The 71,514-nt window shown below is 45.7% G+C and overlaps 3 protein-coding genes and 1 long non-coding RNA gene across 5 annotated transcripts; all 4 read right to left on the reverse strand.

The window, feature by feature from the left end:
• Positions 1–21,272: 21,272 nt before the first annotated feature.
• On the reverse strand, positions 21,273–27,973 carry LOC120670214 (rRNA N6-adenosine-methyltransferase METTL5-like). 2 transcript variants are annotated; one of them, XM_039950278.1, is made up of 9 exons: positions 27,683–27,894; positions 27,506–27,562; positions 26,718–26,815; positions 26,200–26,269; positions 22,513–22,561; positions 21,991–22,079; positions 21,859–21,906; positions 21,667–21,726; positions 21,273–21,520 (listed from the first exon to the last, which is right to left on the reverse strand). In XM_039950278.1, the coding sequence occupies exons 1-9, from the start codon at positions 27,740–27,742 to the stop codon at positions 21,416–21,418; spliced, it is 636 nt and encodes a 211-aa protein (XP_039806212.1). In that variant the 5' UTR covers positions 27,743–27,894; the 3' UTR covers positions 21,273–21,415. The 2 variants fall into 2 exon arrangements, with proteins under 2 accessions (XP_039806212.1, XP_039806213.1); XM_039950279.1 differs by having other exon boundaries at positions 21,285–21,520; positions 27,506–27,567; positions 27,683–27,973.
• Positions 27,974–28,907: 934 nt separating this feature from the next.
• Positions 28,908–31,600, reverse strand: LOC120668602. Its single transcript, XR_005672494.1, has 2 exons — positions 31,001–31,600; positions 28,908–29,685 (listed from the first exon to the last, which is right to left on the reverse strand). It is a non-coding gene; the product is annotated as an uncharacterized LOC120668602 (long non-coding RNA).
• Positions 31,601–32,266: 666 nt separating this feature from the next.
• On the reverse strand, positions 32,267–33,695 carry LOC120670508. Its single transcript, XM_039950619.1, has 3 exons — positions 33,460–33,695; positions 33,084–33,390; positions 32,267–32,437 (listed from the first exon to the last, which is right to left on the reverse strand). The coding sequence occupies exons 1-3, from the start codon at positions 33,693–33,695 to the stop codon at positions 32,267–32,269; spliced, it is 714 nt and encodes a 237-aa protein (XP_039806553.1).
• Positions 33,696–34,791: 1,096 nt separating this feature from the next.
• Positions 34,792–40,737, reverse strand: LOC120671164 (MADS-box transcription factor 5-like). The gene is made up of 8 exons (XM_039951439.1): positions 40,272–40,737; positions 38,243–38,321; positions 37,111–37,172; positions 36,887–36,986; positions 36,719–36,760; positions 36,578–36,619; positions 35,661–35,797; positions 34,792–35,020 (listed from the first exon to the last, which is right to left on the reverse strand). The coding sequence occupies exons 1-8, from the start codon at positions 40,454–40,456 to the stop codon at positions 34,984–34,986; spliced, it is 684 nt and encodes a 227-aa protein (XP_039807373.1). The 5' UTR covers positions 40,457–40,737; the 3' UTR covers positions 34,792–34,983.
• Positions 40,738–71,514: the final 30,777 nt, after the last annotated feature.

Raw genomic sequence — 71,514 nt, forward strand, 5'->3', positions numbered from 1 at the left:
GTTCGAGTTGTGGTATCCTACTTGTGGGTAAAGTTGCACACCTCTGCAGAGTTAAAAGCTATTCGAATAGCCGTGCCCACGGTATTGGGCGAGTTACGGTGTGGTCACATAACTAGTGTTTCATTGGGATGGGCTGGTAAGAGTTGTTTTGGAATTGTGTCCGGCAGTTGTGCCGTGTGCTACGACGGACGGGGAGTCCGGTAGCAGTTTAAAACTTGAACTCCGTGTTACTACAAAAACCAAATTTTCTAAAAAAGGTTTTCTGTTAAATAAACCCCTGCATAAAATATCATTTTTCTATAAATTAAACCGTAACCTTATCCTTGATTTACCTGTGCATGTTATTCTGTTGTAACCCCCTCCGTGGGTGTGGTTGGACTTGCTGAGTACGTTTGTACTCACCCCATTCTTACTTTTTACAGAAGAAAACCCAGACTTCGTGCCAGATGATGTTGAGTAGGGTTATCGTTCTGCACCCAACCTTGCCTGTGGTACCGGCCCTGTCGTGATGCCTCCGCTGTCGCAATACTCTAAGCTCGTGCTAGACCCCATGTGGTTTGCAGTCTGGTGTTATGTTGTAGCTTGGTTAATTTTATCATTATTTGTATCGAGTGTTCTCCAAGGTTTGTACGTTTTTGAACCATCTGATGTAATAAATGTGACATCAGCCTCCTGGGACTGGTGTTTTGTATCACATTTAAGTCTTTTCTTTTGAGGGGACGCTTCACTTAGTCTGGAGCTAATCCTTAAGATCAGTTGAATTGTAATCAAGACTTGATATATCTTCTAAGTAGGCAGGGGGTCTTTGTTTCGCCTTTATCACATTAGTAATCATGTGTCTCAATCAGTACATCATCCCTTCTCTGCAAAGGAACGACTTGACTTTACTTCACAAGTTAACATAATCATGTTTATTCTACTAGCATGTGGTATTTTTCTCCATAGCCTGTAGTTATGTTGTACTGTCCCTTACACAAGGAAAGCCTAGATGTTTCCGTCATCACTCTGTACTGGGTGCTTATTGCCTCCATTTTTATCTTTTGACATTGATTTTGGTTCATATTGTGCTTCAGGAACTCATAGCACTACGTCATTGCACATTGTCTGTTAACTTGATAGAAGTTAATTGCATTTTTAATTTTTATTAAGCAATTAAATAATTTCCTTATTACCCGAAATCAAGTTATACTTCTTGGTTGCAATGTCTTTAGTCGATATTTAGATTTGTGTGACTTCACGTGATGTGTTGGGATAAGCAATGTACATTGTATTTCCATTGTAATTGCACTATTAATGTTGTTCGTTCATAGTGATACACTAAACAAGTTTTTTTTGGCTTCTCTGCAGGCCTCTTCCACCCAGGGTTAATAAACCTGTGGGAACCGGTCCGGTTCCGGTTTCGGCCGGTACCCAATCGTCCCAAATTCAAAATTCAAATTTGAATTCAAAAAATAAAAAATTCCTAAAATTACTTCAAGGTGCGACGAATATAATGGTGTCAAATTTTTTCAAAAATTTGTTCATTTAATATAGTTTGCGGGGATTTGAAGTTAAATCAAAAACGAAAAAGAAAAAAATGAGCCGGCCCATTAAGACCCACCACATATGGCGACCGGTAAACCGGTCAAACCGGCCCCCATTAAGGCCCACCACATATGGCGACCGGTAAACCGGTCAAACCGGCCGATAAACCGGTCAAACTGGTCGGTATACCGGTCGGAACCGGTTACACATGCCATTTTAAATTTGGATTTGAATTCAACTGGTTTCCACCGGTTTCCAGTCAAATCGGTCCGATAAACCGCTACCGGAGGGCGGCGGTTTGACCGGACCGGTCGGGGAAAAAAAACCCTGGTCCTGACAGGCTTTCCTCGGCACACCGCCATTCTCCTGCAGTCCTGCTCATCTGGATCATCCGGAGAAGTCGGAACCTCATGGTTAGGGATGGCAACGGGTACCCAAAACCCGATGGATTTTTACTCCATTAGGGTGCGGGCATAGACTAAATTCTATACCCGCGGGTTTCTTAATAGGATAAATTTCGTACCCGTCGGGTTTGCGGGTGCAGGTTTGTTCTTTAAGTACCCAAATCCGCAAACCCGTGGGTACAATAAACCCGACAACATATAACCTAAAATACTAATGTCATAAGGTCTTGTATCAAAATAAGGTCCAATCACATGCTAAGAGAGACTTAGGCTCATGTACTTCCATTCCCATCGATGATTATCTATTCATAGACTCATTTGGCTATAATGCATTGTGTATTTGTTTATGTTTTCTATTAAATTTTGTTGCTTCTTCTATCGGGTACGGGAAACCCGCGGGTAAAAAAAACCCGCACGGGTACGGGTACGGGCATGAAATCATACCCGCGACGGGTATGTGTTTTTTAATAGGTACGATTTTATCCTGGCGGGTGCAAGTTTGAGTTAGTGATACCCGACGAATTTATACCCGTTGCCATCCCTACTCATGGTCTTCACGGGGTGAGTCAAGGGAGGACTCCCATGTGCGCGGCGACGAACGAGCATGCCTGCCTCTGGATCGTCCATGTCCTTGGGCGCCTCAACACTGAACCGCTAAGACTGTCTCCAATGGTACCCTCTAAAATCCACTCCCTAAAAGGAATATTCTCCTCCCTCTAAACAGATTCCGCACTCCATATCAAAATCATCTCCAACAATACACTCCATACCACACCCCCTATACCCCACCATCCAATATTTTATATTTCCCTCTCCATACCACACTCCGTCGGCAGCTCGCGCCCTCCACGGTCCACCGGCTCCTGCTCCCCCTCTGCTTGGCCCCACGGGCGGTTGGAGTGTGTCCGTATGCCCCCCAACTGTGGAGGGTCCTGCCATCGTCCGCCATTTTAGGGGGCCTTTTACAGTGCTCCATTGGAGCAGTTGGAGGAGGAGATGACCCCTAAAGGACGGTGCCGGGCGTGATACCGGCCGCCGATGTGGACGGTCTAAAAGAGTAAATTAAGTGATTTTGTTTCTGCAGCTTTAGCGCAGGCACCTCCGAAATACCGAATCTCTGTGTTTGCTTGGTTTGTTAGCCAACCAGTCAGCAGTACTGTTCTCTCGGACTACATCAGCACCAGCCATCAGCTACTAGCCAGTCAGCAGTATTGTTCTCTCATAACAAATCAACACCGCCCACCAGCCACAGCCAAGCGAACACAACGCCAGACCAACACTGTTCATGATCCAAAAAGAATCGACAATTGCAGCAATTGTTAGAAAGGTCACCGTTGCTAGGCTCCAGTTTGTGTTTGCCTGTCCATCGATGTTGCTGCCAGCGCACTCGACGGTGATGAACTTGATGAAGCTTGCCCAACCACCTCAAACCCTTGTGCTGTAGCACCATACCATCTCTTCGCTTCTGCACTGTCCCCAACTCATTCTCCGCTTCCTCGTTAGTCTGGCCACGCTGGACGACGGCGGCGTGGGTGGGTTCACACGAAACCCCGCTTTCGCCTGCGGCTCGCAAGCTGCGCAAGCGAGTGCGGCACGCTGCAGCCAGCGTGCCACCGGAGCGCCGGCGGCGGCCGGCCGCGCCGCGCCGTGTCTGTGGCCGCCTCTCTGACCGCGGCCAAACGTTGGGAAGCATTGCGCACCTCCCAATGCACGCTGCAGCGGCAAGGGAGTCGGGGCCTCTCGTTATCCTAGCCGTAGATTTATTGCTGCCACGCCCGGCCACTGCTTCGCAGCGACGCGGAGTCCTCCATGGCGCTTGCTGCTGCAGTGCCGGCCGTGCCGTGTTGCCGCCCCTCTCGACGTCCACGCCGGCACGCACGGACCGTCCAGCCGCCGCGCACCCCCGCCGCCCGGCGGTCGAACGCGTCCACCAGTACACACGCCCGGAGCAGCAGTCCGTCGAACCGCGCGCGCCGCCGGGCGCCGGCGTCCACCGCGTCGATCGATTCGGTGGAGGCAGGTGACGACCGAACCTTCACCCTGGGAAGCTGGAACACGTGGCGCACTACTCTGGACGCAGCAGGGCGAGCGGTGAAGACCTGGATGCCGCGGCGTGCCGGCCCTGGTGCCAACGGCGCCGGCTGGATCGGACCGCAGGTGTGGACGGTGCTTCGTCTACCGTCCGGGGTGGACGGTAAATGAAACACCGTCCACCCTCTGGCCCCTCCTGAACGTTGGATCCGTTTTGTGCAGCCGTGATTGGTGCGGATGGCAGCGACCCTCTCCGCTTTCCTCGCACGACGCGCTGCCCGCCGTTCCCTCAACGCTGGAAAATTGGTGCTGCTCTTGCCGGTGCCCGTCCATCTAGATCTGGCCAGGTGCTTCGTCTACCGTCCAGCGCTGCACGTAGCTCGCCATCGGCGCCGGCGCAGAGGGAACGAAGACACGGCGTGCATCGCGGTGGAGGCGGCTGCCACCATCCGCGCGCAGCACGCTGGCACGGGCACCTGCACCTGCTCGGCGGCGGCGACTTCGTTCGCTTCCACGCCGTGTGCAGGCCGCGGCGCCAGGCACGGCCGCGCGCCGAGAGCAGCAGCTTCCTCCCGTCCCCCATCGCGAACGTGCGCGGCCGCGGCTTGCCCGAATTGCCATCGAGGGCAGGTTGAGCGCCACACCGCCGTGACGCTCCGGCTCGTATTTGCGTCGCCGCCGCCCGCGGCCTGGGCTCTCCTCCGGACGCCAGAGATGCGGAACCAAAATCGAACACGTGTGCCCGTTCCTCAACGCCGGCCTCGAAGCGCGCCGCGATGGAGGTGTTCTCGGTGGCGCTCAATGCTGTCGTGCCGACGCCCTCTCAAGACCCACGCCTTGCTCCCGCCACGTCTCCAGGCGCCGAGATCCAGCCGCCGCGCCCGCGGCGCAGCCACCGTGCCCGCTGCCCACAGGTCGGAGCCCGTCGTCCACCAGTACACGCCCAGCCGTCCATCGAGCTGCGCGGCGTCCACCGCGTAGACACGACGAAAGAGGTCGATGCACCTTCTTCCTGGGAAGCTGGAACACGTTAAGAACTATTCTGGAGCCAGTAGGGTGGGCGGTGGAGACCTCGACGCCGTGGCATGCCGGCCGTGTTGCCAACGGCGTCGGCTGGGTCAGACTCAGGGGTGGACAGTAAAAGAAATACCGTCAACCCCTGGGCCTCTCTCGACCGTTGGATCGTTCATGTGCGGTTGAGATCGGCGCGGATGGGAAGCCAGGCCCTCTCCGGTTTCCTCGCGCCCGCCCGCCCGCCCGCAGTCGCGCGACGCGCCGCCCGCCGTCGTCCACTTCGACGAAGCGCTGCGCGTAGCTCGCCGCAGTAGTCAGCGCCCGTGCAGGCGTCGAACCGCGGCACCAGGCTTCCGTGATGAGCTAGGGACGACGCGGCGTGGCGCAGAGGCGGCTGCCACCGGCAGCCGCGCGCGGGCAGCACGCCGCCGGCACGGGCACCTGCACGATCGACGCCGGCGACTTTGCTCGCTTCCACGCCGAGTAGTAGCTTTCTCCCTTTGCCTCGTCGTGAATGTTCTCCTCCATGCGACCATGCTCGCTCGGATGCCGTTGGGGAAGCACACCGTGGTGATCAGGCGGCTTCTGTCATCTATGATGAACCCGTCGACCTGGGCGATTAGCTCGGCCAGCACGAGCGCCGCGCGCTGGCTTCAAACCGCGCCGCCGCGTCCAGCCACCGGTCATCGTTTTGTCGAATGCCCTTTGAATCGACGGCTGCGGAGAGCTGCAATGTTTACGGCGTCAGAACATGGATGGATCGAGAAGCCTAACGTGCTGCTGCGAAACTCCTGATCAGAAGTCTGTTTGAATCCCTGTCCTGCCCACGAAGCTCTGCAAGCGTCTGTTGATCGAGGGCATCGTGCTCGTGGTGAAACGAAATGGCTGATCTCCAGCTGTACTGATCCCAGACGGCGATCAAGCCAAATGCAACCGACCTTTGGTACATGTGAATATGTGCTGCAATTTTGTGAACAACTACTCCGTGTGCTGTACGACTTGATCTGAAAAGAAAAGGAAAAAAGAACACTGTACTTCTGAAACCGTCTAGATCACCTGCTGTGTAGTGTTCTGTTCACTTGCTGAAATATATGAATCGGTGAGTTGACAGAAGAGTTTCAGCAATCAGCATATCAATCATGTATTATTTCAATTCGTGACTGAAACCTGACACTTGCCAAAGTTATGCACAGAGGCAGGTTTCTCCAGTGGACAAGTGGTGTCACCAAGAAACCTGACATTTACTGAAATCTATCAAAAAGGCAGGTACAAAAAGTAACGTCCATTCTTGCTATCAGGCAGTAGAGTCATAGAGATGAAGCTTGTGACTACTACTAATGCCACTGTAAAACTCGAACAGCAGTTTGTGAGTTGTGAAACTGAAATATCAGTACAAACAGCTTCCTGTTTGGAGGCTGGATCAAACCTAACTACCAAAAATTGACAGCCGATTCTCATCTTGTATCAAACTCAGTGGTACATTTGGAAGTCTGAAGAGATGAATTGGGACTTGCGAGGTGGCTGTCAGGAGTCTGGCCATCATCCTATTGTGCATCAACATTTGGGTACCTCAGCACCTGAAATTCACACAGGGAACACATATAAGACAATTAGGCAGTTAGGCAGCATATCATGGGGGGTCAACTTTTTCAGCATTGCATTTCTAATAATCTGTCAGAAAGACAACAGAACCAAATAGTCACTGTAAATGCAACTATACTATAGTCGTCCCTGTATTATTTTCATTTAACCTGCTTACCCGCAGCATTTTCAGAATGTCCAAACCAAACTAAGTACATCAATTTATTTTTGAAATAAGAACACCTTGAAGCGCGTGGATTAAAACAAAAACCTGAAAAAATAGCACTACATGCAGCAACTACTCGCTGATCTCCTTACACAGCAAATGCAGAACTTCACAATTACTATCAGCAATGCCATACACTATCCAGAAATAAGACCAACGCCTGAGCAGAGCAGCTGGATTCGCAAGGAACAAGTAAAACTATGATATAATTAGGAACAATGTCATGGCAGGGGCGGAGCCAGCGGTGGGTCTGGAGGGGCTCCAGCCCCTCCTACCGCTGCTGGATCCATGGAGCCCCTCCTAAGCCCACCCTATAATTTTTTAACATGAATACACTGCGGAGAGAAGCTAAAGTTATCTAGAGGTAGAAGAAAGCCCCTCCTAATAATTATCCTGGATCTGCTTGTGGTCATGGGATTTGCAGCGGAGATGGGTAAATTAACAGCTACACATTTTGTGAATAACCAAATAGTCAAATACTAAAAGGAGCAGACAATTAGTCAGAAGATCAATACTATTGGCCAATAATATAAGTGGAACTACTGAATTTTCTGAACTGTGATCAGATTGTTGGCAGAGATCACTGATAGAATAGAACTGGAAATTTCTAACTGTTGAAATATGCAATGCATACTTGGAGCATTCTAGAAGATTGTAGAAATCACAAGAAACTAACTTTGCAATGCATGAAGATAAGATCATGCCAAAGTAAGAAGGATCTAGAATAGTGGAGAGCAAGTATGAGTAGTAGTTATCATGCTTCATGGTGTAGAACTCTCTAGAGAAAAGATATTTGTATGATAAGATAAAGATGGAGAGAACTCTAAAAATGTAGAAGAGTATAGAAGGACACATGACAACACCATGAAATATAGAGTCCTATAAATAGGGGTGTCCCCCTCCTCCCTTTCCATACCATGACATAAGAGGTATCAAGTAGAAGATGGCAAGGTTGCCATGTAGTGTAGTGGTGTCATGGTAGAATAGCCACACAGAGAGTGTAAGTGTTATATTGTGTTGTATCAAGTTGAGTTGTGTCCCAATTTCTAAGTATTTAGTGTAAGTTGTGATCTATCGTAGGCTGGCTCTGTCATTCGGGATCACAAAGAATCTGTGCTTCATCATAGGAAGGTTCTGCCTTCCGAAAGCCAGCTTCATCTGTTGGTAGGCTCTGCCATCCGGAAGCGAGAAGTCGGCTCTGCCGTCGAAAGGACCTTATACACTAAGTAGCTAGAAATTGAAAAGGCTAACCGACTCTAGAGTAAGTTGGTGTGTCTTAGGTGTAGGTCCTCAGCATAGTGGGTATTAGGGTCATTCGGTTCCCAGCACTAACCTTCTGAAGCTGTCGTCAAGATGATGATTTCTATCTGACTCTCATTCTCGGGAAGGTCGACGACGAGAGGGGTCGAGCGCTTCCATCTCTCAGCCCGCACGTAGAGGCCGGATCTGCCTCTCCAACTCGAGCAGCCAAAGTGTCCTTGAGCAGCGACAGCGAATTCCCCTCGAACCAGAACCTCCTCCACACTTTTGAGTTATGTTTCCATCCGCGTCTGCTCTGACATACCTAATCCGACTGCTCCCTTCGACGGTTGCTGCATAAGTTTGACGACCTACTCGTTGCGGCGACCATTAGAGCTTGGAAAGACCAAAACAAGAAACGCCCTGCTACTAACTGAATGCCAAAAAACTATCTCTAAAGCCAAACAAGTACAGTGGAACAAGATTTCAAGAACATAGAACCAGTTTTGCATCAAGATTCAGTAACAAAGAGATGCAGTAATAGGGAGACAAATCAAAGTAACTGCAAGACGAATCAATCAAGAAGTGTGACCTACCAGATCGCAAGAACTTCGCAGGCGGAGGGGGCAGTGACCTCACCGGGACTATCTCTGGGAGTTCCGGGCGAACAGTCTTTGGGGAATGAGCTCCACCACCCAGCTCCTCGATCCCCCACCCCCAGGGCTGTACCAAGTGCCATACTTTCTATGGTGTAAGCGAACCCGTCAATCCACTGGTTGCAGAATTAAGACCTCCCACTGGATGTCGCGCCTCTCTCGGTGGTCGCATAGTCGCAGAAGGGCTTCGCAGACGCGTTGGATCGCCGGGGCAGCATTGACGGTGCACAGGACAAGGTATCTTCCATAGGATGCGCTTCGAAGAAGAAGATACGTTCTACCCTCCCGCACGACGTGCTGTACGCCCCAAGCCGCATTCAACGACGCGCGCCTCAAGCACAAGCCGGTCCGCAGCCCGTCCGTCATGGCATGGAGGTACCTTCCATTTGAGGTCTGTAACCGCACATGTGAATGAACCGTCAGGGAAGAGATCCACAGATGAGCCTGGGAGCTCGCGCTGGTGCCGCTGCTGCGGGGGCGGAGGGGGCGGAGGCCAGCAGCGCGCTTAGCTTTCTTGGCGAAGGGAAGGGGAAGGTAGAGGAGGAGACGTGGAGTTTGTTGTGAGGCGGTTACTTTTGGACGTCGAGGCGGAGCGGAGCGGGGGGATTTCAAGGTGCTGGCCTCCGGTGGAGTCGCAAGCGTAGGTCGGTTGCAGGATGCCAGGTGTCTGCTGGCAGGTGGGGCCGGATCAGCAGCTGGTGCTGCAGAATCAGAGATGATCCTTGCATCAGGCTGTGTCGAGGGTCGGGTCGATAAGGTGAAGGTCAGGTCATGCAAGGCGAGCTACTAGTACTACTCCACAAGAACTCAAACTGACGCACTAGCTGATGGATCGGATCTCATCGAGTGCCTAGACTCAGCAGCCGGCGATAGATGTCATGATGGTTGATGCCTGTATCTTTCATGGACTGATCCGGTCCAGCCCTCCTCGAGGTGGTATAGCCGATCGATCGACTTGGGATGGATGTTATTTCTTCTACTTCTCTGTGCATTTTGCAGGAACTGCAGATCAATCAGCGGCAGAAGAGATTTGCGAATTGTTAATGGCAGTGCTGATGTATCTGTTCTCGTGCAGTGCAAGCAGCTCAAAGATTGATACAGTTAGTTGTGTCCTCGTGCTCTGTTGGTTCTGTTACGAGGATGCTGAAAGCTGAGAGACTAGGAGACCCCGATCAAGTTCAGAACAGAGGCTCGCACTCGCAGCATTCTAGTTAATACAATTTTGCAGCATGCATGGTCCGTCCGGCCCAATCCAGCACGAATCTAGCGAAAATTCAGGCTAATTGCTCATAATCTAGATCCATTTTTTGTTGAACCTTATTTTCAGTCGCAAACTGTGCACCGTGGCTATATACTGATCTGCTCTATCATTTCTGCACGACAGCTGAAAGCGTTGCCGTGCCAGATGCAAGGCGGCATCGTCTCTCCTCAACTCCATATTGTGAATATACAGGATAGATGGAGTCACGGAGATGGAGATTTTCTTGAGGCGAACGACATACATGTTGTTCTTGCCCTGCAGTAACCAGCTCCGGTGCGGAACAAGAACGAGAAAAGAGAAAAGAAACTCATCACTCGATCACATCACAATCGTCGTCGTCGTAGCGCCGGCGGCGGTGATCTACGGTGAGCGTGCGTGCGCCTCGGCGGCGGCGACACTGAACCTCGTTGAGGTCCATCACTCGACGCTGCATGCGGGGGTGGTTTTGGCAATCGACACAAGCAGACTAGTGTGGCCGGAGAGCCCATTCTCTGTTGGGCTGACGCTGGGTCGTCAAAGCCTGCGGGAGATGGCCCGTTAGGATTTCCTATCGTTGACTCCTCAGGTAGCTCAGCTCGGTTTTTTTTTAATTAACAAAGGCGGGCGCAAAACAACCGCCTCAGAAAAAAGTTCATTTACTTTGACTCTTGATATGAAACGGTTGCAAAAAACACCTCAGTTAATCATTTTGGCTGCCTCGGAAAATTTTTGTGTAGTAGTGATATGAGCCCACTACAAAATAAAAAGGCACCAATTTCTCTTTTGCATCGGCTCGTGTTTTCTCCCCACAACACAAGGAGAACATAGAATGTTCAGATTGCCTTTTCTGTTCAGCGCTGTTTGGCAGATCTTCAATAGCAGCTTTTCGGCTAAATCTAGAATAAGATCTGCCAAATAGTTTTTTTGAGAGAAATAATTCTATGCTGATTCTGTGAAGTGATTATTAGAAATAAATTAAAAAGTTAGAAGTAAAAAAAAGCTTTCCCTGATTCACTTTTTTCACTCCGAATATGTTTTTCATAAAATTAATCTTGGATAGTCACATCTCTTAGAAAAATGAGCTTCTACATAGAATTAGAATCGGGTGGAGTTCTACCAAATTCATAAGTTGAATCTCACTTACGAATCAAATTTTCCTCTCTTTTCCATAAACCGGCTAGCTCAAGTGATTATGAACCACGTCAACTTGTGGTTGGGCCACTGGAGATGCCCTTAGATTTGAGATACGTGCCTAGGGAAGATCCTCCCAGACCCCCGTGCTACCCTGTGCTCCACCGTCCCTGCCGCCTCCTTCCTAAGCGGTGAGGCTCTTTTTTATTGGAGATTTCTTTTTTTAAAAAAATATTTGGAGATTTTTTTTAAACACTTCGTCTCAACAGATCATAATCGTTCTGAAATAGTCTTAAATATATTCAGGAACAACCTCTTTTAAAACACGTCCTGGAAAAGTTGGAACTGTTATGAACTTCTCATGAGCCTGTGATCTGTTTTGGGCCTCCACGCTACTTAATTAGGTCCATTTACCTTGCACTTGTGGGCTGACCTATAGTTGGCCATCTGGCTCGCGGCCCGTGGGCTAGCCCACGGCCCGGGTTTTTGGCCTGGCTCGGCACGAGATGAACCAGGCTGGCCCGGAGGACTGCTAAGGCCCAGGAGCCTGATTAACTTCGTGTATATGTATATTTGAATGTGTATGTGTGAAAAAGTGTTTGAGAATGTGTTAAGATTTCAATAAATTTTTTGTCAAATTTGAAATTGTGAGGTAATCTACACAATAAAGAACCAAAACAATTGAAAACACTTCCCACCTAAAAAAAGCATTTACCCCTCACAAAGGCCTCACTTGTCAGGTCGGAGAAAATTTTCTAGAACTAGAAAAAACTGTATGCAGCAAAATACTTCTCCAGTTTTGGCACTACTTTTTTCACCTCGAAAAATTCATACCCACCTGTGTACCCACACTATCAATCCCGCCCCCAAATCACACATTCCTTTTTTTCTCATTTCCTTCCTTACGTTTCTCTTTCCTTACATCGTCTACTGCTTTCTCTCCGGCGCCCTGAAGACTTTCCTTTTTTCATTGTTTCTCTCCAAGCCGTGCATAGCGTTGGCATCGATCTAGGCCATTGAGGCGAGCTTGACATTAGACGATAGCTAGCTCGTAGGTGCTTGAGGCCCCAAGGTGACCTCTCCGAGAAGTCCTACGAACCCTAGGGCTCGATTGGAGGCAACTACGGCGACGTCGGCCGGCCGTCCATTGCCTTTGCCAAGTTCTACTATATGTCAAGGTATTTTAGTCACAAACTGATCATGGCTGCTGCTTGCTTTGCTACTTCTTGATGCGTTAGATTCTCGTAATTTCATTGTTTCTCTTATATATACGCTTTATGCTATAGATATAGTTGGATCCAAACAATTTATACCATAAAAAATTAGGTCCGTGATGCTGAGAGCAGCTCTGTAATCCAGGATTTTATGCCAAGTTGACATGTATTCATTCAATTTAATTAGAACTCCGAATTTAGTATACAACTAATTTATTTTTTATTTGTAGTTTGCTACAAAGGAGCTCTTCTGCGGCCAATATAGCTTTGCTTCCTTTAAGATACGCACATCTTGCTTACTTCTAACGCTGCGGAGAGTGGTGAGATATTTACTATGTACTTCTAGGACGAAGCAGAAAACAGATGCTTGCTCAGATTTCTCTTATTTTTCTTCTCAATTTTGCACGAGATGTATGATCATGTGGTATCGTCAATATTCATGTACATATGATCTATATTTCTTAAAATTTATATTTTATGATAAATTTGAATGTATTGAATATTGTATCCACAAAGCTAATTACAGATGTGGCTATAAATACACATTTTGTAACATAAATTTTTTATTTGATTTTAAAAAAAAAACACGTATGTGTTGCACGTGCATATCACTAGTTCTGCATTAAAGAAGTGGTTAAATAGCTACATGGGCTCACGTGCCAGCCCGACCCGCGAGGATAGGGCTAGGCAACCCGAATGGTCAACTATAGGCTAACCTATTTGCATGCTACAAATCGGGCTTTATTTGGAGACCACCTCCGCAGTCAACCCGGTGAGTCATGAATGAGCGAGAATCCTATCTTTACTCATCCGACCGATTCTTAACCATGACGGTCATGCTACTTTCCTCTCCTTGACGCTGGCTTTGAAATCTTACTGACAGTTGGGGCCATTGTCAGCGCGGGCCTGGATGAGTCGGCCACCCCGCGTCCCCGCCGCCGGTGTGTATTCGTGAGCCGGTAGCATGTTCGATTCCAACGCGTACACGGCCGCCGCCGCCCCTCACAAAACCCAGGGCGCTCGCCGCTACGCTACGCAACTAATAGTTCCCTGCATCTACGGAGACGAGCCCTATCTAGCCCTGCAACTAATAGTTTCAAGAAGCGAGGCGAGGGCGCCCGCCAGCCAATCTCGCGCATGGATTCCACGGCGGCGGACGCGCGAGCCGGGAAACGGGCGAGGCGAGCGCCACCGGCTGCCGGTGACGCCGACCGGATCAGCGGCCTCGACGACGACGTGCTCCTCCGCGTCCTCAAGCTGGTGGGCGACGCGAGGGACGCGGTGCGCACGGGCGCGCTCTCGCGGCGATGGCTCGGCCTCTGGACGCGCGCCCCCGCGCTCCGCTTTGCCTCCCGGCTGGTGTCCCCGGCAGCCGGCGGCGAGGAGCACCGCGCCGCCTTGGAGCGGTACGTCTCCTTCGTGAACGGCGTCCTTGCCCGGCGTGCCCGATCCGGCTGCGCCGTCGAGTGCCTGGCGATCTCGATCTCGTACACCAACACGTACGCTGGGCGCAGCCCGGAACGGCCGCTGCTGCAGGCGGCGTCCGTCGACGCCGCACAAGGCTGGATCCGGTACGCTTTTGAGCACGGCGTCAAGTCTTTCGCTGTGGACCTGCACGACGTGCCTCCAAAACGTGACGAGCACGAGGAGGATAGCGACGAGGAGGAGGACGGCGACCGGCACCGGCATAGAGACGACGACGGCGAGAAAGGCAGCAGCGGCGCAGAGCAGCCTTTGGTGATTATTGACGAGCTTCTTCTTCCTAGTCCTGCAAGGTTGGAGACCATGCGCTTGGCACTAGGCGACGCAGGACTCCAGTTCCCTACCACCATGAAATTCGCATCGCTCACGGATCTCTCGCTCGAAAGGATCAAGATCGCACGCGGCGGCGCTCACCTCCTTGGCCGCCTCGTGTCGCCGGCCAACTGCCCACGCCTGCAGAAGCTGCGCATGAGCAAGCTTCGCCTCCCTTCTTCCGACGAAGGGATGCAGCTCGACGCCGATGTTCTCTCGGAGCTCTGGGTGGAGGATTTCAACGTGAGGTCGCTGGAATTGAGGACTCCTAACCTCCGGGTTCTCCACATAGACATCCGCTGCCACGAGCTGCTTAGGGTATCGGCTCCAATGCTGGAAGAACTCGCATTCTTCCAACTAGGCCGTACGCCTCCGAGGCTGGAGGTGGATGGTGACTTGGTGCACGTGCGAAGCCTCAAGCTCTATCTGATTGCACATCGTTCCGCTGATCCTGAAATTGATTCTGAATCTGATTCTGAGATTGATTCTGAATCTGATTCTGACTCTGATTCTGAATCTGAATCTGAATCTGAATCTGACGAGGCCGGGAACGATACTAACATACTCCTCCTCAAGCACTGCAGCTCACTCACCTGCCTTGACGTGATTCTTGCAGGTCCAAAGGTAACGTCTCTTGGACGAGAGGTCTATATATGTCTCACAAAATGTTTTCCAATGTTTTCTTTCTTGGACTTATTACATTTAATTTATTTGTTCTAGCTATGCGCCTATATATGCCCTGAATCTGCACAAATTTAATTTGTTTTGCCCTTGCTTTTTTTCTTCTTCTGATAATAAGCAGGTAAACGAGGATGACGTGGACATGATAACAAGTAGTGTACCACAGCTCGATCATGTCACATCTTTGACCGTTCATGTTTTTGACGTGTTCGAGCGGCATGACTTTGGTGTTGGCGTGGCAAGCCTCCTCACCCGATTCAAAAACCTTAGACACCTCAGCCTCCATTTACCCTGCTTTGATAGCCTGGTGAGCACCTACTTATCCTCAGAAGCCCATCAATCCTAGTTACTCCCACTTTTTTTTTTTCAGAAGATGACTTCTCCCTCCAATTTGTTGCACTAAACCTCTACATGTCTATATTGCAGTTATATGACTATGATCCACCTGAAGGATTAGATCAATGTGATCACCCAGACCATTGGGCATCCGATGAGATCTCCATGACTCACCTACAGGAAGTAGAGCTTACCGGATTGACAGGAACTGGTTGTGAACTCGGGTTCATGAAAGCCGTGTTAACAAGTGCCGGAGGACTACGTAAAGTGGCTGCAACTTTCAACCCCAAGTGTAGGCAACCTGAGCGCAAAATGGATGCATTTGAGAGTATGCTACTTGATCAAGGAATGCGGACTTCCCACCGCGAGGCATTTACACTTATATTAATACCAGCATGAACTTTTGTAAAATGTGAGTTGTAAAAGGCTTCAAAACACTTTTTGGTGAAAAAAAGGAAGCAATTTTTTTGTGCCCTTCATTGATTTCTTAGCTAATTCCAGTGGAGGGTTTCATATTGATGTTAGCCACATAAGTAATAAGAAGATTATGAAACAATGTTTGAAACTATCCCTCCAATGCATTTATTTACGCCATGTTGTGGTTTTCTATGATCTATGTTGCATTAATTTCAACACTCATAGAATGTTGGTATTCATGCAACTGGTTTCTTCTCTTTTTTCTTAATTCTATACCATGTTATCATAGGAGTATAATTCTACATGGTAGCAAAATTTCTAATGTGACATATTATTTAATGCTTATGAAATTTCCATTGAGACTGGCCTTATCTGTAGTAATAGAAGAAATACAATATAGTAATAATGTCGCATCACAACTGCAATGTAGGGGAGGGGAAGAGATTAAGAAACCAGCTGTGGAACAAGGATTATTGGAGGGGTGCCAGGAGCGTTAAGGCGCTAAACATATGGTCGTAGATAAAGAAAGAAGTGGAATGGCTACGAAGACTATCCACAACAGTAATAACTGAATTACAAATGGTGAAGAAGAATTGGCAAGAAATACTGCTAAGGCATTATTGGAGAGAGGAAAAAACTACAGTCATTAGTCCCACTGGTAAGAACTTTCAGGGCTGGTAGGATTTGGTTTTCCAAACTTCAGATGAAACAACTTAACTAGACATAACCTTTTCTAGGTTGGAACATAAAAAGTTTAGTTGATTTACGCCCCAGTAATGAAGGTAGTCCGGCATTCAGTAGTGTAGGTTTTTTATTTCTCATGACCCTCATATCTCCTCGATGGTACGGCTATTATTCTGCCTTTTGGCAGCCTTCTCAATGTGGGGATCTTTTGTTCTCCTATCATTTTGATACAAATTAAATTGCCCTTGAAAACCAGATTGATGATGCTATAATCATTATCCTTCAAGCCATCACTCTCAGGAGTATAGGGTGTCCATTGTATTTGGGAACAAGACATTACAGGTGGAGTTATCGAACTCCTTTTGTTTAGTACACTTGGGATCATAGAGGCAGTGGGAAGTGAAAGGAAGTTCTTGTTTGGAGAATGACAAAATACATCTAGTTCTTCATCATAACATGTGCCACAAGAAACTCTCTCATCTAAACTGCCATTCTCCTTTACAATGTTGCCAAAATCACCGGTGCAGACAAAACCGATAATTGATTGAATAATCCTTGAAGGTGTCAACAATGAAAAGCAAATTTTGTATTTCAAGTAGTGTATGTCTTGCTATTCATTTGTAATTACTTATAGAAAAAGTTCCCATGGAAACCATATGGAACCCTTTGAGGTAGAGTAATTTTTGCTACAGGCTCCTCTGAAAACCTTTTTGCGTCAATAATGTAGACCTAGAGAAGACAAGAAATTTGGTTAACTAAGGCATACAAGGAAGTAATGAAGAGTGATGTGACATACTCAAACACACAATTCAATTACCTGAGAGACGTTTGTTCCCTCGTCATGGACATATGTAACTATCCATCCGTCATCTTCATCAATTCCATTTTCCTTTGCAACAAATTGAACTCCAGAGCAGAACTGTTTTCTCTTCTAAGGTGTGGTACTCTACTGAGATAAGTTGCTTGTTTTCCTGAGTTTTTTCTGATACTTTATTCTGTATGCTAACGAAACATATCTGACACTTTGTGCAATACTTAGTAGCAACTAACCTTATCTGGCTTGTCGAAGTGCAGCTTTGCTATCAACTTAAACTTAAACAAGCCTGCACGCTTACAAAGAATTATATACATACAGCATTGAAGATCACACAGGTGAACATATGCCGTGGACATTAATTGTGTAACAGGGTGGACACCAAAAACAACTAAGAAAATAAATTTTCCAAAAATCGTTAAATTAAGTTAAGGATATTACCTGTTTTACTGGTTGCTAAAGAGTCAACTACTTGAGCATATCCATACTTGTTTCTAATGCCAATAAATTTGTCGTTGATGACAGGGAAATCCATTGCAACTTTCTCACTGGTAATATAACCTTCACTTGTAGTGCCACTTTCCAAATTTAACCTCCATTCATAAAGGCAAGAAAAGAGAATGCCATATAGTGAAGGATCAAAATCTTCTAAATCCTTATCAGGTCGGAGAAATGCCCTTCCATACCATTTTGACCTGTTGACTATATGAGGGCCACTAGGGATAATAGAACCAAGTATCCGACAGCCTCTAACAACAACATGTTCACAGGCTTTTTGTCAATGTACATAAAACAGAAATGTATGACCCTGATATAGGAGTAAATTATTATTACTACCTACAAAAGGTTTATTGTTATATGACTCCCTTTCATCTCCTGTAAGTCATTTTAGATTTTACAGGAATTACCTCATTTCCATCCTCAAAGCAGTTAAATAAATGGTAACTGCAGTGGTTCTCAACATCAAACCATATGATGGACTCAGCATCACCAAAACGTGGCATTACCCCGATACGTGATTTTTCATTGATGTCATTTTCAATAAATCTGAAGATAAATATATATATATATATATATATATATATATATATATATATATATATATATATATATATATATATATATATATATATGCACATTATTATGGCAGAATCTGCTCTGTAAAGATTATACATATGAAGTTCACTTACGGCTTTTTAAAGAATGTTCTGGATATGCCAAATCTGAGAGGATAGTCCATTATAATATTGTACCTATAATATATAAAATATTTGTTAGAGAAAAGGTGATGTTTAGAGGTTTCTAATATGACTCATAAACAGAACAAAACATACTTTGTAGTTACTCCAATGTCATGAATGAGTTTGCCTTCCTCAAACTTGAGATCAACCTTGTGAAGAAGCTTCTCACCATCAGCTTATTCATGTAAAAGGGGCATCATCAATAGTTAACAACAGTTGTAGTGTATGATAAAATATGTTTTATGACAAATTTTAGCAGTGTATGCTATAAATGTCAAGTTAGTATCTAAGACAATTCCATAGATAAAAATTTGATGTCTGGAACTTTTTTATCTTATTGTTCAATGTAGTCATGTTAAAATAAACTATTGAGTTTACATATTGGTTTACACCTAAATACTGTTTATTTCATCATCTTTTTTTTTACATTTTGGGTGGTAGATTGATTAAAATTTCACAACTTACACGAAAATACTCCAAACACATAGTGGGGTTTTTTTAGTGTTTGTCCCCATTATCACCAGGTCTCCACTTCCATGAATCTTCTGTAAAAACAAGCCGTTATGTGAGAATTTGTTGTTCAAGAGTTATAGTTGATAATAACATAACAGGATAAACAATATTTAATAAATTATTATTAAAATACAATGATGCTCCATTTTTGCATGCATGTTAAATTGTGAACCATGGTGTTGATTTGTGACCTTCTTTTGGCATGTGCACTGGTGAAGGATCCTTAAATGGTAGAACAACTGCCCTTTTTTGTGAACATTTGCAGCAAGGAGTTTGTGGAGGAATAGTCAACAACTGCTGTTGCATACCTTTGGATGACTAGTGAAAGGTTGGTCCCCAGCCCCATTGATGTTATAAGGTCCTAGTGTATTGAGATTATTGATGTCGATTTCGTATGGCAGATGGTTCTCCGTGATAGCAAAAGCTCGTCCCGCATGCTCAAATATGTTAGTATTTGCGCTGTCCTTCACAGCTTTTCCAAATCTCAACTACACCACAAAAATTCTGTCAGTGATGCAGAAGAAGCTATATATCGAGTTTTGCCATTTGCTTTCTAAGTCCTAAAAGATTAATGAACTAGATTGCAGTATTCTTCTACTCATACTATAGCAGCCTTTCTTCACGAGCTTATAGTTTTTCATAAAAAAATATAGTGAAACATTTGTCATAGAAATAAATGTTTATCATAACTAACTTTTAGCAATTAAAATTCCATTTACTATTGATTCCATCTATTTTTACTGTCAAGTTTTGCAAGACTTACAATATTAAGAACAAACGCGACTAGTGTTGCGTAGGGTTCTCCATCAGCAGATGGCACAAAAGCCAGTTCATTCTTTTCTCCCTCTAATTGAAAGGTGTCTGACTTCACACACTTGTTCCTGTAAGATATCTTCCATTCTCCTAAATTACTCTTGTTAAAGTACACAGCATGTAGCATTCCATGCCCTTCATAATACAAGTATGATGTTGAACCAAATATGGAATCTGCTATTGTCTGTGTTGGATGGAGAGGGTTTGGACCTGTCAAAGTAGTGAAATACATCAAGACATCGGTATTCTCTTTAAGTTATGACGTCAGTCCAAAAGTTTTATGCACTTGGATGACAACTTCCTGAACATTTTACTTGTAATAAAATATGTTGTGAATCTGAACTTATCAATACATTCAAGTGCAGTGAGTAATCCATACTGTAGTGAATCAGGTATTTGGAGCTCACCATTTCTTATGTAGACGCCCTCAGGAAAATCTTCTGGAACCTCTCCGCTGAGATCGTTGAGTAAAACTGCCTCACCGATTTCTTTGACAGGTCGAAAATTCCCCTGTAGACGACTTGTTCAATTTTGTTTGTAGTAATATGAGTCCGATAACATCATCACCTTTTTGCATATCTTTGTGAAAAAAAATATTTGCATGTTCAACAAGATCATTAAACAGAAGCATCTTTCACTTACTATCAGTAGACTGATAAAGTACATACTGCACATGTAAAAGAGACTAACGAAGACATGCTGTAAAGAACCAGTCAGGCCTTTAGGCTAGTTAATTTCAAGCTTTTTTTTTCGACCGAATGCAATGACCAATGAAGTGGTTTTTTTAAGTTAAAGCCTAAATGGAGTATAAAGCAGTAATGCAAGTGAGAAAAGAACAAATAAAAAAGATCATCTTTACTTTATACATTTACAGATTTACCTCATTCAGAGCGGGCTGCTCGGAGAATCTGTATGCTGCGTCTATGAACCGTTCCAGGAGATTTGAAGAGACTGACTTGAGAGTTTTCGACAGTTCCTGCACGAGGGCCTGCTTGTTCTTCGATCCAGGCGATGGCACCTATAACCGACGGCAATTTAGAGGCGTGTCCTTCTTATCTTACACTGTTACACATACTAGCCAGTAACAACTTTTTAAAAGTGGTACAAAATGGCGCGCTTGATTAAAGGACACGCGTGAAGGCGCCGGGACAAACGTGGCCTATTCCGTTTTGAGCTCCGGCCGGAGAGAGGAATAACGTGCCCTCATTGGTCCCGCGGCCCAACATAGGCATAAGTCTGACTCCAAATAAAAAGTCTGTCTGATTCCCTTCCAAAAGGTCTGTCTGATTCCTAATTAAACAAGATGAACGTACAAGCACACAGTGCAAATGGGAGGGGATGACCAATGGGGGTGGCAGCGGCCGACTCAGCAGCCGTGCAACTAGGGCTTGCAGCTTGCTTGGTCTGACGCCCATGGATTGCGAGGGAACGAATATGCTCGTGAAAAAATTGTGATCGACGCCAATTGTGATCTCGCTGGCGTCGAGTCCGGCCATGAGGACAAGCGACTAGTGGGCATGGTGGTGACATTGCCATGGCCTATGGCGGCCGTTAGCCTAGCTTTTGGCAGGGTTCGCCCTCAAACGATTGCCAAGTTGCCATTCAGCGTTGAGCATAGTGGTACCCGGTTCATCATGTTCCCCAGCTCCAACGGATTCTGAAGCCAATAGCCAAATGCTCTATGCCATTGAGGAGACACAACAAGGACACGGCGCAACATGGGACAGAAAATAGATACTACACCGCGCGTGAATTTTCTTTTTATCAATTCCAGACATGAGCTATGCAAGATAACAGTATATTATATCTCCATTTTCATTGTTCATGTTCATTTCACAGCCTCGTCGCCTGGGCGCAGGGCGCTAGCGGCTGCATCGGGTTTTGGGAACAAAGCGCCACAAGTCGACAGCAATGTCCACCTCCCTTCTCTTGTGGAACTTGTAAGATTGAGGCAGATCGTAGCGCAGCTGCAATGTAGGGGAGGGGAAGAGATTAAGAACCCAGATGCAGGACTAGGACCCTTGGAGAACGGCTAGGTAAGATTATCCTACAGCATTTTGTTATTTTAATACCTTCTTGTTAACAAGGAAAAGCGACTGGAGTTTATGCTTACCTCGCATAGAACCTCAGCACTGACAGCACCGAAATCACGCAAGGCTGCCTTCTTGATATGCTGACGATTAGAGACATGAAAACAAACGTGAAATGGCGAAAATTACCAAACACATGAGGATTGAAAAACAAATAAAGATTGGCACGGTAAGGATCATTTGTGGATTCTGTTCTTGTTCTGGGAAAAACATACTTCTCTAGTGGAAGTCTTGTGTAGGGAATAGACAGCCTGCGAAGCAACCTGTGAATAGCAAATGGGCACTTAAAACGTCAATGGCATAATCTTTCAGTGGAAATCACCATAGAAAACAAACACCATTCTGACCTTCAAGCCCATAGAAAGGAACTCCATGTCTGCTCCTTTCTTTCGTGTCCCAAAAGGAGGATTCATGACAACGGTGTCAACAAGGAAGCCTGCATCAAATTACTTTCTATCAGCCAGAGTGGCTGGGGAATGCTTTGGAATACTGAAAGCATAACTGCATAAGCATATGATCCAATTTAGAAGAAAAGGAAGACATTTGAATGTGTTGCATTTGCTCCGTATGATACTGTTTGATCAACTTCATTGGCCTGACCATTGATGGGACCAATAATTGTTACAAGGAATTCCATTGTTACAACTATGAACCACTAATGGCTGATAAACACAGTTCAATCTGTACTGAGATCAATCTGCGATGCAGGTTCAGCAAGGACACAGCAATTATGCCTGTGAAACGAGTTTCTAGACATCAACTACTTAAGATAGTTGCAGTCTGTAGAGTTTGTATGGTAACCACCAACCAACAAACCACTAGAGGTCCACTTCTGCCTAGTTAGAATATGTAAGCACTTGAGAAAATACCTTTCAAATTTAAGTTCTTTATGTCAGACCAAACTAAGTCGATATCCAGCTGCACAATCAAACATTTAGTAAGAAAAAGACATGTCACTGACAAGGGAGGAAATATATTTAGATACAAATGGCTAACTATGAGTCACTATATATTATTTTCAGCTCTACTTGAACAGTGTTTGAATATAACCATGGAAATTTTTATGCCAGATAATAAAAGTCATGCAATAATCTAGAGAAACCAACGTGAGAAAAATTATCATGCAAGAGGCAGTGAAAACAGAGGACTAACATAGGAGAACTTAGATACACTCCACCTAATACAAAATGAGTGTTGTTCTGTTATAGTGTTATATACGAATATAAGATTGAAAAGGCACCATGCCTCCGCCATAGGGAAACTGATTTCTACAAGGATTCAAGGACACATGTTATTTTTTATCAATTTGACAATTTTACACGAACTGGATTCACTATACTGCAGTGCTTAGCATAGCTGGGGTGTACCCAAAAAGCCCATGCTAACAATATTAGCTACAATAATCAATTCCCAGCAGCTTAAGCTTACATGATGTTATATGGAAGGAACACTTCAATCTATGGAATCAGACCAAATAGCTCAACCATGTGGCCCCAGCCTATGGGCTCAGCTTAAAAAACTAAGACTGGTTTTCAAGCTAGGGCGACAAGCTGCTAGTGTGTAATTATTTACAGAATATATGTTTGGTCCCTCGCATGATGTCAACATAGAATCCATCAATGTTCAAAAAGGCGCTAGGCGCTATCTAGGCGGTGACCCACCGCCTAGAGCCTAAGCGGGATTAGGCGGGACTAAGCGTTTCAAGGCGTTTTTCTAGGCGGTGCTATATACATACATATATCTTGCAATAGACATCATATATCTCTTAAAGAAAAGAAAAAGAGAGAACCAGTAAATCTTGAGTAAAAAAAAAGCCCAAAAAACCCATCAAACCAGCCCAACAGCCCACCTCCCACCTTTATCTCCTCACTCCTCCCGTTCCCGACGCCTCACATCTCTCGACCGAAGCCGCCGCCCCTACCTCCTCCGCCAGACCGCCACCGCACACCCGCCCCTGCCTCCTCCCCGCCGCGCTCCCGCACCTGCCTCCTCCGCCGGTCCCCTGCCTCCTCCTCCTCCGCCAGCACCCGTCCCCTGCCTCCACCTCCGCCACCACCGCCCGTCCCCTGCTTCCTCCTCCTCCACCGGCGCACATCCCCTGCTTCCTCCGCCGCCGCCGCCCACCCCTGCCTCCGCCGCGCCCATCCCTGCCTCCGCCTGCTGCCTCCTGGCCGCGCCGGCGGCCCACCTCCTCCCAGCGGCGCCTATCCTCCGCCTACCCCCCTAGGCGAGGCGGCACCCCTCCGCCTAGCGCATAAGCGCGCCTGGGCGAGCGCCTAGTAGCGCCTTTTTGAACATTGGAATCCATAGATCTCAAGTTTTACTGGGAATGGAACTTTGAGATTCAAAGTTATTATCTAATTGTACTTGTTACCTTTTTTATAACTTGAAGTAGAAATGCAATTAGCTATTCAATGTGCTCCTCTTCTCCTCCCATGGTCTTTTTTTTTTCTTTAAAACATAGAACATGCTACTAGGAGATAATAAACTAAGCTGGTAGATTTGCTAAAAAACCACACTAACATCTGTTTTAAGCATTGAAGCTATGAACAACTTTTAACATGACCGTGACAGGAAGATGCAGATTAGCATTTTCTACCACATATGTGAGAATTATCATCCAGAGGTAGAATTTGAGGAGAAGAAGATCTTCAAGACTCGCGACCGCCCACGCCCCCGCGTCGTTCTCCCAGGCGGCACGGGGGTGCCCACGCGCCGCCGCCCACTCGCCCCGTCGTAGCCGCCGCCGGTGGCCGCCGCCGTCGCCGGTGACCGTCCGGGGGGCGGCGGCGGTCCGCGCTAGAGCCGAAGTCGGCTCGGCTCGTCCTCCTCCCGCTCCTTCCTCCCCATCCCCCTCCCTCCATGACCTTCGGACCTCGCCTGCGCCCCACCGCCTGCTGCCGGCGACGGATTCGGCTCCTCCCTCGCCAGACCCGGCACCTCCCTCGCCGGATCTGGTGCTCTCAAAGGTGGATCTGCTACTTCCCCTCGGGTCTGCGGCTCTGCGCGCTGGGCCGGCGTCGTCCCTCCGCTCGCCCCGGGGCCCTGTGCCTGGCCGTGCCTCTCTCCGGGTGCGCTGCGGGGACCGTCTGCGGCTCTGCGCGCTGGGCCGGCGTCGTCCCTCCGCTCACCCCGGGGCCCTGTGCCTGGCCGTGCCTCTCTCCGGGTGCGCTGCGGGGACCGTGGCTACGCCGTTGCTACCTCCGCAAAGGCGGGTGCGGCCTGCCGCCACCCCCTGGTGACGGCGCTCTACTGTTGTGGCTGCGCCGTGTGGTTCTGCTGTCGGGAGACAAGGTGCCTGGCGGGTCGTCGTCTGGTGTGCTGCCTCCGGTGGTGCTCGCCGTCCTCGTGACGGCTTGTTACTGGCTGCCGGCTCTTGGAGTCCGCTGCCTGCCCCTGGTGGCCGGCCGACGAGCTCTCCTTGGTCTTCGGCTCCGAGGAGGGAACGTCGGGGCTCTGGTGGCTCTTCGGCGGCCGTGGCGCCCGGCTTGGTGGAGCCCATTTCGCTTGCTTCGCCCGGCTTCCGTGGTGTCGCATTCTTGAGGGAAGGTTGGGGTTCTGGCGAAAGCCATGCCCGCTTGTGGGTCGATGACGACGACGCTCTTGGGCGCCGCCTACCTTGTTGAAGGCGTCATCCATTCCTCCTTCCCTCCTCTCCGGCAAATTTTCTGGGTGAAAACCTTGACCTTCTGGTTCGGCAATGGTGGCGCCAGTGGCGTCACTTCCTCCTTGGAGGCTTTGCTGTCAGTGCTTTGCCGGTTTTGGGGCCATGGGGTGCGTACCCTACCCACCTTGTTAGGACGTCGCCGGAGGTTGCCACTGTCACCTGACCCTCCGATTCTACATTCGCTTCATCTTCCTCGCCATCACTTTTGGTTGCTCAGGTCGCTTCAGTCTGGTGGATGCTTTGCTGCCTTGCTGGTCGAAGTTCGATTAGGTGGATGCTTTGCCACCTCTACTTTGTTCAGACGAATGTTTTGCCGTCTGGGTTTGCACTGGTCGTGCCTATAGGTGGATGCTTTGCCACCTCTCTTGGTTGGGCGGATGCTTTGCCGCCGTGGTTCTTCTTCACCCTGGTGGATGCTTTGCCGCTGGGGATATTGGTGCTGTGACGGAGGCTGTGCAACCATAATGCTATGGCGTGTCTTTTTGCGGGATTCGGTTGTAGCTGTGGTGTAGGTTTCTTTGGTCTCTGGGTGGAGCGTGTTGTCCTCCCCGTGTTGCTTGCTGCTGTCTGTGTTGTCGTTGTGTAGTCTGGCTTGTGTTTGTGGTTTTTTCAGTGTTTCTCTGTTTTTAGTCCTTTGTGCTCTTGTGTTGGTCAAGCTCTGTTTGGCCGCATCAAGATTGTGTCTGTAACTACTTTCTTCTTAATGAAAAACGTGCTCAGGCACGGTCGCAAAAAAAGAATTATCATCCAGAAGTATTTAGAGCTTAAAGATGATACAATTCATATACAATCAACAATTCAATAGGTGAAAACAAGAGGGGTTAATAAAGTGAAGGTTCTCCCTTTCAGGTGGTTAAAGTGGAAAAGTAAGAACCAAACAATGGCATACCTCCAGATCAGCAGAATTTTCTTGAGCAAGTTCAAGTGATTGTGGGTCAATATCAATTCCGATCACATGTCTGTTAATCTCAATCACAACCATTGCAACTAAAATTAGAAATGGAAGATAAAAAAATCTATCAATAAAAACCATTCAGATACTAAAGATACACGTAGATTTGTATTTCCCTATAGCAATGAGGAGTATTTAAAAGTATTCTGTGGTATCTGAATTAATTGTATGCCATGGACTAATATATTGCGATGTTTTAGATTCCCCTAAAACAAGTGTGAATAATTACTAGCCAAGCAAAAACTTAGGCATCACAGTCTATCACCACACCATTGCAGAGGAAGCCACTCTTTATTTTGATCAATCAACACATAAAAGAAGTCTGCAAGACTACGATCGTCAGGATTAAGAAAGTGGTGATGCTATTGCATAGATAAAAGGGGAAGAATTTAAGGAGACACAAGAGGGACAGAGAGAACATGATTGCCAAAAATTACAAGCTTAAACATACTCACTCAGCATCCAGTAGAGCACTCGCCACTGCCAGGGTGCCACAGCCACAGCCAAAGTCAGCTACCACTTTGCCAGTTATGTCATCAAAACTATTCTCCGCCTGATTGGTTTATCAAAGCACCATGAGCACGAAAAAGCTAAGTATGTATCACACCATAAGGAGTAGAATTTCATCATATGACTGCCATTTGCACCAGATCAGCACAAAAGACACAAAAGAAGTATCTGTCAACTTAAGGCTTTTGCATGCACTTTTACCGAGACAAAAGCCAGTGAGCCATGGCCAAAAGTTAAATTATAGATCAAAACAGACAGAAATATAGGAACTGGAATATTCCAAAGTTTGTACTTCGATGGAAGTCATCCAAGTTCCCATTGATGACAATTGCCAGTCAAGGTTCCATAAAAGCATACTGAAATCGAAGGGACAACAAAATCTGATAACTGAAGGACAACAAAATGAATAACCATTAACCAATCGTCTTTTTCCTCTGTGAAAGAGCACCAAAGCAGCTACAATTCCATAATAAAGGCAACCTACACAGCTACACTAGCCGTGAGCCCGTGAACCTATAGTGATTAGTGAAGTAGCTCAGTCGATGCAGAACCAAAGCTGTGCACTTGGTGGCACTGGCACCCAATTCCATAATTCCACTCGCAAGTCGCACCACAAGCAAGGCCCGTATCGCATCCCAGAACCATCCCGAGAAGAGAAAGATAGCATCCTTCCCTCCCGAAGCAAAGCCGGAAAAGCATCGGAATCGGAGCAGGATGCATGTGCAGCACTAACCGTGTAGAGCATCCGCGACGCGATGTGAGGGCCCGTCGGGTACTGCTCCAGCTCCACCTGCACTAACAACGCCGCCAAAACGAAAAAGTAAGATACTCCCCCCGCTTTTCCCCCACTTCCCAAAATCGGGCAGGAGACGGGAAAGAAAGGCGAGACGCGGCGGCGGTGGCGGAGTACCTTGGGGGCGGGGAACTGGGTCAGGCCACCCAGGAGGCCCTCCAGCTGCTTCAGCTTCATCTCCACCCCCGCCGGTCGCCGTCTCCGTTGTTCCGGCGCGAGCGGAGCACACGACGGACGCCGTGGAGTGGAAGTGGTGGAGCTCTTGCTGCCGGCGAGGCGGCGGCGAGACACTGGCGCTCCTGACTCCGCCGAGGGGGAGCAGCGTTTTTAGGGCCGGTACGGGTAGGCCGCCAGCCCAGCTGAACTGGGCTGGGCCTTCACCGCACCAGTATTCCTTAGCACGATCGCGGTACATACTTATTAATGGGCTGCAGGTGTTAAGAGCCCGAGGAAGAAAGCCCATAACTAACAATTCAGCGGGCTTGCTAAACGTGGCGAAACGGGCTCGCTAAATTAGGCCCATCTCTCCGTTTCGCGTCCACTCGACATGAAAATCGAACGACCCAATATGAACTCCGGATTGGGGGGGGGGGGGGGGGGGCGGCGAAAAGGAGTGGACTAACATTAGTGGAGCACATATAAAAAAACATTAGTGGAGCAGTTTGGACGACCTTAGAAATTAAATTCAGTTTCCTTCAAAAAAGAAATCAAATTCAGTGATCTCACGCCTTGCACTAGAAATGCTAGCTAGCTGCTTAGCTGGAAGAGTTGGAAAGCAATTCGGAGAGAGATGGCACATAGCCATGTGAGGCCTAATGTCAAGGTGCTTTCTGCTGTCTTCTGTTTGATGTTGACTGCAAAACTGCTTTAATTTTGAGGATGATGGATGCGTCACATAGGCGGATAGGCCATCGGGAAAGCATGCGTGTCTGCATCATTATAGACTCTCCAAACTGTTGGGAGTTGTATGTGTGTGCATATACCAATAGCTTTTGGTTGATGTGGACTGAATGTTAAAGATAGAATACATAGCAAAATGGGGAAACGTAACAAACAAAGCATAATTAATTACTGACTTTGAAAGTCTACAATTTTAAGGGGCACAACATGAAACGGTATCTCAATGTTCATGCATGGAACGAACAAATAAACCTTCGGTTTTTGTAACTATAAATGCTGAAATGCATAAAGAGAGATAGGCAGGGTGAGGAGGTAACTAAGCAGGAATAACAGAAAACTCTACTGATAAGCACCTGTGTCAATACAGCGCCAAGAGAAGGCAACTTATTGCACGAAAGCGCAATTGCCTCTAACTCCGAGAACTCCAATTCAGAAACTCTCCTACAAGAAACATAACTATTGGGCAATATACTTTATTTATGTACCAGTTTGTTACGGTCTCGAGTATCTGGAGAAGAGATCAGAGCGAATAGGCTAGAAATCATGGAAGAATTGGGAAAGGGAAGGAAGAACTCAGGAATGGGAGTTCGGTTCTCTGTTCTATTCCGTTCATGACAGTTAGAGTTGCAGCGGCCAGCTATATACGAGCTGCCGAGTTCTGATGACGCCCGACGGCTTACATGGGCCTTGGCCCGATAACATCCCGTGACTGGCCCAGGGCGCAGCCCAACACAGCCTATGCTTGTACATGCTCAGTAATACACCTGCTGGTCATAACATTCCCTCCTCCTTAAGCTGCAGCTTGTCCCCAAGCTGCTGAAGGAAATCGGCGACAGAGATCATCCTCATCTTCCCAAGTGGCGAAAGCTAAAGGCAGACCAGACCACTGTACCTTCACTCGAAATGCTGAAGCCGTTCCCTTGGCGACCAGAGCGCGGTCCAATATGTGTAGTGGGTGGAATTCTTGTGCAGGATCAGAGCAGACCACAGAAAGGTCTTGAGCAACTTCAGTGTTGGAAGGAACACACCGCTTGAGTTGGACACATGCACCACTGGGTGGTTCTGTGCATGATCTTGGAGATCCAGCTTGTATGCTACTGTACCACCTTCTGCAAAATCTTATAGGGGCCAAAGAACTTAAAGGCAAGTTTGTGGTTACCTCGAGAAGCCACTGAGGACTGCACATGTGGTTGCAACTTCAGGTAAACCATATCACCTTCCTGAAACACACGTTCAAATCCCTTAGTGTCAGCCTGCAACTTCATATGTTGTTGAGCACGCTGTAAGTGTTGCTGTAGCAGTCGGTTCAAGAGATTTCGTTCACGCAACTAATCATCGAGATCAACAGAAGAGCACTGAGTGGCACCAGACAGACCAAAGTGTCGAGGAGGGTGGCCATATAGAGCTTCAAACGGTGTCCAACCAATTGCTGACTGAAATGCAGTGTTGTACCAAAATTCTGCTAACGAAAGCCATTTGTGCCACTGTTTAGGACAGGAATGCACCGAGCAACGCAAAAATGTTTCCAGACACTGATTGATACTCTCGGTTTGGCCATCCGTTTGAGAATGATAGGACAAACTCATCAGCAACTGGGTGTCAGTTAACTTGAACAACTCCTGCCAAACTGTACTAATGAAGATTTTGTCCCAGTCTGAATTGATGGCATCAGGAAGCCCATGCAGTTTGTAGATATTATTGAAGAACAGCTATGCCACTTGGATAGCTGTAAATGGGTAAACCAGGGATAAAAAATGTGCATACTTAGTGAATTTATCTACTACCACTAGGATGACATCAAAGCCTCCAGATTTTGGCAGGCCTTCATTCACTGCGTTCGCCTTGTTGCTCCAGCTCCAGCCGAACAGTACTTTTCTCTCACACCGCTCCAGCTCCAGCCTCCAGCTCCAGCCAGCCCAACAGTATTTTTCTCTCACACCACTCCAGCTCCAGCCTGCCGAACGCAGTGAATGAAGTCCATGCTAATGGTTGACCATGGCTGAGTAGGGATTGGTAATGGTTGCAGTAGTCCTGGGGACTTGACATGCTCTGTCTTGGCCTGTTGGCATACTGAACAAGCTTGAACATAAGAGTGCACAGAGGCTTTCAACCGTGGCCATGCAAATAATGACTTGATTTTGTGGTATGTAGCATGTATGCCTGAGTGTCCTCCTACACCACTGCTGTGCAGGGCCTGAAGGATATGGGATTGAGCCAACAAATTGTTGCACATCTAGACTCTGCCTTTGAACATGAGAATACCATTATCTAGAGAAAAGACCTTATCATTTGTGGGGCTGAGAGCTAGCTTTGTGAGTAACTGCATTGCCTCAGGTCATCTTGATAGCCCTCCTGCAAATTCACCATCCAGCTTGTAAACCTCAAAATACATCTCGCAACGATCCTTCCATAGGCTTGGATTGTCTCCATCAAACTTAGGGAACTCAAGTTTCGGCATAGGACAGGGGCGAGGCAGAGTATCACGTGACTCAGCATCAAAACCATGGGATTGAGAGGGAGGTCCGTGCGACGTACCCGTGACCGGGTGTGGCGGATGGGATCCCAGAATCCCACCGCTAGCATCCCGGTGGTGATTGATGACGCAGTGCCTGCTGGGCCGCTCCCAGGACGGTGCAGATGGGTGCGCCTCCTGTAGGGGAGCCGTGTTGAGGTCGAATGGGTTGACTCGTGCGGTTGCGGCTGTGGCGGCGCTGTTGCCGGCCGTGGAGGCATGGGAGGTGGCGGAGGTGGAGGTGGGGACTCCAGGCGGCGAACGCGTGACGCAGTCTGCTCCGATTGGGCGAGGAGCTTGTCCATCGACGCGTTAGCGGTGGACTTCCAGGCTTCGAGCCCAGAGAGCTTGTCCAGCACGCTTGTCAACGCCACGTCAAACCTGTCTAACTTCTTCGCTAGATCTTCCAGGGAATTCGTCATCAAAGCTTCAAATTTGGTCGACCTCCACGATGGCGCTAGGTTGAAGGATTCACGAATTGGGGAAAAATTTTGGTGGAAAAGGCTCTGAATACCAATTGTTACGATCTCGAGTATCTGGAGAAGAGATCAGAGGGAATACGCTAGAAATCATGGAAGAATTGGGAACGGGAAGGAAGAACTCAAGAATGGGAGTTCGGTTCTCTGTTCTATTCCGTTCATGACAGTTACAAGTGCAGCGACCAGCTATATACGAGCTACCGAGTTCTGATGACGCGCGTCTTTTTTTATTTTTGTATTTTTCAAAAAAAATTTACAGAAATATATTTTTGGTTTTAGGTTTTACAGTTCTATACCCCTACCGCCCGGCAGGGGGGCGGCAGGGGTCCTACCGCCCGGCAGGGAGGCGGTAGGGATCTATATATAAAAAAAATAAATTTATTTTGCGCAGAGGTCCTTGGAGGGAGCCTGCCGCCCGGCAGGGGGGCGGCAGGCTCCCTCCCCAAATATCATGTTTCATCTCTCCTTTAATTATACGACATCTCAAGCTACCAAAAAAGCTACTTTTTTATTCTTGGTGTATTTCATCCAATTTAGTTTCGCTCAGCCTGATAGACCCTGCTCTGCACTCGTTGATATGCCCTTGCTCTATGGAATCAAACACCTTGTTCCAATTATATCACATCTTGAATATTCAGTGCAGATATGTCTTCTGGTATTATTTGATCCAAGTTAATGATCAAAGCACGTACTGTACATGAATTAGCAAATATGATACGTTAACGCCTTTCAAAAAGACGGTGTTTGCACATCAATCAACCTGACGTTGCGGCCATTGCACATCAATCAACCTGACGTTGCTTGCTGCCGCTACCAGCTCTCCGCCGGCTGCAGGTAGTGCTGCAGCGACTGCACCTTCTGCTTGCCCCGCAGCTTCCGGAACGCGACCAGCTCGATCTGCCGGATCCGCTCCCGGCTCACCCCGAGGAGCTGCCCGATGTCGTGCAGGCGGCAGGGGCGGCAGGCTCCCTCCAAAAACTTCTACGCAAAATAAATTTATTTTTATTTACATATAAGTTTCTACCGCCTCCTTGCCGGACGGTAGTGGTACCGAAGTGTAAAATCTAAAACAAAAAATATATTTCTGTAAATTTTTTTTAAAAAAATATAAAAATAAAAAAAAACGCCTGATGACGCCCGACGGCTTACATGGGCCTTGGCCCGATAACATCCCGCAACTGGCCCAGGGCGCAGCCCAACACAGCCTATGCTTGTACATGCTCAGTAATACACCTGCTGGTCATAACACAGTTCCACTCCACAAGAATCAGCGCACTCGCTCTCTTGTGAAGAACCTCTCGGCCGGTCCTATGCATATTGACCTTTTCCATGGTGTTGATCGATCGTGTTAAGTTGGTACTGAGATATAGATGTGGACATAGCATAAGGTAATCATGCCCTTGGTAACATTTGTTGAACCCAATATCAGAAAAAAAAACTTGAAATAGGAAAGACGTTTTTACAGCCCTAAGACTGACTTCAATGGAGCTCATGCAAATGCAATGCAGCTATATAATATAATAAAATGCATGGCGCTGGTAACTTTGCATTGCCAAAACCTTCTCCAACGGAGAATGCATATCTGACACACATTTTGCACTTGCGGAGAGAGGAAATGTAAAAATACGTTCACCTGCAGAATGTGCTGCACTTCCTCATGTGTTGGAGGTCGGAGCCACTCATCTCCAAACACTTCAATGATAGTTTCAACAAACTTCTTCAAGGTTTCCAGGACAGTGCTTTCACCCATTTTCAAATGATCGTCTAAACAATCAGCTGGAACTCCATTTGCTAGCATCTTTATGGACACCGTGCACTTGTGGACAGGAGTGAACCCTTCCACACCAACACAATCATGTTTCTTTCGGAAGTATGGATTGGCAGCAGCAACACGATCAACAATTTCAAGAAACAAGTCTTGCTTCATTCGAAACCTACATTCTGATCAATTGTTAGGATAAACAACAATTGAGTGACGAACCCAATAAAAATTGAGAAATTACCTTCTCCTAAAGTGATCCTCGTTGAACAGAGGGCGTGGAACGAAGTAATCAGCCATTAATCTTTTGTCTGCCCCAGCTCTGTCACGTTTATATACTCTGTGTCCCCGAACAGAGCCTCCCCACTTGTGCTTTCGTGGAACCAGCGACAGAGCAACGGAGGCGGAGATCTCATCGTCATCATTCCTTGGATCAGCATTACTTCCATAACATGAAAGGCGAATGTACCTCGAGGCCATCCCTGAGACAACCTAAGTAAAAAAACATTTGTTTGATCCTATGCTTAAGATAATGACCTATTGCCGGGACTAATCTGATGGAGGGAGTCCATGGGACTAACCTGCTGCACGCTATGTTGTATCGTTGCCGGAGCTAATGACTTGTTGGGACCGCGAGCAGTTCGCCGGAGCCCACTTTCGTTGTCGCAGCTGGTTGGAGAGGGGACGGGGATGTTCGCGCACGTAGGTCGAAGCGTAGAGATATATCGGAAAGTGCACGAGCGCCGTGTCAATTTTTCCGCTATTCTATATTTACTTCGCCCACTTCCCGCCAATCGACCAGGGTGAGTTTATTTTTACGCGGGAGTCAACTGTCGGAGCCTATGCTTGTCTGGATGCGTGCTTCCGTTGGAGTCTCTCATTTTTACATGCCTCATGCAACCACTGTACACAGTGCGCACAGTGCCTTTTGCAAATGCATTTGCATGAGCTCCGTTGAAGTCAGTCTTAGAAGGGCACCGAGAGGTACAGATTATATGTAACATGCATGAGATTCCATCGGAATCTAGGTACTAAAAATTTGTACATCAGCAGGTACCAAAATTCTGGTACCTTCTCAAGGATGGTAAAAACCTTAGTGAGGAAAATGGTTCTAGTTGAGATAGTCGCACAGTAAATAAAATTGCAGTAGTGGATGACAAATAACCTCTTGTGATTTTGTGCTCTGCCTCATATATATGAAGGCACAGCCTTTAGGGATACATCTTGGCGAATCTATTATGCCATAAAGCTTCAAATGAAGCATTTCTTTTTCAAAAAACATTCTGAATCCATTTTGTAGATTATGTGCTGAAGTCTAAACATGTTCCATCTGTTCTTTTGATATTGTCCTTCTATTGCTAGTTCTCTATTTACATTTTTATTCTGAAGATTGAATCAGGACGAATTGTTTTCTCCTATGTTTTTACAAGTGATAAGATGGCATAAATTAATTCAGAATTCGATGAAATGACCACTAGTCAAATAACCATGTAACTTACCACTAATCACATAATCAGAAGCCTTATTGAACATTATTAGTTGCCAATTACTTACATACTTTATAATCAATTCAAAATGAGACATATATTAGACTTATTTAGCATGCAATGCATGCATCATCAGATCATTCTTCTTGAACTCAAGAGAGTCCAAAACATCGAGCTCTTAGTTTAGTACATATATTCTAGCTCAGAGCTAGAAGTTTTGTCAAAAGTATTATGCCCAATATATAGAGGACACTTTGGCTAGTGTGCACTAATGAAACAACTTATTCCTTGCCCAGATGGTCGATGTAAGCTTGATACCTACATAAGAGGGGGGAAGTTAGAACTATATAAAGGTTATACATATATTCAAAATGAAAAAAAACATGTATTGTAAATGGTTTTGTAGAGTTTTATTCAAAGGCTCACTCATAATATGGGTAAAATGGTTTCATCATTTTAATTTGTAACCTAGCGGTCCAGTTTAAGTGTGTTGGCTTCCATTAAGGATAAAGCCATAAAGTATGTTAATCATTTTTTTCATATTTTTCTTTACTATGAATTACTCCCTTTGATCGTAAATATATAAGTAGTTTAAGTTTAGGTCATCAAGACAGTCTACAAGGTGAAACTTTGACTACTGATTTCTATAAAAATAAAAATAATTATTTCATTCGATTTTGTCAAACTAACTTTTGATATGGATATGGTAGGATCAACTTCATGTTATAAAACTATTTGGATATTTAGCTATTGATGGTCAAAGCTAGCTAGACAGATTTGAATGCTTATTTGTGATTAGAGGGAGTAGTAATAATTTACTAGTGAACTAAAGAAATGCTTTGATCATATAGAAACAGAAAAAAACACTTATATTCATGTCAAATAAGCATACTAAATTTATAGTCATTCAGTAGTAAATTTATATACTTGAAAGTTGAAACAAGTGAAGAATGCTAACCCTATATGGAGGGAAGGATCACAAACAGCAGTGCGAAGGAGTTCTTGGCTAGCATCATCACCATGGCCGCTCGATCCACTAGGCCCAAGGTCCTGGCAGGTCAGACGCAGCACGTTCTCCTCACAAGTTTCTTGTATCTGGTAAATAATAAAAGCATGAAAATTGAGAACATAGCACGAGCTTTCTCTTGAGAAGGTTAAGTTAACTAAAACTAACATACTTTTCAAATTTCGTAGAATTATGTCCTGCTTGAAATTTAGTTACGTACGTGTCTTTCATTAGTTAGCACTGTTCACTAGTATCAACAAGTAATGCTGTCGACTTGTGTCATATTTAATTGTACAGTCATACTCCATCTTAATTATAGTTATGCCTCAAACCGTGTTATTGAAACAGCAGATAATTTAATCGAATATGTACACTCAGTATATGTAAACTTTCCCTGAACAATGTTCCGATGCAAGATTTTCTTTTAGATATAAGAAGAATGACACTCTACTGCGTGTTCGAGAAAAAAAAAAGAATGACACTCTATACCTCAGGAATGTGCACCACATAAATAAATAACATAGTAAACTAAACTTACTCCCCTCCATCCCACAAAGGCTGTTCGTTTAGAAAATTTCATACGTATTACTATTAATGAGAAATGACCTTGTTACCCTTAATTAATTATAACAGGTGTGATTAAAAACCATATTGTTTATATGTTCCAATATCCTTATAAATGCTTACTCGACATAGTTTTAATTAGATGAGCCTCATTACAATCTAAATGAACAGTATTTAAGGGACAAACTTTAGAGGCTAAGTAAATGATCTTTGTGGGACAAATTTTAGAGGCTAAGTGAACGGTCTTTGTTGGACGGAGGGAGTATCACACACATGCACGCACACGCACACACATATTGTGCTACCTTCCTTCTCAGGTCCTTGTTGGAGTCTTGCAGTTGTTGTTCCTGCACATCTTACTTGATTAGTATTTCTGGTATTTTAAAAGAAAATAAAAGATATGCCTAAGTTAGGCCAAAGTAAATTTAAAATGGAAAGTGTATCACCTTACGCTTGAGCTCAAAGAGTTGATCGAGCATCTGTTGATTCTGTGAAAGTTACCACCGGTTAGGGAATCACTAAAATTTGATCTTGTACCATTGGTTTTTGTATACACTAGACACTTCTGGCATCAAGGAAATAAATGAAAGTATGCATAATATGCAGCTGGCTACCTTTGATGATCTGATATGCTTGAGAGAGATCTCAATTTGATTCTCAAGTTGCTCAAGCTCTTTTATGCTAAGTGGACCCAAGTCCTCACCAAGAAGATTTCTGCAGACCAAGATCAAAATAAACTTACTCAGATAATAATTGTAGGATGGATATATACACTATTCAAACAGATGTAAATAACTCGATCATATAGCTAGGGACAAATGACAAAGTAGAGACATACCTCTGAGTTGTTTGTAGGAACTCAATTCTTGTCTTTAACTTCAAGTACTCCTGGTAATTACTCTATTGAATAGGAAATCAGATCCACTAATTAATTTGAGTAAATTTTGATCATGAGATATACATAAATACACATGCACTTGATGTAAATAGTTTACTACTTATGGCCTAGCATTATTGTGCATACGTTCCATTTATTATGAGGTTATGGATGTCATTTTTTGGAACTTTATGCCATAAATATATTCTCTGAAACATGAAAAATGTGGAAACCCTGTTAATTAGGCTGTTACACCGAACTACTCTCCTTCATATTTGATTTAAATTCCACTTGTTTTTTCATACAGAATGCATGGAGCAACAATTGGATATACAGAGATTTAAAAAGAGCAATGGATAAGTTACAAATTATATATGTCACAGTTTTGGTTGAGCTCGCTAGTATACATTAAGCTATGGATTGAACTCCACAATATGACCATATACATTCCATTAGAAGGTGCAACGAATGGTCCTGCACTTATTTCATATTTGAATACCCTAGACATGCCACAACAAATTATAATATGCGTCAACTCTCATTTAATTCAATCTATAAAGCACACAATAAATAAATAAAATTTTGTTTTATTTTCTTAAGGATGTAATGAAAATTTTTAACATGCATGCACCAGTCGCAGTGCCTTAGCGTGTGATCACACTATTTATTGTGCATATCATATACTCCCTCCGTTCCAAATTATAAGTCATTCTAAGAATCTTGGAGAGTTAAACCATCTCAAAGTTTGACCAAAATTATAGAGAGAAATATAAAGATTTATGACATCAAATAGGTATACTATGAAAATATAACTAACAAAGAATCTAATGATATTTAATTAGTATCGTAAATGTTATTATCTTGTTGTATAAATTTGGTCAAACTTAAAAAATGTTGACTCTCCAAGATTCTTGGGATGACTTATAATTTGGAACGGAGGGAGTATCTGATATTTCCTGAAATAATTAAGCTAATAGGTTCTTGACAAAAATGCTTCTAATCATCCAAGAGCTCTATCAAAATTTATATTTCTTTTCACACATGAAATGAATATCCATGGAGTAACAATAGCATTCAGAAATCAGAATGTTACCAGTTCAGCCTCGATTGGAGCTGATGATGCTTCAGATGCAAAGTTGCAGCTGCGATATCGTTCCAATGTCTTGTACATGCTGTTGACAAAACAAGTACTGAGGGTCAACACAAAAATGTTAATTTGATACTTGTGATGTTTATATTTGCACACATACTATTAACGTGTAAGATTAATTTTGCCCACAACCATATAGCAATTAATTCAGTTATATTATTCTGAGGTTTCCTCTAATCTACCTAGAGAAAATAAACAAATTAAGGTTGCATCAATACATACAACTTTCATTACGATTTTGATTTTGTAGATGGAACATGATTTTTACTTTGACAAATGGTAACTGTAATTTGTAGCTTTATAATTATCTTGAATTCACATAGCGTGTGTGCATATTTTCTCGAACAATGACATGCGCATTGTCAATCTGCATTGGATTTCTTATTTCTACATCGGCTCCAGCCCCAAAACAGACGTGCTGGTACTTTCTCTCTCTCCACGTAAGATTGCTTTGCTATCTTTGCATAAGACGTGCTGGTACTTTCAGCGTCCCGGTACACATAGCTTAGTTGCCTTCAAAATTTCAAAATTTTACAAGATTTTTCATCACATCGAATCTTTGAACGCATGCATGAAGTATTAAATATAGCTAAATAAAATAACTAATTACATAGTTTATTTGTAATTTGCGAGACGAATCTTTTAAACCTAGTTAAGCGATAATCGGATAATAATTATCAAATACAAACGAAAATGCTATAGTACTTTACACCCTAGAGTTTAGGCAACTAAACAAGTCCATGCATTTTGCATAGCCTCTTGCCTGCAACGTGAAAGACAGTACGCTGCCTCCTGTCAATGGTCGATTCAAGTCATGCATGCCCCCAACATAGGATAACTCCTCACTCTGAAGGGCCAATCGATACACAACACACATGTACCTGTACCTCTCTGTCTCATCCTGCTGCAGCCGCTCGCACGACAACAGAGGAGCTAGACAAGACGTAGAGAGAGGATTGGTAGAGAGAGAGAGGGAGAGGTGTCTCAATTCCCCAATGGAACAGTAGAATCTAAAGGAGAAAAGCCAGGGAGAGGTGTCTCAATGGAACAGTAAAATCTAGCCAAGAAACACAGATCAAAATTAGATAGGGCATCATATCAGATCTCTCCAAGAACACGACACTCATCGACGGTTCAGTATTGAACACAAAAGAAAAAACATGATGAACACAGGAGAGATATGATTAACCATTTTTTAAACAAAATTGTGCCTTTCTCCAGATCTGGAGATGAACGGTCCAGCAGGTAGCTAATAGATATGGAGACTAGCTAGCCCCTTTGATGAACATCATCACTAGCTAGCAAGCAGCTGCTAATGATCTCTGACATGCGCTAAAAAAGAGGCGAGAAGCGTTAGAGCTCAGGAGTCTACAGATTGAACGGGTTGTGAAGGGAGATTGATCATCTGTGTCATCTTCTACCCATACTGAGCTATTGACTACCTTTTTATAGCAGGCTAACTGAAGTTACTGAACTCTCGCAGTCGCAGAGAAAACAAAAGAGGAAAGGTGAGCGCTGAGTTGATAACACACGGTCACCAAACCGATATTTCCCCAAACAGCAAAAAGGAACAGGAGCTATGAGGCTACGATCTACAGGCAGTGAGCCGCAGATCTAAAAGGATAGCCTTCCCTCGCACATGAAATCCCACAAAGGAAACACCAAATGGAAATTAAATTTCAGGAAAATTTCTAGGATTTCTACACAAATTCAAAGGAAAAGGAAAGAAATAAAACTAGGCATGATGAACGCCAAAGTCCAAATGAGTATCGCACACATAAAGTTCTTGGCACATGTTGCTCTAAAAAAAAAGTTCTTGGCACATGATGTCGCCAGACATGCATCCATGTTTCTCACAAAGATAGAGAGCTAGTAGGCAGAGATCAGGAGTTAAAGATCGATCGGCGGCGGCGGCGCGCATGGAACCATGCTTGAAGAAGGGAGGTAGGGCTGAGGCAGGTGGGCTACGAACCATGAGGAGGTGGAGAACTCGAAGACGCGGCCGCGGCTGGAGAAGATGATGAGGGCGACCTCGGCGTCGCAGAGCACGGAGAGCTCGTACGCCTTCTTGAGCAGCCCGTTCCGGCGCTTGGCGAACGTCACCTGCCGGCTGATCTTGTTCTCGATCCGCTTCAACTCCACCTTCCCGCGGCCCATCTCTTCTTCCTTCGTTCCTAAGCTAATAGGAAGCTCCGATCCCCCTCTCTCTTTCTAGCTAGCAGCAAGATCTTTATTTTCCTCTCCGCTTCTTGCAAGCACTTTCTCTCTCTTATCCTCCGTCTCCCTAGCTGCTACTAGTAGTAGCAGTAGTTTCTCTCTTTCTGACCTTGACACCTTGTGGCGTCCTCGTGGAGTATACTACTGTAGTAGCTTAGTTATGCTATGCACGTACGGGCCATGGCTCCTCTCTCTGAAAAGTCTCTCTCCCTCTCCTCTCTCGCAAGTCTGTTCTCTCTCCCTCTCTCTCTCACCCCCTGTCTCTCTCAAAAACCTCTCTCTCTCAAAAACCTCTCTCTCTCTCTCCTCTCTGTGTAGCTGTCAATCGGCCACTGCTCTCAGCCTCTCACTGTTGCTTTTCCCTCCAACTTGCTCGAACAGCCTATGCCAAGCGGCGACGTGATTGGAGCCTGGCCGCGGCCCGAACCTGGCCCTGGGATGGCCATGGCCGCATGAGTCATGGCCCTGGCCTCATGGGTCATGGCCCACATGGCAGCGGCAGCATCGACGTCCTTTGTCGCCGTCCTCGTCCGCGGCGCGCGTGCCGCTGCTGCTGCGAGCGTAGGGCAAACGGCAAAGGGGAGCGAGAGAGCATGGCGTGCAGGCCCGATCGATAGGGTGTGGGGGCACGTGTCGATGGCTCAGAGGCTGCCTAGCCTCATGCGTAGTAGTGGCTCAACTTTGGCTGCCTACACTCATGGCTAGGCAGGCTAGTGCCTAGTGAAGCAGTGACACACGTCTTGACTCGAAGAATGCAGAGAAATTCTGGCCCCGTTTAGTTCCCAAAATTTTTCATGCGGTACCTGTCACATCAAATCTTTTGACACATACATGAAATATTAAATGTAGTTAAAAAAATAACTAATTACACAGTCTAACTGATTAGCACGAGATGAATCTTTTAAGCCTAATTAATTCATGATTAGACATTATTTGTCAAGTAACAACGAAACATGCTACAGTAACTTTTCACCCTACTTTTTGCAAACTAAACGCGGCCTCACGGAGATCTCAGGTACAAGTTCTTTTTTTTTTCTTTTTGAAAGGATATCTCAGGTACAAGCTGATTCCTAGTCATGTACTCCCTCCGTCCCGATATGTTAGTATTTGAAGCATTCAAATGCAAGAAATAGTAGTCTGTTAAAATGACCCATGTACCCCTAAGATATTCTATGGTCCACCGCATGTAAGAGTAAAGTATTTCATTGCACTGACAAAAGTACAACACACACTGTGGACCAGCAGTCCATCCATTCACTGGAGCGATGTACAGAGCGCCAAAAGGCATTCACTATTTACTGATGCGCCAAAACAGGTGGGTGCATGCGCCAAAAAAGCTGGCGGCAAGTTCAAACAACCAAAAAGCAAAATGACAGCGCAGGAGTACATAAGGCCTCTGGACCACCAACATTCTAGCATCACCACACAAACTCCATGCCCCCATGGCGGTGGACCTCAACATTCCAGCAACAGCAGATGAAGAAGATGGCCCTTTTGAGGGTTTACCTCACGGCCTGGAGCACCCACCCCTTGCTGGAGCCCACCCTATGGAAGATGGAGATGGAGCACATTCTTTTGACCTCAACCTGGCAGCATATGAATCAGGTTAGAAAACTTTGGAAGGCCACAAGACATATTTGTCATGCATGTATACACTTGGTTTGCTTTGGTTTCGGATTTTACCTCAGAGTTTTCTCACTCTTCCATGCAGAAGAAGTGGATGGGTTGTATGCACCTACAGCAGCAGCAGCAAACTTTGATTCAAACATTGATTTGGAGGAAGAGGAGGCAGGTAGAGTAAATACAAGGTTAAGAGTAATTTTCAACTAATTGATGCCATACAGTTTTTACATTTCTTGTTACTGCTACCATGTAGATGAAGATCCTGCTGTGTATGCATATGATTTTCATGTTACCTTCGAGGAAGAGGAGCTCCAAGGGTCCAGCGATCAAGGTACATGCAAAGAATGAAAAATTTCAGTTTCAGCAAATTTAGAATTTGAGGCTTTATGTAAATGTTGTACCTCTGAAATTTTGATTGATTTGTCAATGTAGATGATGCGTTCAATGCCGCCGATGAAACAACCAGCTTTGATGTGAACAATGATTTGGAAGAAGAGGGTCTCGATGGGTCCAGTGATGAAGAACATGTTGAACAAGGTTAAACCAATATTGCAAAATAGTGTATTTTCAGCAATTATCACGTAATAACTTTGAAATGAAATTAATCTCATAGGCAACCAACCTCAACCTGCAAACATGGTGAATAAAAGGAAGAATCTGTCGGACAGAGAAAGACAAGAGATTTATGAAGCATTACTTTCTCGGAGTGTGAATGGCAAATTGGAAAGAAGGACCACCACAATAGTAGCCAATTTGTTTGATGTTAATAGGTGTTATGTGCAATCTATATGGAGGACAGCAAAGGAGTGCCTTCATCTATAGGTGTTATGTGCAATCTATATGGAGGACAGCAATCTATATGTACTAGCACCATCCATATACAGAGCATCATCCGTTTCACAGAGCATCATTCAAAAGAGGTCACATTGCTTTGCAAGATATGGCCATGAAGGATAGATGTAGTCGATTACCCATTTGATGAAGGCGCTCAGGCAGAACCGTCGTCGCAGCTTGGCCGGTTGCACACCGAGTCCCTGGAGGTCCTCTTCTTAGGAACGATATCGAGCCAGTGGCGGCCTCCAAGATGGAACTCCATGGTGTCGTGCATACTGAGCGCATCCTCAAAAGGAATCACTCGAGCACAATCCGAGGCCGGAGAAACTCCCATCGGCTCTGCAGCAGCCGGGGCCGCCGCGCCTCCCGCCCCAACCGCAGCAGCCACCGACGTCGTGCCTCCCGCCGCCATTGCAGTTGCTCCCGCACACCACCCGTCCTCTAGTCCCGATGCCACCGCGCCAGCACTGGTAACTCCCGCTGACGCATCCGCAGCAGCAACATCCGTGGACTCTATGGCCGCTCCCATCGACGCCGCATCAGTTACTGGGGATGCAACCATTTCACCGGCCGCCACTGGCGGCGCTTCTAGATCCGGCGCCGATGGCACCTCCACGTCCTCGTCAGGGAGCCACGCCAACGCCGCTATAGCACGACGCATCGCCGCCTCATGACCTCCCCTCCGTCGCGACACAGTTTTGGTCCGCCGCGCCAAAGGAATGCTCCGCCGCCGCCGCTCAAAAATTTGCCGCTGGTGCCGCTCAGCTCGCTAGCGCCTGCGCTGTTCAACTCTCGTCTCTTCCATGGGGAGGGAGGGGGAGGTGACTGGAGGGAAGGTGAGAGGCCAATAATGGAGCAGCGGAGGGTGGGGAGCTGCCTGGGTGAGCTTTGGAAGGAGATAAGGTGAGATTTTTCTCAGTCGCACATGGCCTCTCGAGGGTGGGCAGGTTGGCAGGGAATCCAATGTGTGTGGGGCCCACAACACTGTAAAAATGCTTACATTGTGACACAAAATTTGAATGCTTCATATGCTAAGATATTGGGACAGAGGGAATACTACCTTGAAAACTCGCATGTTTTGTGACAGTGCGGTGCTCCCGCAAGATTTTCAAAAAAAAAGAAAGAAAACTCGCATTTTTCAAGACGAGCTCACTATTTTTTTATTATGCAAATATCATAAATATATAAATATAAAATGGTATGCAGAGTGTATACTTAAGGCCTCAATCGACCTTAAGTGGCCCTGACATGTAATGATGATGAGGGACCGAAAGGGCGACCAGAGGGGGGGTGAATGGGAGCAGATTAAAATTTATCGCAACCGGAAAGATCGGCTTAGTCCCGAAGTACACGCCCAACCCTAGAGTCCTAGGCACAGTGTAGAGTAGCTATGGTGGAGCTACACCAACACAAGAGAGCCCTAGGAGCAAACAAGATCCAACGCGGAAGCAAACACCGAAAAGCAGCACAAGAACCAGCACGGTATAACTCACTGGTTGATCCAACGCACAGTTTTGAACCGCGTCGGTTCAACCGATGAGCAGAGCCGGCAGCAGAAAGAAACGAGCACCGGTTGATCCGGCGTGGAGATTGACACGGCGTCGGTTCAACCGGTGTTAGCACACACCGGATAATCCGACAAAATCTAATCCAATCGCCGGTGAAGTTGTCCAGAGGGACTGCAAAATGACTTAGTGGTCACCAGTTTAACCGACGTTGTGAAAAGCCTATACGCCGGTGCAACGGGCCAAACAGCAAAACCCTAGCAGCTGAAAAACCTACTCACCAGTTGATCCGACGCATCATCTCACAAGCGCCGGTTTAACCGGTGATAAGAAAAAGTCTGCCCGTGCCCAGAAACGATTTTTCAGCTCGCGACTCTTGAAAAACTCGATGATTGATGGATCAAATCAAGTCCAAATGAGCTCAAATTTTGGGGAGATGAAGATGATGACTTCAAGAGCACATCCCCAAAAGATATCAACGAAAGTACTCACAGATTAAGAGGAATCGACGAGAATTGGAGCAAAAGCGGGGTTTTCTCTAAAAATGCGAAAGGCACAAGAACTCCGATCCTGAAGGGCTCATGATTCCTAGAAGTTTTGCACTAGGCAAGAGGGATTAGAATCACTTCAAAGAGCTCAAAGAACAACAACAATCTTGTGCACCATGGACACATAACCGGGAATCAAAAATCCATCACAAGGAAAGCACAAGACGTATGAGATCGAAACGAAATCAAAACCCCGGAGGGCACTAGGAGGATTGGGCCTCCTTTCCCGATCAATCTCAGTACAAAACCCTCAAGAATCCATGGCTAAAAATTCATCCCTAGAGTGGAGAGGAAGGGAGGAACAGAGGAAGGAGGAGGAGGTGCCAGGAGGGAGGCGGCGTGCTGTCTAGGCCAAAAAGAGAGAGAAAGCGGGAGAGGGGGTGAGGGGGTATTTAACCCCAACAACTCTCAACCCAAAAGACTAAACTACCCCTAGAGCTGAAAATAAACTAGAAGGCCCGTAGGGGCAAAACTGGAAAAGATACATGGACTCATCCGACGGCCGAGGTTCTTTCTTCGGATCGAAGTCTTCTCCGCGATGCCGCCATGTCGATGAAGATCCGGTCCACAAATTTGGGGGGTCCGCGAAACCCGGTGAGGTGGCCGGTTTTGTGAAAACCGCCAAAACTTCACGCGCGGGAAGATTCCCGCCTCCACGCCGTGGCCCTGGACGCCGTTCTCGCCTCGGCCTTCTGACGGCCCTAGACACCGCCCGACGCCCGTCACCTCCTCGCCTGCAACGAGGCCCTAGACGCCGTCGACGCCCGTTGCCTCCATCAGTCCCGAGACCGACGCCCGTGCCTCCACGATTTGGCGTCTTCAACCGCCGTTCGCCTCCTTGGTTTTGTGGCGCAAACCAAGAAACCCCCTTCCGTCGCCGCTTGTGCCCTCGATCCAGGAGTGGATGCCAAAGCTGCCTCCCGGCATGAGCTCCTCCACGGCAACTCTCCATCGACACTCGACGCCCGTGTACCTGCAACCAAAGACCAAGCGCACGATCACACCGCACGGTTGACAATTCACTTATCACAAGAAGGATAGAGTACTCCACATTCCTCAATCTCCTCCTTGATGAGTGCATTGTCAACACACCACAATCGAACCAAGAGAGAAACAAAAACAGAGAAGAACATGGTAGCAAGGGAGAACTTGAACAAGTGACAAAAGTTCGAAAGAAGCAAGAACAAGTCACTTAACCAAGCAAGGATCGATTCCCTCAGACAAGGGCAACGGCTCGACGCAATCGATCAAACACGGACATGACTCCTCAAAGACAGAGGCAGGGCTCGACACAGTCATGCCAGAAGCGGAGGGAAAACCAGGAGCTAAACAAAGCAGAAACTCCATGCATTTCCACCTTACCAGTGCAACTCTCACCACATGTATGCACTCTCAAAGCCCTGTGCTCAACAAGTTTTTGATTCTCTCAAAAATCAAACAATTTTCCCCCTTGTTTGATTACTAAACTTCTCCCCCTTGTTGGCACATGCACACATCAAGGCTAAACAGACCTAAAGCTCCCCCTGAAATTGAGACTCCCCCTGAAAACATGCTATGCAATGAATGCAATGCAGGAGGTGTAAGTGAAAGCATTCAGGGATACAATGATATGAGCAACAACTAGTCACAAGCACGTGTGCATCCATAAACAAGACCTGCATCTAGCTCAATAGGTATATCAAATCAGTCTAGAGATAGGCAAGTTCCAGTTTAGGAGAAATAAAAGTATCACCCTTGATCTAGCACTAGCAAGTAGGAAATGAAAAACAGTGCTAATCAAACTCATACAGGTGAGCCAAGAACATCCTAAGCATGTTGTAAACAATCATTTTGCAATCAACTTATATCAATCAATTTAACGCCAGGGGTTGAAAGCTTGTCATGCTTTACTTAGCAACGAGGCCAAGCCTATGCCAAGGGCAATCAGAAGCTTAAAGCACTCGTTTCAGTCATGCACAGCCTTGCACAGGTTCTCACAAGTGCAAAGTGAGCCGTCCCGAAAGCTCGATCAGTGCGACAAGCAATCCCACCTGGATCTTTCCATTCCATTTCAAACACAATTCAAGCAATTTTATCAATTTTAGATCATGTCAAGTATGAATTGCTGAACGAAAAACTACACTAGCATGAATGAGGTAGCAAAGCATATCAACAAGCCCTAACATGCTAGTAGCCAAGACAGGGTGACCATGTTTTCAAATTTTCAAATCAAAATAGCTTAACTCAGATGAAGTCATATACAGAGTGGAGCAAGCTATACATGATCACATTTATAAACTCACACTAGCAAGCACTAGGAGATCATAGCAATGTATACAAGAATACTAGTGCAAGTGAAGCAATGCAAGATGCATAAATGTACAATGCATATGCACAATGCAACTACCAAACCTAGAAAACGAAGAAAAAAACAAACAAGACCTACAAAGCTAACCAAAAAAAAGTCAGCGATCAAAAGGGGTAACAAACCCCAAGCTCCCCTCGCAAGCGAGTAAAAGTGTCCTGCTCAAGAGGTTTGGTTAGGATATCTGCGGTTTGCCTCCCTGAAGGGACATGAATCAAGTCTATGTGTCCTCTCTCATGGTTATCTCGCAGGAAGTGAAACCGGATATCTATGTGTTTGGTTATGGAGTGTAGGACAGGGTTCTTTGCAATGCTAATAGCGGACATGTTGTCTACAAAGATGGGAACCCTATCATAACTCAGTCCATAATCCTGCAAGGTTTGTTTCATCCAAAGGATCTGGGAGCAATAGCTAGCAGCGGCAACATACTCAGCTTCTGTGGAAGAAATCGCTACGCTAACCTGCTTGCGAGAGGACCAAGACACCAAAGATGTACCGAGAAATTGACAAGTGCCGGATGTCGACTTGCGATCCAACCGACACCCACCGAAATCGGCATAAGAAAAGCCCACCAAAACCAGAGAAGAATCCACAGTGTACCAAAGACCAAATTCAGGGGTGAATTTCAGATACCTGAAGATGCGTTTCACCACCTGCCTGTGGGAGGTGCGCGGAGAAGCCTGGTACCTCGCACAGAGGCCGACGCTGAACTGAATGTCTGGCCGCGTCGCCGTCTGGTACAGGAGGGAGCCGATCATGCTCCTGTACTCCGTCTGGTCCACCGCCTCGCCGTCCAAGCCCTCATCAAGCGCCGTCGAAGTGCTGATCGGAGTCGGCTGAGGTGACAAGTCGCTCATGTCGAACTTCCGCAGCAAGTCCCTGGTGTACTTTGCTTGATGGACGAACGTGCCCTGAGGAGTTTGCTTGATCTGCAGCCCGAGGAAGAACTGCAACTCACCCATCATACTCATCTCGAACTCCCTGGACATCTGCTCAGAAAACTTGGAGACAAGAGCGTGAGAAGAGCCACCAAAGATAATATCATCCACGTATATCTGAACTAATAGAAAATCAGTGCCAGATCGCATGAGGAACAAAGTTTTATCCACACATCCCATTTTAAAACCCTAAGCCAGCAAAAATGTTTTCAGTCTATCATACCAAGCTCTAGGTGCCTGTTTCAAACCATAAAGTGCTTTCTGAAGTTTATAAACACGATTTGGAAACTTGAGATTTTCGAAACCAGGGGGTTATTTCACATAAACCTTTTCTTCGATAAAACCATTTAAGAAGGCAGATTTAACGTCCATTTGGAAAACTTTAAAACCCTTAGAAGCAGCAAATGCAAGAAAAATCCGAATCGCTTCCAAACGAGCAATAGGGGCAAAAGTTTCCTCAAAATCAATCCCTTCTTTTTGGCAAAACCCCTGGGCAACAAGACGAGCCTTGTTTCGAACAACCAACCCATCCTCACCTTGCTTGTTTTTGAAAACCCACTTCGTTCCAATGGGATTACAAGTAGGTGGAGGCTCGACTAAAACCCAAACTTGGTTTCTTTCAAAATTTTCGAGTTCCTCATGCATGGCATTGACCCAATTAGAATCAGAAATAGCGTGTCTAATATCTTTGGGCTCAAAAGAGGCAACAAACGCTGAATGAGCAAAGCCAGCGATACTTGTTACCTTGGACCGTGTGACTCGCTCATTGAGGTCACCTAGCATATGTTGAGGTGGATGACGACGCTGAATGTGTCGTGGTGCTTCCCTTGTCGAAGTCGCCTCTTCCTCAACCAAAGCTGGTGCCTCCTCATGTGCAACTGGGGAAGGCTGAGTCACTTGCTCGATCGGCCCCCGGGAAGTGGATGTAGTCGGATCGGGGCCGTCATCATCGTCCGAGCTCGTGGCGGAGGTGACTGGGTCCACAGCACGCGTGGTAGCCTCAGCATCACCCTCCGCAGCTTCTTCCTCCTCATCTTCAAAGATGGAGGTGCCGAGCTCATCCTCTCCTGCAACTTCAAACACAGAAGCATTGCACGGTGCAGTCTCGTCGAAAGTGACTTCACAAGTTTCTCTGACGATATTGGAATCAATAAGCAACACACGGTATGCTCTAGAATGAGATGCATAGCCGAGAAAAATGCCATCAGACGAGCGAGACTCAAACTTGTCAAGATTTCCTTCTTTTAGCACAAAACACCGGCAACCGAAGACTCTGAGATGATCAAGACGGGGCTGGCGTCCAAATCGCAACTCATAAGAAATCTTGTGCATGAAAGCACGCAAGAAAATGCGGTTGGACACATAACAAGCAGTGTTAATCGCCTCAGCCCAGTACTTTCTAGGAGTTCTATGCTCATCGAGCATCGTCCTAGCCATCTCCACCAGCGTCCGATTCTTCCGCTCTACAACCTCATTCTGCTGTGGAGTGTAGGGAGAAGAATACTGGTGTTCAAGACCTTGATCGCTGCAAAAGGTGTCAAAATGAGCATTTTTGAATTCTGTGCCATTGTCACTGCGAATTGCTCTCATGGCCTGGGGTAGCTTGTTTTTCAACCTCAAGATCAAGTCTCGAACAAACTCGAAAGCCACATCCTTGATTCTCATGAAAAAGACCCAAGAATAGCGAGAAAAATCGTCCACGATCACAAGAACGTACTACTTCCCACCAACTGACATCACCCTAGAAGGACCAACTGTATCCATGTGTAGCAACTCTCCAGGGTGAGTGGTCATCACCTGATTAATAGGCGGATGAGAAGTGGCAATCATCGTCCCGTGGCGACACGGATGGCAAACAAGGTCCTTTTCAAACTTCAATTTGGGCAATCCTCGGATCAGGCCAAGTGAGCTAAGTCTCGACAACAAGTGAAAGCTCAAATGTCCGAGTCTCCTATGCCACTTCCACAGATTAGAAGAAGGACCAGCCAACAAGAAGCAAGAAGGGCCAAAAGGAGTTCCAGAGAAATCGACCAAGAAAACTCAGTCACGAGGAACGATCCGGCAAACCAGGTCTCCTCTGGAATCCAAAACTCGAGAACAACCCTCCTTGAAGCGAACTTCAAACCCCTCATCAAGAAGTTGCGAAATAGAGAGCAAATTAAAGCCAAGATTCGAAACCAAAGCAACCTCTCTCAGGGTGAAGCGATCAGAAACTCTAACAGCGCCAACACCACGTACCTTGCCCTTACCATTATCCCCAAATATGATGTATTCTTTGTGGCGCGTTGGGGTGAGGCTGGAGAACCATTTGTCATTCCCAGTCATATGGCGCGAACAACCGGAGTCCATGATCCACCTGTTCTCCAAGCCTCCAACCTGCACATCAGTAGTGTGACAAAGGGTGAGCAAATGTCTCAACACTGGGGTTAGCAAAGTGTGAAGCAAACCAGTGTCGAGCCATTTGCTCTACAGAAGGGTTAGCAAAACCAGGCAAAACGTATCCCCTATCCCGTCTACCGCGAGGCTGACGACCACCACCGCGAGGAAAGCATGGTGCATCGTAACCTCCTCCAAAGCCTCGGTCCCCGTGGTCCATAGCCGTACTAAGGACGACCAGGATCACGACCGGCAAAGCGACCACCCGCTGGAGCACGGTAACCTCCACCGTCTCCCTGTCCTCCACCTACACGGCGCGCCCTAGCATCTTGCCTACCACCACGCCGAGGAGGACCATGCACCCGAGCAGAGTACATGTCCGAGTTACGTCTCTCCTGCTCTCGCCTCACAGCCCGCTTCCTCCTGAAGCAAAACTCCTCCAGGTGACCTTCTCTGTCACAGTACTCGCAGTGATACCTCACCTCTCTCCTGGAAGGTGGAGGCCTCGCCTGCGGACGGGGAGGAGCAGCCCCCTTCTTCTGGGCAACCTGGGCTGTGGCAATAGAGAGTGTATCGAGGGGATTCCTCAGCTCATTGGGCTTTGGAACCAAAACCTACTTCTGTGGAGGTGCTTTCAATGGTTCTTTAAGCACACCATCCATGGGGTCAACAAGCGAAGGCTGCGTGCTCGTGCTAGTAGTGTTTAGAGCACTTGGAGCTCCAGCAGCCTTGCCGATCTTACCATACAGCTTGTCAAAGTCTGACTTCGTGTATGTGTAACCGACCCCAAAACCATCACCACGCTTAAACTGCTTGATCATCATGCCCAACTGCGGCTCACTGCTAGAAACCCAACTCAGAATCGCCCTAAGATATGTGTTCTCATTCTCCAAGTTGGCTTTCTCTACTGCAAGATTATCCAAATCAGAAATCAGACCAGCGCAAACATGACAATCAATAGGTGGGCTAGACTCCACGACCTTAGTATTCCCCAAAGACTTAATCAAGGCGTTCTTCTTATCTAGCTCCGACCTAAGCATGGGACAAAGCTTACAGGCACCAAGCAGAACATGCCTAGATCTAAGCTCCTCTAGCTCACAAACAACAGTGGCAAACTTAGACTGCAAAGAAGCTAGATCAGACTTAAAAATGGGACACTCATCGCATTCAAGCACATCACTAACAATGGGAGCGTCCTTAGCCAGTTCAAGCTCATGCTTGGCCTTAGCTAGCTCATGAGACACGTCAGCAAGCGAAGTCTTGGCAACATCCAAGTTCGCAACGTTCTCATCATGCTTGGCACGGAGAGCAACAAGATCATTCATGTGAGATATGCTGCCAGCGCACTCATCCTCACTAGATTTCTCTCTAGCACAAGCCAGCTCAGCCCTAACCTTTCTATGCTCTCTGGCTACTTCCTTAAGCAGCCTCTTCTGGTTGTCGAGAGCGGCGTACAACTCCCTAACCTCAGTATCAAGCAGGTCAATAGTGGAGTTTACCTCTGAATCACTCTCGGATCCAGGAGAAGAGCCGTCATGCGTCGGTGTAGCATGTCCACCTGGAAACGCACGAGTACCATTGGCCTCACCCGCCATGGTGCAGAAACCCTTGCACCGATCGGCCGCCAAGCAAAGGCCGATGAAGCCGGTGGCATCCTTGTCCCGCTTCTTCTTCTTGTCGTCGTCGTCAGAGGTCGGTGAAGAAGAGCGGTCGGTGTCGGAGCTCTTGTCGAGGTCGCTGAGCTGCGCCAGGAAAGCCTTCTCCCGCTTCTTGGCCTTGTACTGGAAGCGCTTCTTGAGCGACTTCTTGTCGAAGCATCCTCCCCGGTCACGACTGCGGTGCTTATGGCGCCGATGCTCCTTGTTCGAGCCTCCCTCGTCGCGGTCGCGGTGGCGGTATTAGTCGAAGTTGTTGTTCTGGCCACCGCTGGACTTCTTGGGGCAGTCGGCGATGAAGTGGTTCAGATCGCCGCAGTGGTAGCACCCGGGGTTCTTCTTCCTCTGCCTGTTGTGGTAGATACGCTGGAACTTGTTGATGAGGAGGCACAAGTCATCGGCGCCCAACGTCTCTAACTGCTCATCTGTAATAGAGGGCAAAGAGGCAAGAGAAAAGCCAGGAGCAGAGTTAGCGTTAGAGCTCGATCCACCTGGGCCAGTCACAAGAGCGATGCTCTTGGAAGGAGGGGCACCATTGAGCTTGGCTCGTGTCTGGTTATCCACCTCCGTGGCTTTGAGCTTGCTGAAAAGCTCATTCACGGTCAGAGTCTCATAGCCTGCAGACTCGATGATCGTGTTCACCTTGAGATCCCACACAGAGCGGTCAAGTGCGTAGAGCAACTTGAGGGCCTTCTCGTGCTCTGTGTAGTCAAGGGCATCAGCAGATCTGTTCGCACTGACTTTGTTCACAATCGATTGAAACCGACTGAACATGTCGCCAATGCTCTCACCCGGCCCCTGTGTGAAATTTTCGTATTCATGCCGGTGATTCTCGAACAACCTAGCCTTAACCTGAGGTGTGCCCTCGTGGTAGTTCTTAAGGCACGTCCAAACTTTGTGGGCTTCCTGAAAACCCTGGACGCGTGAGAACTCCGCACGAGAAACGCCAGTGAACAAGGCATTGACAGCCTTGGCGTTAGCCTCGTGCTCGGACACATGAAGAGGAGAGGTCCGAATGGCAAGCACCTCGTACGTCTGGTTCTTGGTGATATCCCAGATCTCAGCTCCCATGCTTTGCAAGAAGGCACACATGCGAACCTTCCAATAAGCATAGTCCTCGCCGGAAAACACTGGGATCTTACCAAGACTCGCCATAGTCGCCAAGTGGTTTTCGAACCGGTTAAGATACTGAAAACCTCAACCAGGCTCTGATACCAATTGAGGGACTGAAAGGGCGACCAGAGGGGGGGTGAATGGGAGCAGATTAAAATTTATCGCAATCGGAAAGATCGGCTTAGTCCCGAAGTACACGCCCAACCCTAGAGTCCTAGGCACAGTGTAGAGTAGCTATGGTGGAGCTACACCAACACAAGAGAGCCCTAGGAGCAAACAAGATCCAACCGCATCGCCGCCTCATGACCTCCCCTCCGTCGCGACACAGCTTTGGTCCGCCGCGCCAAAGGAATGCTCTGCCGCCGCCGCTCAAAAATTTGCCGCTGGTGCCGCTCAGCTCGCTAGCGCCTGCGCTGTTCAACTCTCGTCTCTTCCATGGGGAGGGAGGGGAGGTGACTGGAGGGAAGGTGAGAGGCCAATAATGGAGCAGCGGAGGGTGGGGAGCTGCCTGGGTGAGCTTTGGAAGGAGATAAGGCGAGATTTTTCTCAGTCGCACATGGCCTCTCGAGGGTGGGCAGGTTGGCAGGGAATCCAATGTGTGTGGGGCCCACAACACTGTAAAAATGCTTACATTGTGACACAAAATTTGAATGCTTCAGATGCTAAGATATTGGGACAGAGGGAATACTACCTTGAAAACTCGCATGTTTTGTGACAGTGCGGTGCTCCCGCAAGATTTTCAAAAAAAAAGAAAGAAAACTCGCATTTTTCAAGACGAGCTCACTATTTTTTTATTATGCAAATATCATAAATATATAAATATAAAATGGTATGCAGAGTGTATACTTAAGGCCTCAATCGACCTTAAGTGGCCCTGACATGTAATGATGATGAGGGACCGAAAGGGCGACCAGAGGGGGGGGGTTTGAATGGGAGCAGATTAAAATTTATCGCAACCAGAAAGATCGGCTTAGTCCCGAAGTACACGCCCAACCCTAGAGTCCTAGGCACAGTGTAGAGTAGCTATGGTGGAGCTACACCAACACAAGAGAGCCCTAGGAGCAAACAAGATCCAACGCGGAAGCAAACACTGAAAAGCAGCACAAGAACCAGCACGGTATAACTCACTGGTTAATCCGACGCACAGTTTTGAACCGCGTCGGTTCAACCGATGAGCAGAGCCGGCAGCAGAAAGAAACGAGCACCAGTTGATCCGGCGTGGAGATTGACACGGCGTCGGTTCAACCGGTGTTAGCACACACCGGATAATCCGACAAAATCTAATCCAATCGCCGGTGCAGTTGTCCAAAGGGACTGCAAAATGACTTAGTGGTCACCGGTTTAACCGACGTTGTGAAAAGCCTATACGCCGGTGCAACGGGCCAAATAGCAAAACCCTAGCAGCTGAAAAACCTACTCACCGGTTGATCCGACGCATCATCTCACAAGCGCCGGTTTAACTGGTGATAAGAAAAAGTCTGCCCGTGCACAGAAAGGATTTTTCAGCTCGCGACTCTTGAAAAACTCGATGATTGACGGATCAAATCAAGTCCAAAGGAGCTCAAATTTTGGGGAGATGAAGATGATGACTTCAAGAGCACATCCCCAAAAGATCTCAACGAAAGTACTCACGGATTAAGAGGAATCGATGAGAATTGGAGCAAAAGCGGGGTTTTCTCTAGAAATGCGAAAGGCACAAGAACTCCGATCCTGAAGGGCTCGTGATTCCTAGAGGTTTTGCACTAGGCAAGAGGGATTAGAATCACTTCAAAGAGCTAACCACAACAATCTTGTGCACCATGGACACATAACCGGGAATCAAAAATCCATCACAAGGAAAGCACAAGACGTATGAGATCGAAACGAAATCAAAACCCCAGAGGGCACTAGGAGGATTGGGCCTCCTTTCCCGATCAATCTCAGTACAAAACCCTCAAGAATCCATGGCTAAAAATTCATCCCTAGAGTGGAGAGGAAGGGAGGAACAGAGGAAGGAGGAGGAGGCGCCAGGAGGGAGGCAGCGTGCTGTCCAGGCCAAAAAGAGAGAGAAAGAGGGAGAGGGGGTATTTAACCCCAACAACTCTCAACCCAAAAGAATAAACTACCCCTAGAGCTGAAAATAAACGAGAAGGCCCGTAGGGGCAAAACTGGAAAAGATATATTGACTCATCCGACGGCCGATGTTCTTTTTTCGGATCGAAGTCTTCTCCGCGATGCCGCCATGTCGATGAAGATCCGGTCCATGGTTTTGGGGGGTCCGCGAAACCTGGTGAGGTGGCCGGTTTTGTGAAAACCGCCAAAACTCCACGCACGGGAAGATTTCCGCCTCCACGCCATGGCCCTGGACGCCGTTCCTGGCTCGGCCTTCTGACGGCCCTAGACGCTGCCCGACGCCCGTCACCTCCTCGCCCGCAGCGAGGCTCTAGACGCCGTAGACGCCCATTGCCTCCGTCAGTCCCGAGACCGACGCCCGTGCCTCCACGACTTGGCGTCTTCAACCACCGTCCGCCCCCTTGGTTTTGTGGCGCAAACCAAGAAACCCACCTTCCGTCGCCGCTTGCGCCCTCGATCCAGGAGTGGACGCCAAAGCTGCCTCCCAGCCTGAGCTCCTCCACGACAACCCTCCGTCGACACTCGACGCCCGTGTACCTGCAACCAAAGACCAAGCGCAAGATCACACCGCACGGTTGACAATTCACTCATCACAAGCAGGATAGAGTACTCCACATTCCTCAGATGAGTTTTGCCCCCAATGTGTTTAAGACTATGGGCCAGGCTTTAAGGTGTGGATTCCACTTGAAAATAATCTCTAGCTTGTGGTTTAGTAGTTTGGCGGAAAACAAAGAAGAATTTGTATTAGTGATGCTAGAGCCATAATCTTAAGCTTGAGGCCCTTGTCTATATCTTTTTGGACCTTAAGGCTCCCTCTTAAGTATATATTCGGTCCTAACTCCTAAGACCACCTTTTTGGCTTAAGAACTCCTTGTGAAACAGGTGCTCTAAGTTGAATATGTTTTTTTTTCTCTCCTAGCAGTGACATGACATGCCCACAATATATATGTGCATCATCAGTACATCACAATTCACACCTATGCATTTATCAGTGCACCTTCTATCACAAGCATAATGCATGCTTAGAAAAATATTGCCGCAGCTAGGTCTTACGCCGTCTCAACATTGCACCATGATTCGATGCCCTCTCAACTCCACAAATAATACCAGAGATCGTCTCGATGTTGATGTGATAATAATATGACTACCACCTGTAGAATATGTTCATGACTAATCTTAGAAATAGTGACATATATGGAACTTGTAATATTTGTATTGTGCGTGCTATAAAAAAAGTACGCAATTCTACCTATAAATATATAGGTCCATGACTCACAAATATATGCATTCAGCTACCTGTACTGTTGTCGTCCATGCATATGTTGAGAATTGAGATCTGTGCTGGCCTAATCTGAGGGCACAATGCTTTGCTTGTAATTGAGTTTTTGGCTTGTAATGGAGTTTTTGGGCAGTCGAGCTGCGCCCCCCCCCCCCCCCCCCCCCACCACCACCACCACACACACAATCCGCCCCTGATTCTCTATGTCCCTATCCTATTCTTCGTGGCAAAATAATTTGGCAAGTCGATCATTAGCGAAAAAGGTTCCCCAGTGGTACATCCGGGGTCAGTTCAATCAGTGCGTCCAACCAGCCAACAAAGTGGGATATTCTTTGGAAGGGAGAATCCTATTTAATATTAGCAATTCACATCTTGAGTAAGTTAACCATGTGTAGTATGCAATGGAAAGTAATGGCACAACAGAGGATGGATACTTATGACTCCATCAGATTTATCAACTACTAACAACAAGCAAATAAGTAATTAACCAAGTGCATTGTGCTATATATTTTGTTTCAAAACATTATACACGTACATGATAACCGTTGATTGTCATATGGCACTATAGATTTTGAAAACCATGCATTATGCATAGAGTTCTAGCTACCATTTCTAATAAAAAAAGGAGACGACCAGCAAGACAGTAGGTTGAAAAATAGTCAAAATTTTCAATTTTTTTAAATAACAGAAATTGAAAACAAGAAAAAATCATCCAGGGTGTGTGTGTGGGGGGGGGGGGATCAGTACAGACTTTCACCGATGGTGACTGCTATTAGGACATAAATTTGTTCGAATTTTTGAATCATGTATACACATACGTTCACATGTAGGCGCACCGCACTACTCAACTTATGACCATGAATGTACGCACGCCTCACACTGATATATCTGTGAAACTAATAAGCTCGTTGAAGTTGAGAGCCACCATCGGCGTGCTATCGTCGCGTTTATAGTCATAGTCATAGCCACATTAATGAGATCCATACGGGACGCCAAAAATAGTACTTTGATCCTTGATGGGTAGGGAATAAACCATCTCTGCATAAAATTCATCATGCCTTGCTTGACGAGGTATATATTATTATGAGCTCTCTTACAGTGATTGTAAATAGAAATGCTAATTTGTCTCGGTTGGGAAATCCTTATTGTCCCAGTTTCCCATCCGGGAATGCCAGACCGGGACAAAAGGGGGGTCCTTTTGTCCCGGGTCTGGCAACCGGGACAAAAGGTGCTGCCAGTGCCACGTGACTGGCGCACCCTTTTGTCCCGGTTGGTGTTACCAACCGGGACAAAATGTCCCTGTTTTTCCGTTTTTCTTTTCTCAATTCTTTTTCTATTTCAATTATACTTTTGCATTTCAATTAAACTTATATATTGGAATTCAGTGTGTATGATCTCCACTAATATATATATATAGTTACTTATATAATATTTGTCCTAGATAATTTTCATATATACATTAATTCACTTATATATATGTATACACATATCTATACATGTGAATTCCTTTACATATGAAAATGTCTAGGACCAATATTATATAAATATATATATATATACACATATATATTATTGGAGTGCTTATATATATAGTACATACATACTCATAAGTAGAAATTTAATACATACACACATATATATTTACTTAGGTATATTTGTTCTTAATTACATATATACGTGTATATTATCATATTTGCTGCGATTGTCAATATTAGATAGTCCATCATAGTAGAATCCGCCTTTTGGATCGAGGACTTGATCAACAATAAATCCGGACAATTGTTCTTGAATCGCCATAATCTTTTCCTCCGGTATGAGTTTATCGCGCATCTCCTCGACCTATGGAAAAAGGGGATAATTAATTTCAACTAATTAAAATACGAGTTCAAATATTAACAAGTTTTTTACTTACTTCCTCCTCCCAATCTGTCCAGGCCCTTGGAGGACCTACCAGACCATGGATGTTCTCGCATACATAGTATGTGCATAAATTAGTGCCTTGTTTCTGTCTCATACACTTTAAGAGAGAAGAAATTATTAGGTATTTACATGAATATATAATAAAACTAATGAATCGTGCAACGAATCATCCAAGTGCGTACCGCAAAATCTGTCTTGATCTTCAATTCCTTGTCAAATTTGCCTGGATGATTTTTAGCGAATTGTTTCCAAATCCTGTGTATGATTAGAACAATTATAGTCAAGTAACAAAGTGATTCAAATTATCGGTCATCGACGGAGTAGTGGTAGAATTTCTTTTTCATCATGTTAAGAAGATTTTCGTATTGTTCTGGATTTCTCCTCAATGAGTCCATAACCACGAGTAGGCTCTTCTCGGGAATTATGACAATTAGGACCCAATGTTCACTGCAAGATTATACGGAGGCAGTTCTTGGTAGTTAAGGTTTAAACAATTCGATTACAGAATAGAAAGAGTTAGACGGAAGGAATCACTCACACAAAGTTGTAAGTAAACAATATCATTTGCTTGTTGTGATGAACGCTTATGTACTTGAACAAGTTTTGGTATAGCTCATCGGAAGTGTCACGTAGAATCCTCCAATTACAAGTAATTGGGTCGATGAAGTCGAGGTGAGAGTATCCCTTTCTCCTGCAAGTTTGTATCTCCATTCTACATGATACCAAATAAATTAAGGGATCAGTATGTTGAGATCATGCAAAACAATACGTAAGGAGATTAAAATACTTACAGAACCCACAAGCCGACCATAGAGATGTCGAGGTCCTCCTGATGGAATAGTTGGTAAATTTCTTCCCAGTTTATCCATATAATGGCCTCCCCCCGTAAGAAATCGTCATCTTTAATCCTTGCGCCCTGCATGAAGATGCAATCGGCCATCACACGCATATAGTGCTGGTGCAGCTTATACATTTGTGTTGGAAGCACGAACACTACTTCGGGGGGTACAAGAGTTTTGCCCAGCTCATACACCCATTTGACGACTACATCGGCCTTTGGAATATCTTCTCCCCCTGCCATCTGAGCCGCCGTCAGGTTTGATTCTTTCAAAAATGTAACAAAGTCTTGTTGTTGCGTCGTCTGTCCCACAACGAGAGGCTCTATTGATTGTTTCTTTTGGGCTCCGAGCTGTGGAACGTCGGACGACGACGACTTATATTGTCTCTTCTTTTTCTCAGTAGTTTTGATAATTGTGCGTTCGTGGTCTGAAGGGGGGTCTCTCGAAATGAATTTTTTCTTATTTGCTTCGCACATTCCCTTAAAAAATTTCAAATCTATAGAAATTTATCACTTTCTCGGGCTCCGGCTTCGGCTTCGGCTTGAAGTGCTCTTTAACTCTTTCTTGAGTTATCCGATCGCATTCTTCAAGGCTCATGTCCCAGGGTTTAATAGGAGCCTCCTTGGTTTTCTTCTCCTTTTCCTTCTTCTTTGGAGGCTCCTTAGCCGGTGCAGCTACCTTCTTTGCCGGCGGTTGTTTCTGCTTCTTTGCCGGCAGAGGGGGTGACCATGGAGGCGACGGTGACGCTTGAGTGTTCATCGGCGCATGAGATGATGGTGATGGAGAATGTGCCGGTGAACTTTGCCGAGACAGTGCTGCCCTTGGGGAGTTTTGCGGAGATGCCGGCCTTGGAGAGGCATGCCGAGATGCCGGTCTTGGTGTTTGATCATCCGACTTTAGGACAATGTAGCGCTTATCCCATAGGATGTAGCCATGAATGACTTCTGCTAGTGTCCTCTCCCCATCGCCTCCAGAAATATCAAGCTCGAGCATCTCCCAACCCTGGCACACCTGCTCCACACCAACTCTTGTGTATCCTGGCGGAATTTGCTGCCCGTGGTACACGTCGCCTGGTTGGGTTGGCATGACGGTACTGTACGCAACAGTGAACATTAAGTTCTTAATGGCAGTCTGCAGGTCACAAGGTGTCCGCTGGGTGATCTCATCCACTGGAAATCGCTGCGGGGCCGTCGCTTCAACTGCGGCCTGGATCCCCGTTGGCTCGACAACGGTGATGTCTGTGGAAGCGCAGCTGCTTTTCCGCTGAGACAGATGATCGGCTGCGACATTAGGCTCTGGAGGCACCGTTTGTGCTTGTTGTTGCTGGCTCATTGGTATGGCCACTTGGCGTTGAACCTCTTCCTTCAGTCTTTGATCGTGTGACATGAGTCGTTCCTCTAGCCTTCGCAAGTGCTCCTGCTCATCATTCTTTCTTCTTTGCCAGCTTCTATATGATTCAATGTAATCCCTGAACCCATACTTTCACGGAACCACGCCTTTGCCTCTTGTGCGGCCCGGATGCTCTGGATTCCCAAGGGTGTAAGTCAGCTCGTCCCTCTCTCTAACCGGCTGGAATGTTCCCTCGACCGCTGCTTGTATGGCCTCCTGTAGTCTCTGGGCTGATCGCTGGATGTTTGGCCCATAGATGCAGTCACCAGTCAATGGGTCCAAGCTTCCCCCATGACCATAAAACCAGGTCCTTGACCTTTCAGGCCAGTTCATGGTCGCAGGTTGGATGCCTCTGTGAAGCAGATCCTGCTCCATCTTCTCCCATTTGGGTATTGCAAGCTTGTAGCCTCCTTGGCCTAGAGTGTGATGGTACACTTTCTTCAAGGCGTTATCTTTGGCCCTCTGCACCTTCTGAAGCCCAAGCTCTGAAGACTTGTATTCCACAAATGCATCCCAGTGACCCCTGAGCTTTTCGAGCTCGCCGGTAAATACGGGTGTGGTCCCGGTCTTGATATATTTCTTCGTCAAAATTTTCTTGAATGGTTGCAGCTGTTCGGCCATTTTATTCAGGGTCCAGCGCTTGCATATCTCTTCGGATTCAGCTGGAACCGTGATGTTTTTCTTAAGCTCCCACCAGAACCATTCTTTTTCTCTTTCGGGTACCGTATCCCGTTCCTCGCTTGGATTGGAAGCTTTCCAGAGCCTGAAGCTGATCGGGATGTGGTCCCTGACAATACATCTGGATTGTCTTATGAATTTTTTGGCGGCAGCTTCTGGAGCGATCGGTTCGCCATCTGGACCAACTTCCGTTATAATGAACCGCCCTTCCAGTTTTTTTGTTGGGCCTCGCTTCGTCTTTTTCTGCTGCAACGATGATCTAGACGGCTATAAAAAAAACATTCATAGTATTCATATAGATTCAGATGAAAATATGATTGTCACTATAAATAAGTATAGTTGTGATATGTACATTAGCACTTTGTTCAGCAGCAGCGTCATCCTGAATAGATGGTGGCTAAATTCCATCACCGGACATATTCAAATATATGTCGGTATTGCTACCATCATCAGCTTGTTCAGTGACATCTCCTTGACCTTCGCCAATCATATTCAACAGGAATTGTTCGTCTTCCGCGTCTGTGTATCGCGGGTCCATCGTAACTAAAATATGAATACAAATAAAACCCTTAAAAAATTCTCTAAATAATCCACATATTTAGATCGGTAACGATCGGAAACTATCGGAAACGATTCGGTCGGTATCGGTAACGATCGAAAACTATCGGAAATGATTTAGTCGGTATCGGTAACGATCGGAAACTATCAGAAACGATTGGGTGTTAGCGCGAGTTTGCGAGCTCGAGAAGTAATATAAATGACATAATTAAATAATAAATACATGATAAATTAAAGGCTTTAAATGATATAATAAAATAATAAAAACATGATAAATTAAAGGCTTCGAATGACATAATTAAATAATAAATACACGATAAATTAAAATCTTTGAATGACATAATTAAATAATGAATATATGATAATTAAAGTCTTTGAATGACATAATTAAATAATAAATACATCATAAAAGAAATTCTCTCTAATTCTCTATTTCCTTCTCTATTTCTCTATAAATTCTCTGTAATTCTTACTATATCTATATAAAATAAAGAAAACACTATATCCAGAATTGCATTCTAATAATGTCTCTATAAATCAATTCTACTTAATATATAATAAATAAAACAATATATCCATAATATAATTCTAAAAATATCTATATGCATAATTGAATTCTAGTTAATATAAAACAGAATTACATAAACATAAAATTTGAAAAGAAAAAAGAAAATGCGGGCGGCCACTATACTACTCACACAGGGCGGGGAAACCTAGGGGTGGCGGCCCTGGACGACGAGGCGGGGAGCTGGCGGTGCGGTGGCGCGCAACGGAGAGGGTGGCGGCGCGTCGACGTGCAGTGGTGGCCGCCAGGGGCGGCGAAGACGAGGGCGCGCGCGCGGAGTGGAGGCCGGGACGGCGAAGACGTGGTGGCACGAGGCCGGGGACGGCGGCGCACCGGTGAGCGGCCTGGTGGGGTTGTCGTCCAAGGCGGCCGGGGCGTGGAGGCGGCGGAGCAGGAGGCGTGATGGGAGACGACGGCGGCGCGGCGCAGATCAGGAAAATGCCCAAGTGTTTGGAGGAAGGCGGAGGTTAAGCAACATATATAAGGGGGCCCCCTTTTGTCCCGGGTCGTGGCTTCACCCAGGACAAAAGGTGTTTTTGGGCAGGGCGGTAAAATTCCCAGCCGCGGCCCACCTTTAGTCCCGGGTGGATCTACCACCGGGACAAAAGGGTCCGTTTTCCCTCGTTCCCACCAAATCTTATATTTGTTTTTTTTCTTTTTACTTCTCTTTTAAAATTGGCTTTCATTTGTTAATTCAGTTAATAAAATTATGATTCCAAAAATTATGGAACAAAATTTCTTATCTCTATATAAACTTGATACACGCAACAAAAATAATTAATTTTCATTCAAGTGATTGGGTCAATGAAATATCTAACTTTTTTGAAATCATATTTGTTATTTTGACCATGCAAAAATATATTAGGTGAACAAATTTTTTCAAACTGTTGCTTTTCGATAGAAAGTGGATTCTATCACGATATTAACGTTTAAAAAGTGAATTTTAGATAAAATTAAGCAATTTCATGATATTAATGAGTAGTGTGTGAGTTTGAGAGATAGTGTGTATATTAATGAGATTGTGTGTGTTAGTGAGAGAGTATAATGTGTTAATGTGAATGTAATTTCATGAAATAAATAAAATTAGTTGAGTAATCCATTATTGAATGAAAATTATAGTTGAGTATCCAGATAGAACCTTTATACTGCTCAAGCAGTCAAACATGGTTTCTTTCTCTTCCTTGCTAAGAGTGTAGCTGGCAGGACTTAAGTATTGTCGTCCATTATCTCGCTGTTGTGGATGTAAGGCATCTCATTCTTCCATACGTTGCAATTCTTGACGTGCTTCTACTGTATCTTTTGTCTTTCCGTACACTCCCAAGAATGCTATCAGGTTGACGCAAAAATTCTTCGTGAGGTGCATCACATCAATTGCATGACGAACATCTAAGACTTCCCAATATGGTAGCTCCCAAAATATAGATTTCTTCTTTCACATGGGCGCCATTCGTTTTCGTTCGGAACAGGTTGGCTACCAGATCCCTTTCCAAAAATAACTTCTAGATCTTTTACCATGTTGAAGACGTCTTTACCAATACGGTGCATCGGTTTTGTTCGGTGGTCCGCTTGGCCTTTGAAATGCTTGCCCTTCTTTCGTACCGCATGCCTGATGGGAAGAGTTCTTCGACCAATGGTCTTAGGTACACATCAATGTCATTTCCGGGCTGCTTTGGACCCGGGATAAGCACTGCCATCATGATGAACTTTTGTTTCATGCAGAGCCATGGTGGAAGATTGTACATATAAAGAGTCATAGGCCAAGTGCTATGACCACTGCTCATCTCACCAAAAGGATTCATGTCATCCGTACTCAAGCCGAACCTTATGTTTCTCGCATCCAAATCAAATTCAGGGTACGTTCTATCTATTTTTCTCCACTGCGACCCATCAGCGGGGTGTCTCAACATCGAGTCTTTCTTGCGTTCCTCTTTGTGCCATCGCATCAACTTTGCATTATCTTTATTTCTAAACAGATGCTTCAAACGTGGTATTATAGGCGAATACCACATGACCTTCGTAGGAACTCTCTTCCGAGGAGGCTCCCCCTCGACATCTCCAGGATCATCTTTTCTAATCTTGTAACGCAATGCACTGCATACGGGACATGCATCCAAATTCTCGTACTCGCCTCGGTAGAGGATGCAGTCGTTTTGGCATGCATGTATCTTTTGCACTTCCAATCCTAAAGGGCAAACAAGTTGTTTGGCTTCATACGTTGTGGCAGGCAATTCGTTGTCCTTAGGAAGCATTTTTTAACAAGTTTGAGTAATTCACCAAATCATTTGTTGGATACACCATTTGTCGTCTTTCATTGCAGCAACTCCATGGAGGTGCCAAGTTTCTTCAATCCATTTTGACAATCTGGGTACAACAACTTACGGTGGTCCTCTAACAACTTCTGGAACTTCAACCTCTCCATTTCACTCTCATAGTCTGCCTGCACATTGTGCAATGCCTGCCCCAGATCGTCGCTGGGATCATTTTCTGCTACATCTACTTCGGGCTCTTCCATGGGAATATCGACATCGAATGCACCGATTCCAGCATTCCCGGGAAAGTGGTCGTCAAAATCTTCTTCTTCATTGTCTTCCATGGTAACCCCATGTTCTCCGTGCTTCGTCCAACAAACATACTTCTCCATGAAACCATTTGCGAAAATGTGGCTGTGTAGGATTCTTGAAGATGAGTAATCCTTGTTATTGTTGCAATGAACACACGGGCAGCACATAAAACCATTGTGCTTGTTTGCCTCAGCCACAGACAAAAAATAATGTAGGCCATCAATGAATTCTTTCGAACGCCAATCAGCATTGTACATCCATTGTCGGTCCATCTGTGTTTTAAATAAATCGATTTGAATTCTTTACAAGTATCGAATAAATAAAATATATCAAACCTAAATTAAACTAAATGTAACATAACATGAATAATTAAAAGATCTGCAATATCCATCATACATCTTGATTAATTAAAAGGAGTACTTAATCTATTACATAACTTAACAAAGGAGTACTATACATGAAACTTAAAAATTCAGACAACAACACATAGGTTTTCAACCGTCCTTGCGTTGGAACGCAGAATGCTGTAACAGATTTCTTGCTTGCGCGGAAGAAGATGGCGGAGCTGAAACCTCCGAGTTTGTTGGTGACGAACCGTAACGCCGCAATAAATCATCAAAATCAAACAGAGATTCCTCGCCCCTTGCCATGCATTCTCTATATTCTTTTTCCAAATAACGGAGCGCTGCCCTATGAAAATCACTAGATTTTTTTGGACCGACGACCTACTCGAGTTGTGCCCTTCTCTCCAGAAGGACAACGATCACCCCCACCGGCGCTACTCCCTCCAGCTGCTGAAGCCATATTTTACTGAAAAATACCTTTATTTTCCACAAAATTATAAATTCTTACCATTACAATGCAAAAAATATTTACTATTACAATTACAATGATCAGATTAATAACTCTTGCAAACAACAATGAAATCATATAAAAAGATGAAATGTATCATTAATTGAAAGAAATATCTAATTAATTGAAAGAAATCTCTATAACTTCTAATTACTTTGACACCCTTCAGTTGCAGGAGTACACTCTTTTCAATATCTAGAAACCCTCTAGAAGAAAAATAAACCTTTATTTCTGAAAATGTATATGTCAGTAACCTCAACCCTGCGGTGAAGACACTGCCTTTCGGGGGGGACACGGTGCGGTACAAGGATGTCACCAATCGGCCAGTCGCAGCACCAATATTTACGATTAATAGGTATAGCACTTGGCACAGGCAGCGTGCTCGTTGATATGCTCTCAGTACAACAATGGCCATGCTGACTGCGTCAAATGCTGTCTTCTTATCAATCGGAAGTGCTGGTGATGCGATCAACCGATTCGCGACGTCCTTATAGCGCATCGTGTATCCCCGAAAGGTAGTGCCATCACCGTTGGATGGAGATTAACGATGTATACTTGTTTCGAAATAAAGATTTTTTTAGCTTCTAGATGGTTTCAATGTGAGCCTGAATAAATACATCACTAGAGTGTCAAAATAATCCATTCATAATACAAAAAATTCTAATATACTCATTTCATTAATTCATTCATGAATACAAAAATCAACTATCCACAATATGGTCATATATACAAGTACATCACATGAAGTGTCTACACTCATTCTAAAAATTTCTACTATCCACATACTCATTTAAATCTAAAAGAAAATCACACTTACATATGCAATCTAGCTAAATGTCCAAGAAATGTGCTAGCTACACATTTTCTCTATTTCTAAAGCATGAAATGAGCTATACAAGCCAAGGAAGAAGAGAAAAACAAGCCCCAAACCTTTAGCGCCGATGGATGGACGGGGAATCAAAGATCTTCACAAATGTGGTGAAGAAATGAGCAAGAACTTTTCTCTCCCGAGCCAAAAACAGCAAGAAACAAGTGAGCTGAATGGCTCGGGCGGGGGGAGAGGGATAAGGGGGCCAAGGAGTTTTGTCCCGGTTGGAGACACCAACCGGGACAAAAGGGGGGGGCCTTTTATCCCGGTTGGTGGCTCCAACCGGGACAAAAGGCTGCGCGGACCTTTTGTCCCGGTTGGAGCCACCAACCGGGATAAATGCCCCCCCTTTTGTCCCGGTTGGTGCCTTCAACCGGGACAAAAGCCCCCTCCCCCCCGCTGGCCCGGCTAGCCGTTGGACTCGGGACAAAAGCCACCTATTGTCTCGGGCCCAAAGGCTGTCGGGACAAATGGTCTGGAACAAAAGCTTATTCTGTAGTAGTAGTGAAATTACCAATGGGTACTTTCAGATACTTTTACCTTGAACTTTTTTCTAGCCGTTAATCTATGGAAAGTATTTATAAAAAATAAATTAAATTAGTATTCGATCCCACTTTTTGGTACTTGGTCTCATTTTTTGGAAGTATTAAGTACTTTATCCTAGGTACTTCTATGTACTTCCTAGCTTTACCACCGTAGGATTTTATTAGATGGACGGCTTCTACTTTTTTCAATCATTGTAAAATTTCTTATATATATATATATATATCCATTTCCTCACGACACAATTTATCAAAACCACGCAGGCTGTGTATGGTAGCTAGTTAAAAAGATTCTTTGCTCTTTGTGAGGAAAATTCCGAAGCCCTTGTTCCGTAGAAAAGCAGGAACAAAATAAAGAGAGTTATCCATCCTATCATATCCAGGCTAAGCTAGATGCCATTATATATCATCCATCTAACGTAGGCTATGCTGCTTTACCCAACCTCAAGATTTTGTCTACTCATGTAGAGCCTAGCTAGATTCATGTATACTAGGAAGGATAGCGCGCTTCGCCGCGCTCGTTCTGGCTGTGCTGCCGTGCATTGTAAAAATGATAAGCCGTTGGGTGGCTGTTAGCTTTTTTTTATCTTTTGAAATGCTGTTAGCTTAGTTTTATAACACAATAGGAATGATTCCTCAATATGTACATATACAATCGACAGAGCGTGATCACCAAACAAAAGAACAAATCAAAACAATGCAGTGTAGAACACTAAATTGCCTCTATGTAAACTTGAATACTGATTTCAAGGACCCACATATATTAAATTTATATATTTTTAGCATTATCATTGCTCTTCGAGTCAAAAGATGAGCCAATACAGAATTGGCAAGAAGCATCATAAATATGACTAATAAATCATCATATCCATTATTACTATGAATAATTCTTAATAGTTTTAAGGAGGCCTTTATGTCACAACTCTCCATGATAAGACTCTGCAATATTGAAAATTATTGAAGGACTCATGACTAAACCCCTCCTACTACTTGTATTTCAAGTTAGAGATAAGAAATTTGCAAGATGAGGTAACAGTAGGAAAAAGGTTGGAGAAATGTTTTCTCTTTCCATGTAAGGCAGCTCGGTAGTGGTTAAAAAGCAACCTCTCAGGACAATCATGGCCCCTCATCCATGTGAATGCTTCAATGTAGATAAATCTTCACCTGGATATAAGGAACGACAATGCAAGTTCCAATATTAATTGTATGCCATGTAAAAAAAACTGTAGATAAAATATCTAGTTGCCAAGACAGAGTTGAATAACCAGTCACTACATTTTGATGAACATATTCATGTCCACTTACTTTGTCCCATTGGTCATCGTTGGGTTTCAACTAATCTCACGATATGAACACATGCCACTTAAAGCACACCCATTACAGCTTGTTTTAGCCTTAACCTACAACACAATAACAGACAAACCATGATAAATGATACATAATGATGCCATAGTTACATATTGAAGGCATACCAGTGAATCATATAAACTCAACCTTCACGGGTCATCAGTTATGCCAGCAAAAGGGGAAAGAAATCAGAGTTACTACCCAAGCTGCTGGCTGAATCTTGCAAACAATCCCTCCGTAGATGCAGCTAGCTATTTGAACGAAGCCACCCTTGGTCACCAAATGGAAGAACCAGCACTACGCAAGTTAATTTCATTGCAATCAGTTTGGCTCATCGTCACCAATAAAGTACAGCTGACTACTATTCTAAAATTATCAGGTTGTATAAAAAAAATCTTTTAGAGATAAAGAAGCATGCCAATTTAAACATGCAACACAGTTAAGAGTTCAGTTGAGATAACATTCATACAGTGAGACTGTCATCATAGTAACAAAATGAGGTAGGGTGCTTCTCGCCAAAAAAATCAGGTAGGGTGCTTGAATGGAAGCATTAAAACTTGTCTGCACAAATCTGTGAAAGTACACATTGACAAATAACTAACCACTACTATTCTGGTGAATTGAAGCTAATATAGATAAGATGTATTAAGTGTGAATCAGGTTCTTTCCTATCTATGTTATACACCGAGAATTTGTTGAGAAATGTAAACATATATGTGAAATCAATCTATGAGTATAGATAAAAAGGTTCAGCTTAGAAACAGCTTTGTGAACCCATAATAATCTCGTTTTATTGTCTTTTATGCGGCCTGCAAGTACGCACCATTTCCTATCTGGCCTTCTGCATATCTAAAGAAAAGAGGAGCCCAGTGTAGTTAAACAATAAAAGACATATTTCTGTTGCTGAGGAGCTCCCTGCACTCCATTGCTCACCTGATATCATCACAGAATAAAACATAACTTAACAGGTAACTGGGTCAAGTCAGTTTGCACCGTTAATAAATTAGATAATAATAAGGAAATTCTCAACCATTGAACCGTACATTTACACGGCGGTTCACCAATAAAATAGAAGGCAATCACTAAAGATGAATGGTAAATAGCAAAATGAATAAAACCGACACCATTCCTCTAAACCTAAGCACCCAGATAACAACAAAGCTTACTTACATTCAGTTCTGTCATCTTCCCTGTTCCTGGGTCCTGAGTTACTGAAATGGATTTGTTGCTACTGGCCTTGTTCTGGTCCTGGCATCTGGCAGCAAGCCTTAGTGTTCATCCCATCCATCAATATTCTCTTGCTTTATGCTGAGAGTTTCTTTCACATACAACAGTATTCAAGCAAAGCAAATATAAAGTGTTCGTTGCATTTGCCAGCCATGTTATCCAGAGTGATCTGATTTCAGGACAGCTCAATGCTTGTTGCACACTACAGTGAGTGCTTTAGATTTGCAGTGGGAGTGCACTGTTGCATGATGCTTTTTGCAGGCAGGATCAGTATATGGCAAGTCATTGTCAGGGTTGTTATGATAACGGAGGAAAAGCTTCTGTGCTATCCCAAAGCAAACTGCCCAATTCGCCAATTCGGACGAACGAATGAGTACAGACCTACTATCCCGGCTAATGCGAGCCACTACATGGCTCCCGATGATGGCGGCCAAGCAAACAAGCGTCGCACGCCTGTGGGCGACGGCGGCGGCAAAGAAGGATCGCCTGGAGCAGGCAGCCCCCGCACGCAGCGGCCATGGATGGCCTGCGCCCTGCGCATGGAGGAGGCCGCCGCCGCTGCACACCCCTTCAGGCGACGCGCTCCGCTGTGTGGAAATGGCACCTCCGTACCGCCGGCCAGATCCGCCACCGGGATCCGCCAGGGCGCGCGGAAGCCTACGGCGACCGGGATGGAGTGAGAGGGGGAAGGGGGCGAGGACCTCGGTGGATGACGGCGCCGGAGGGTGAAGCGGTCTAGATCCGCCACCGGGACGCCGCCGATCGGATCCCCCACGCCCCGGCGAGGCGGAGCAAACGACGGGGATCGGAGCGGCGGCCGAGGGCGGCGACCAGCAGCGGGGGCGGAGGGCGGCAACCGGCGGGCACGCTAGGGTTAGGTTTAGGAGAGGGGGGAGGCCCAGGGGGGAGTGGGGGATGCTGGGAGGGTGTGGGGGGGTGTTTGCAAAAAATCGTGGACTACGTGTTTGAATAAAAAAACTTGAAGGGTCTATTTGCAAAAAAACAAAGGAGCGGCGTGGATCGACTGTTCGCGACAGATCAGACGGTCCGCGTCGAGCTATCTCTCCATGGCATGACACGTGTCGTCTTAGGAACGCTCGTTTGCTCATAGCTCTCACTCTCCATGGTGTATAATATTAAGAGTATATCAATGTTTAGAGGTGGACGCTGGAGTCAAAATAAAAGGCGAACCACTGTGCCAGCCCGAGTTTGCATTGTTCCCCAATTCATGGCCAGCATAGCCATAATACGACCATAGAACACTCAGGACAATTAGTTATCGATTTCCCATTATATTGTTTTGTATTGTCTAATTTTTGCTATCG

This window comes from Panicum virgatum, chromosome 4N (assembly GCF_016808335.1).
Source record: "Panicum virgatum strain AP13 chromosome 4N, P.virgatum_v5, whole genome shotgun sequence".
In the NCBI taxonomy this organism is placed as follows: Eukaryota; Viridiplantae; Streptophyta; class Magnoliopsida; order Poales; family Poaceae; genus Panicum; species Panicum virgatum.

Bases quoted from the DNA above. Each gene is read 5' to 3' on its own strand.
- LOC120670508 (XM_039950619.1), bottom strand. From the start codon at position 33,695: ATGGCCTCGAGGTACATTCGCCTTTCATGTTATGGAAGTAATGCTGAT. The intron at 33,391-33,459 runs GTAATTTCTCAA...ATCAGAATGTAG, and splicing joins GAGGATCACTTTAGGAGAAG to GTTTCGAATGAAGCAAGACT. The intron at 32,438-33,083 runs GTATTTTTACAT...TATTTTGCGTAG, and splicing joins AGCACATTCTGCAGGTGAAC to AAGTTTTTGGAGGGAGCCTG.
- LOC120670214 (XM_039950278.1), bottom strand. From the start codon at position 27,742: ATGAAGCTGAAGCAGCTGGAGGGCCTCCTGGGTGGCCTGACCCAGTTC. The intron at 26,270-26,717 runs GTGAGTATGTTT...TGAGATTAACAG, and splicing joins AGTGCTCTACTGGATGCTGA to ACATGTGATCGGAATTGATA. The intron at 21,521-21,666 runs GTAAGCATAAAC...CCTACATTGCAG, and splicing joins GTGCTGAGGTTCTATGCGAG to CTGCGCTACGATCTGCCTCA.
- LOC120671164 (XM_039951439.1), bottom strand. From the start codon at position 40,456: ATGGGCCGCGGGAAGGTGGAGTTGAAGCGGATCGAGAACAAGATCAGC. The intron at 38,322-40,271 runs GTTCGTAGCCCA...TTTTGTCAACAG, and splicing joins GAGTTCTCCACCTCCTCATG to CATGTACAAGACATTGGAAC. The intron at 37,173-38,242 runs GTAACATTCTGA...CCTATTCAATAG, and splicing joins CTCCAATCGAGGCTGAACTG to AGTAATTACCAGGAGTACTT.